The sequence below is a fragment of the Eurytemora carolleeae genome, unplaced genomic scaffold, assembly GCF_000591075.1.
Source record: "Eurytemora carolleeae unplaced genomic scaffold, Eaff_2.0 scaffold35, whole genome shotgun sequence".
In the NCBI taxonomy this organism is placed as follows: domain Eukaryota; kingdom Metazoa; phylum Arthropoda; class Copepoda; order Calanoida; family Temoridae; genus Eurytemora; species Eurytemora carolleeae.
In genome coordinates, this window is record NW_019396166.1 from 98,203 (window position 1) to 159,150 (window position 60,948).

At 32.4% G+C, this 60,948-nt stretch overlaps 3 protein-coding genes across 5 annotated transcripts in view; 2 read left to right on the forward strand and 1 right to left on the reverse strand.

Annotated features, from left to right (window-relative positions):
• LOC111696994 (putative uncharacterized protein DDB_G0286333) overlaps nucleotides 1–2,796 on the reverse strand; it is a 4,434-nt gene extending 1,638 nt beyond the window's left edge. Inside the window, exons 1-5 of the mRNA XM_023466844.1 lie at nucleotides 2,444–2,796; nucleotides 2,152–2,191; nucleotides 1,090–1,222; nucleotides 376–459; nucleotides 58–123 (exon numbers count right to left, since the gene is read on the reverse strand). Of these exons, the coding sequence (XP_023322612.1) occupies nucleotides 58–123; nucleotides 376–459; nucleotides 1,090–1,222; nucleotides 2,152–2,191; nucleotides 2,444–2,693 (573 nt within the window). The 5' untranslated portion in view covers nucleotides 2,694–2,796. The remainder of the gene's footprint in view (nucleotides 1–57; nucleotides 124–375; nucleotides 460–1,089; nucleotides 1,223–2,151; nucleotides 2,192–2,443) is intronic.
• Nucleotides 2,797–24,656: 21,860 nt separating this feature from the next.
• LOC111696978 (uncharacterized) lies at nucleotides 24,657–46,748 on the forward strand. The gene is made up of 13 exons (XM_023466826.1): nucleotides 24,657–24,743; nucleotides 28,333–28,393; nucleotides 29,338–29,430; nucleotides 30,036–30,101; nucleotides 30,333–30,384; nucleotides 31,084–31,229; nucleotides 33,266–33,337; nucleotides 35,711–35,814; nucleotides 41,683–41,752; nucleotides 43,684–43,790; nucleotides 45,461–45,544; nucleotides 45,665–45,752; nucleotides 46,644–46,748. Exons 5-13 carry the CDS (start codon nucleotides 30,339–30,341, stop codon nucleotides 46,746–46,748), a joined length of 822 nt encoding a protein of 273 aa, XP_023322594.1. The 5' UTR covers nucleotides 24,657–24,743; nucleotides 28,333–28,393; nucleotides 29,338–29,430; nucleotides 30,036–30,101; nucleotides 30,333–30,338.
• A 272-nt stretch (nucleotides 46,749–47,020) lies between these two features.
• On the forward strand, nucleotides 47,021–54,407 carry LOC111697000 (uncharacterized). 3 transcript variants are annotated; one of them, XM_023466853.1, is made up of 10 exons: nucleotides 47,021–47,252; nucleotides 47,630–47,661; nucleotides 47,973–48,297; nucleotides 48,721–48,821; nucleotides 48,943–48,989; nucleotides 51,227–51,312; nucleotides 51,355–51,625; nucleotides 51,724–51,962; nucleotides 52,818–52,940; nucleotides 54,254–54,407. In XM_023466853.1, exons 1-9 carry the CDS (start codon nucleotides 47,049–47,051, stop codon nucleotides 52,929–52,931), a joined length of 1,419 nt encoding a protein of 472 aa, XP_023322621.1. In that variant the 5' UTR covers nucleotides 47,021–47,048; the 3' UTR covers nucleotides 52,932–52,940; nucleotides 54,254–54,407. The 3 variants fall into 3 exon arrangements, with proteins under 3 accessions (XP_023322621.1, XP_023322622.1, XP_023322620.1); XM_023466854.1 differs by having other exon boundaries at nucleotides 51,397–51,625; XM_023466852.1 differs by having other exon boundaries at nucleotides 51,227–51,625.
• Nucleotides 54,408–60,948: the final 6,541 nt, after the last annotated feature.

Here is a 60,948-nt window from a genome sequence, read left to right on the forward strand (position 1 = left end):
TATTTACAGCTTGTATACCAGTTTCCTGAATGTCGTCCTTTTTAAAAGAAAACTCACCGACTGAACAAGAACTGCAAAAAATGCAAAAATTCCAGAGTTGCTGCTGCTACAAATTTCTATAACCTAAAATTTTCAATTTACAAATCCTAAATCATGTCGAGGACATCATCATCTTTAAAGTGCTAATACTGTAAATAAGCCCACTGTGATTGGGATTTGAAAAAGTACAGTCTTACAGATAATCAAAATTTTTAAACAAATTCCAACACGAAATTTACTTTCTTTCTAAAAGTTTCCATTTTCAACTTTACTTTAAAGAGGCGTGACAATATTTTATGTTAAATGTATAATGCTGTAATATTGAAATATTGAAACCTTTTTCCTTTTTTTCTTTTTCTTCTTTCCGTGGTAACCACTATTCGATCCATGGGAATCATCTGTACTTCCAACGTAGGAATCCTAAAGTAAATTAATGAAATGTCAAGATTGGAATTGGCAATATACTGACCAATGCGCAACAAACGTGGCGAATTTTGTCGGTTACTTCTTTAATACTAAAGCTAAAACCAGTGGTTTTATTGCTTTGTATGTACATGCTAGGGTAGAGATGCAAAAAAAGTGTAATTGAAAAGTGAGATAAAAGCAAAGGCCAATGCTTTGCAACGCTTAAAAGTGGGTCCGATCTTGAAAATTGATGCACTTTTCATTGCAGTCTGGGTCTATGTGAGACAAGAAAACTTCAAAGATTCATTCCCCCCCCCCCCTTTTTAACTTGATATAATTTGAATAATAGAAAACACTTTATAAAAAGATCATTTACGAATTATATATTGTAAATTATTGAAGCCTCAATGGTGCCATTTGAACCAACGTGTGTGAGAAATGGCTAAGATAACCTTATTTTTTCAATGGAAAAATTGATAATTGTGAGTTGTGGTTTAGCAAAAAACGAATAGAATAAAAATAATTCAGTAGTTTTGACGTAGTAAAATGACGATATCTTTCTTATTGTTGGTCAGGAAAAAAACTCTTCAATCGGGGGTAACTTAAAAATACGTTTACAGTCCTTTTAAAATTTATATTCCTGACCTCTGAATCTGATTCTGAAATAACAAGTCCTCCCATCTTCTCTCCAATCCATTCTATCCCAGTTTTAACTACATCCATCCTCTCCTTTATAGTTTCCATTCCAGTCTTCACAGACTTTACTCCTCTCCATACCCTGCAGTATACAAGGGAGATGGTTTATATACTAGATCTATCCTCTCCATACCCTGCAGTATACAGGGATATGGTTTATATACTAGATCTATCCTCTCCATACCCTGCAGTATACAGGGAGATGGTTTATATACTAGATCTATCCTCTCCATACCCTGCAGTATATAGGAAGATGGTTTATATACTAGATATATTCTCTCCATACCCTGCAGAATGCAGGGAGTGGTTTATATGGAAAAATATCAAAAGATCAAATGCCCAATGATCAAAACTCTTGAAATGATCAAAAAAGTTTACGCTGAACAGTAGGGGCAGCTACTTACTTTTTCAAAAATATTATAGAAATAGAAATTATTTAGAAATGATTTTAGGGTATGCATATATATTTCTTCTCTTTCTTCTCTTACTTCTCTTTCTTCTCTCTCTTCTCTTTCTTCTCTTTCTTCTCTTTCTTCATCATACCGAGAGATTCTTTTAATTCCTCTCTATATATTCTATTCTCTATGGATTGTACCCAGATTTGTTTACATTTCTAGCTTGTAGACCTAATTGAAATGTACTGCGTTTGTACTGTATAATTCTGCATTTGATCATTTGGCATTTGATCTTTTGATATTTTTGCGGTTTATATACTAGATCTATCCTCAATACCCCATGCAGTATAAAGCGAGATGATGTATATACTATATCTATCCTCTCCATACCCTGCAGTATACAGGGAGATGGTTTATATACTAGATCTATCCTCTCCATACCCTGCAGTATACATGGAGATGGTTTATATACTAGATCTATCCTCAATACCCCATGCAGTATACAGGGAAATGATTTATATAATAGATCTATCCTCTCCATACCCTGCAGTATACAGGGAGATGGTTTATATACTAGACCTGAATCTTCTAATACAATTTTCTCATGTTTACTTACTTGTCAAACCCCCAATAGGCTCTTTTTTCTCTCGTGGACTCTATAAAAAAGATTACATTAAATATATATCTAAATCTTTTTGAACTTGTTTTTATTTTCATAAAATATTGGAAATATATTAATATATATTTACTATAGGGGATAGGGGATATTTATATGTCCCTTATATTGGCAACTTTAATTGTTGTTTAAGAGGGTGTGCACATTATTCGGGTGAAAATTATGGGGCAAAAAAGTGTAAATTACTTTAAATTCATTTACTAAAAGTAAGATTAAATTTTTGTTCAGTTACCTGTCTGTTTGCTTATTGTAAGATGGTAATGATGGAACATGCTCAGTGATTCTTTTTCAAATATATCAGAAAATGTTGAATTAAAATTTTGGTCAAAATTTTCATTTTTGGATTTGATATTTCTCACTTTTTTATCTCCTTCATCACATAATTGCTGATTTCTGTTATTTATTAAACCACTGAAAGTGTCACAGATGCTGTAGTGCTGAGAAATATTAATAAAAATAATGATGATGACGCCAAACTTCATATTTTAATCTTCTCTGTTAGAGAAATGCAGATTCAGTCATTTAACCCGTTAGAGATACATGAAATCCATGAAATCTAAAATCTAGAATGAAATTATCTTGCATGTTTAGTATTCTGAAAAATCTGACACTAAATATCGACTCATAACCAGTAACCTCTGGGCTCTATAGGAAAAAGGAGACACATGAAAAGCTTAACGAGCATTCTTTATAAATCTGTTCAATTCATTACACAATTTGAAATAAAAAATCAGATTGTTTAGATAGTTTGCAAATTATTCCTCGAAAATTAAAGCTACAGTGATAACCAGAAAATTGTAGAATAGGAAGACGACATGAAAGCAATAATGAAGTGCATTTGTGTTGTTATAAAGGAAATAGCTGAACTAGGAATTATTGAATTACTTATAATTAGTGAAAGGGGTCTGTTTAAAAGTCGACTTCCTATTCCAGAGTTTTCTGTTTATCACTGTACTAGAGAATGTAGTAAAACCAAACTATTGGATGGTATTAAAGCAGAGGATGAAGCAGGTATAATGAAACTAGGAGATGGTATTAAAGCAGAGGATGAAGCAGGTATAATGTAGAAAGGAGATGGTATTAAAGCAGAGGATGAAGCAGGTATAATGTAGAAAGGAGATGATATTAAGTGGTAACACTAACAGGTGGCAACAATGATAAAACTTAACTGAAGAAAAGTGAAATCATTTCACATTTTTCTATCCTTCTATCTATGTTATAATGTTTCAATATATCTTCTTATTTGTGGAAATCTATAACTTACTTTTTCCTTTATCAACACTTATATTAGTATTATATTTATATCATACTTTTATTGGCATCGTCCATGTGTATTTATCTACGCAGAGTTGGAGAAATGTCTTGTTAAAGAAAACTGATATTATCTATCTATCACTCATAGGTAAGTAGAAGTAGGTTTGCTATCTATTTATTGTACGTTATTATCTATCTATCCATCCTCGTATCGTTCTATCTTTGACACACTACCTTATCTATCTATCCTTGAGATTTGTGTCTATCAATCTATTCTATTATCTGTCTATCTATTTTCTATCAGGAGAACAGAACGTCTCCGTGTATTTATTGTAAAATATTTCAGTGTTTATTTCATTTATTTTATAGATTACATCAGAATAAATTAAATACATTAGAATAAATAATTACATCAGAATAAATTAAATACATACATGTAATTTACATGTGTAATATTTATATTTTTATATGTGTAAGCCTTTAAAAAAACTCTTCCAAAAATCATGCAAAAACTGGATATTTCTGAATTGTCAAATTTTAATGGTTGAAAATTAGCAAGATATTTGGTGGAACTCGCCTGCAATTAAATGGATAATTGTCATCTGAAGTTAAATACAAAAAAAAGTTATCTGAAGATGGATAATTTTCATCTGAAGTTAAATACAAAAAAAATAAGTTATCTGAAGATGGATAATTTTCACCTGAAGTTTAATACAAAAAAAGTTATCTAAAGATGGATAATTTTCATCTGAAGTTAAGTTATCTGAAGATGGATAATTTTCATCTGAAGTTAAATACAAAAAAAATAAGTTATCTGAAGATGGATAATATTTTCACTGGATATTTCTGAATTGTCAAATTTTAATGGTTGAAAATTAGCAAGATATTTGGTGGAACTCGCCTGCAATTAAATGGATAATTGTCATCTGAAGTTAAATACAAAAAAAAGTTATCTGAAGATGGATAATTTTCATCTGAAGTTAAATACAAAAAAAATAAGTTATCTGAAAATGGATAATTTTCACCTGAAGTTAAATACAAAAAAGTTATCTGAAGATGGATAATTTTCATCTGAAATTAAATACAAAAAAAGTTATCTGAAGATGGATAATTTTCATCTGAAATTAAATACAAAAAAAGTTATCTGAAGATGGATAATTTTCATTTGAAATTAAATACAAAAAAAGTTATCTGAAGATGGATAATTTTCATTTGAAATGTATTATGACTAAAAAAGGCTTAGGTTGGGACTGTGAGCTGGGGAAGAATGGTCGTTATTAAAAGAAAATGATTTGCTTCAAAACATAATAGCGTTTCTGGTGTTTATATTGTGTTTACTTGCTAAATTCGGTTTTATTTTTTTTTATTTTATCATGTGTTATTTATTTTAAGATGACCTCTGACCACCTAATTTTTCTTCCTCATCCCGACTTACTTGAAATTTTTTAAGAACCCACTTTATTGTCCCGGCTGACCATATTATTAATGTCCCAGCTGACCCCATTATTATTGTCCCAGCTGACCACATTATTAATGTCCCGTCTGACTATACTTTATTGTCCCGGCTGACCACATTATTAATGTCCCGTCTGACTATACTTTATTGTCCCGGCTGACCACATTATAAATGTCCCGTCTGACTATACTTTATTGTCCCCGCTGACCACAATATTAATGCCCCGTCTGACAATACATTATTGTCCCAGCTGACCACATTATTATTGTCCCGGCTGACCACATTATTAATGTTCCGTCTGACTATACTTTATTGTCCCCGCTGACCACAATATTAATGTCCCGTCTGACAATACATTATTGTCCCAGCTTCACTTCATTGTCCCTGATGGCACGTTGTCATTGTGTTCCTCGTCGGATGTTATCCCTTAATGTTACTATTTGTTGAAGGGTCCGTTACAATATGGTTACAATATGGTTACAATATGGTTACAATATGGTTACAATATGGTTACAATATGGTTACAATATGGTTACAATATGGTTACAATTAAAGTGAAAATATGTAGTATTGTACCTATAGTCTAGGATTTAAGTTTGGATATTTTTAGATTTTGAGTTTGGATTTTAAAACTTATCTTGTGATGTATCGATCATTTTCAGGTCATTCATGTCCCTCGCAACGATTGAAACAGATTTGACATAAAAACATCTGGATATGGATTCTATACGATCAAATTTACTTTCTCATTGCTGATGACTGATGAAGTATCCAATTTTGCATTTACCTATTTATTTTCTTTATGGAAAGATAAGTGTAATTTCTTGGGGAGCGTAAAATACAGGAATTTTTTTTTGGCATTCCAGAGGGCTATTAGCCACATAGCCCCCCCCCCCTCTTTGTATAAAGAGAAAAGTGCACATTGCCCCTTGTTGTATTGCAATTGCATAGAATAGTACTTTAATCACCTTGAATCACTAAAAAAAAGTAATCCCTTCCCAACCCCACCACCTGGCCCCCTTAATAAAATCCCTCTCTAGGAAGTATTGAAATAGAAAAGTAAAATTGGACCATTTCCGCCTTTAAATTGCAAAGACTTCTACAGAGAGTGAATTACTAAATTACAAGGAATAATTCAATGGGCCCTCTGTTCAATTTTATTTGCGGTTACTGGTTGTGGAACAAGATTCGTTAACACTTAGTTCATTGATTTTTGTTTATTATAATATTGTCAAGCGAATTCTGATTTCTTAGAAATAAAAGCGAAATTCTTTTTAAATTATAAATGGGGGGAAAATAATCACCTTTAAATAGGGGAAACTCAATATTAACCTCCCACAAAATTCAGGGGCGTACGAGGGGGGGGGGGCGATCCCCTCGGCTGCCCTTACCCATGGGGATGGGGGCTCTTTTAATATTTCATCTGCTTGCATTTCCCTTCCTTAGGTAATCTACATTCTACATTGCATTGCATTGCACTCACCCAAACTAAAAGATTAAGAAAAGAAATAAAATATATTCTGATTCACAACAATACCCTTCAAAGCTTTGTCTGATCAAGTATAACATATCCATGTTTCCCATTTTGAAAACTGATTATCTTTATTTTTGGTTTCTCTACAAAAAAATGACTCATGCAATTTCTTGCTTCAGAAACGACAGAAAAATGAAGAACATGCCACTCTATAAATGGAGGGTCCCTGGAGATTGCGTATGCATTCCATTTAAATATAATTACATCGTATAATAAAAAATACTTTAAAATCTTACTTAATCTTAACTAAAAAAATTTCATTAAAAAATCTTGAATCAATACTGCCTACAGTGTAAATATAGATTTGATATCATTATTTATTATACAATATGTATCAATCCTATGAAAATATAGATATTTTTCAAGAAACGTTCCATCTCTATTTTTCATCCCTTGAAGCTTACACCACAGTATTAAGAGGGATTGTCTGATGAGTCCACTTGAGATAATTACATAAATTATTTATTAACACTTGTTATATGGAAGTGTGCATATGATCGAATAGTGTACATAGGTGAAAAAGGCATTCATATTTTTTCAAAAAATGAGTTTTAAGCAAAGAGAATAGAATATATTCTATTCTCTTTGGGCATAATGTTGTCAAGAAGGGCACAAAAAGTGCCCCCCCCCCTTCACAAATGCTGTTGTACGCCCCTGATATATATAGTTTTCCCTTTAAATATGAGAGGGGAGGCAAGAGCACATCCCCCCCTGTATACTTTATGCATTACGTAAAGGTAAAATAAGTAACATATCATATCATTGTTTTTGTTCGTTTTTAAACAGCTCGTATGGCATGGTATAATGGTTTAATTTTAAGTATAGTTTTGTGTGGGTTTTCCAAGGAAGTGGTTTGGGATGAAACCTGCGACCTACGAAATCCCCCCAGACAAATACTGCAGACACAGACACATACTGCAGACACAGACACATACTGCAGACACAGACACATACTGCAGACACAGACACATACTCCAGTCACAGACACATATTGCAGACTCAGGCACATACTGCAGACACAGACACATACTGCAATCACAGACACAAACTGCAGACTCAGACACATACTGCAGACACAGACACGTACTGAAGACACAGACACATACTGCAAACATAGACACATTCTGAAGACGCAGATACAAACAGCAAACACAGGCACAAAATGCAGACACAGACACATACTGTAGACACAGACACATACTGCAGACACATACTGCAGACACATATTACCGACACAGATACATAGTGCACAGACACAAACTGCAGACACAGAAACATATGCAGACAAAGACACATACTGCTGAGCAGACTCATACACATACGGCAGACACAGACACATACCGAAGACACAGACACAAAAGACTTTTCTTGGAATCAATTAATCTATGATTGTTTAGATCCATGATATCTAATTCTGGCCTTTCCACAACGTTTTTTCCTAGTCTCTGGAGGGAGGGAACCCCGGGAGCCATGAGCCTCCCAGATTTGCTAGGCAGACTGAGCCTCCCACAGGCAGTAAGAGCCTCCGCTATGTAGAATAGTTTCCTTAAAACTCTTGGTTTTTACATGTAGTAAAGAATTTTTTTGTATTTTGTTCGACATAGTGACATAAACATAGTGGCATAAACATAGTGGCATAAAAAGTTTATCAAAGATCAGTAGTATTAATCAATTAATATAAATAGTAACTAATTATGACAAGTAAAGTGGTTTATAAAACTTGAACTTTTACTCAAAAAGGAAAACATTCTAAAAGTAATTTTATTTGATATTTTATAATTTAATTTATTTATTTTAATAAAATTAATTTATTTTATATACTAATTTAATTGATTTAAGCAATACCTTTCTTTGAAATTTTTATTAGATTAAAATAATAAAAATTTGACATTGACAAATAAACTGAATCTTTAAAAAATTTCCAAAAAAGGTATTGCTTAAATCAAATCAAAGATTTAAACAAAATAAACTAAGCTCAATTCAGAAATGAATTTTCAAATAGCCTCCTTGCTGCGTAAGAAATGTAAAACATAAATCTTATAAACCACTTTACGAGTCAATATAAGATATACAAATCATGACAATCAATAAACAACATTAATCTTAAGTAAAATTCTTAATTCAACTATGTTGGAAAAAAATGAAAACAATCTTTATTACATGTTAAAACCAAGAATTATAAGGAAGCTGTGCTGTATAGCGGAGACTCGCTTACTGCATAGCGGAGGCTCATACAGTATGGTGGAGGCTCGGTCTGCATAGCAAATATGGGAGGCTCGTGTCTGCATGGTGGAGGCTCATGGCGTCCAAGGGTTCCTCCCTCGTCTCTGAAGATTTATATTCATAACAAATTCAATATAACCAAATTTTGATAAGAAAACTCGAAAAAGGGGGCGGATAGTGTAAGTGAACCTCCCCTCCCCCCGCCCCTTCCCTAAAGTTTCTGACTATAGTTGCAGATCATTTAAAAATCTTAAATTAATGAACTAATTAAAGATGAGACATATAGGACAATTAAGAGAAGGATAAAGGAAACATCTTGTCATAAGAAGTTGATAAATAGTTTAATTGTTCGATTAAACACAGATATTTATTTAATTTGTACTGGCTTGATGTATATTAACCTTAAGGTGATTTCTGAGAGAGGATACCTCGACCCCTTGGCGACTGCCCCTCCCTCCCTAGAAGTACAGAACAAGACAGGATCCTACACGCACTTAAACAAATATTTTTCACTCCACTTAAATATGATAAATTTCTTAAACCTTTTAATATTTAATGCTTTAACTATTCTCAATTCGTTAACAAGAAACGTGAAAAAGTTTTTGCCCTGTCCTTGTTCTGACATAGTCCGAGAAAAGGGTAAATATATCCGTTTTCAGAAATTAAGTAAATTTCTCCTTGAATATTTTTGAATCCCAGAAAAGGATTAAGAGTATTTTTATCTTTTTCATATTAGGTATATCTATCCCTGGTTGTAGTGACCAACTTCCTCAGGATATATTAACATTCTGTCCGACATACTTACACATTCAACCCCATACATACTGGAGAAACTCCAGAAGCAGCTAGATACATGATACTGCAGACGCCAGACACAGACACATACTACAGTAAGAGGCACAGACACTACTGCAGACACAGAAACATACTGCAGACTCAGACACGTACTGCAGACACAGACACATTATGCAAACATAGACACATACTGAAGACGGAGACACAAACTGTAGACACAGACACATACTGCAGTCACAGACACATATTGCAGACTCAGGCACATACTGCAGACATAGACACATTCTGAGGACGCAGATACATACTGCAGTCACAGACACAAAATGAAGACACAGACAAATACTGCAGACACAGACACATACTGCAGACACAGACACATACTGCAGACACAGACACATACTGCAGACACAGACACATACTCCAGTCACAGACACATATTGCAGACTCAGGCACATACTGCAGACATAGACACATTCTGAGGACGCAGATACATACTGCAGTCACAGACACAAAATGAAGACACAGACAAATACTGCAGACACAGACACATACTGCAGACACAGACACATACTGCAGACACAGACACATACTGCAGACACAGACACATACTCCAGTCACAGACACATATTGCAGACTCAGGCACATACTGCAGACACAGACACATACTGCAATCACAGACACAAACTGCAGACTCAGACACATACTGCAGACACAGACACGTACTGAAGACACAGACACATACTGCAAACATAGACACATTCTGAAGACGCANCCCCCCCCCCCTTCTTGTTTAAAACATTTTTTGACAGAAAAAAAGCTTAAGCTTAGAATCTATTGTTTCATCTTGTTGACGAATGATTCGATTGGCTTAGATCGTTAACGTATGATTTGTTCGGTTTGACAAATACTTTTCTTCAGAGTATAATATTTTCATAAGAACATCCGGTTTTGTATTTTTCTGTGTAAGACACAGAACTCAATGCATTTAGGGTTAGAGATGGGAGTCAAACCTTATAGAAATTCAACGTATAGAAACCGCTACGTATAGCAACAAGGGAGAACATTTTTTATATTTTTGAGAAATTGAATAATCACTGTAAAGTAGATATAATTTTCATAAAATTCTTTTATTTAAATGGTAAAACGGAATTTTATAAAAATCATCTAGCATTACTGGAGAACTTTTTTTATAGTTTTAAGAAATTTTTTTTCTTCTAAAAATGAAACTGTAGATAGCACTTTTAAAAAATATTTTTTTTAATAGTAACACGCAATTTTATGCATAACCATATAATCATTAATTTATGTTGTCAGTCCATAATAAAATCTGGGGGACTTTAAACACAATATATATATATATATATATAAACTATATGAAAACTGAGACGCTGTATTGACAGAGAGTATTTGTGTAGGGGGGGAGGGGGACTTTTAGCACGCGCCAGCGCGCCAACAAAATGTTTGTGCTACCCCTTGGCAACATTGTGCCCCCCCCTTAAAAACCCCTTTTAAAAAAAAATATTGATACCTTTTTAATTATGTACACTATTCGATCATATGCACGCTTCCTTATACCAAGTGTTATAAATATAAATAAATTATTTATGTAACTTTTTCTTAAGTGGACTCATCAGACAATCCCTCTTAGTACTGTGGTGTAAGCTTCAAGGGATGAAAAATAGAGATGAAACGTATCTTGAAAAATATCAATATTTTCATAGGAACGATACATTTTGTATAATAAATAATGATATCAACGATATATTTACACTGAAGGCAGTATTAATTCAAGATTTTTTAATGAAACTTTTTTAGTTAAGGGCAAAAGTGAGATTTTAAAGTATTTTTAGATGGTTGCCCCGCCCCCCTAGGGAGGGCACGCGTAGGGGGGGACGGGGGGCCCGCCCCCTCCTCGTACGCCCCTGTGTTCTGATTATTGCTTTACAGTTATATACATATATACATATATGCTAAGCTAACGTGCCTAAAGAGCTTGAACGTGCCGGATACGCAACTTTGGAAAATGATGTGTATTGTGTATTTATGTATGTATGTATATATGGGTGTATGGGTGTATGTATGTATGTATGTATGTATGTATGTATGGGTTTATGTATGTATGTATGTATGTATGATGTGTATGTATGTATGTATATTAAACTATAAATCATTCATCTCTTAGTTTTGAACTATAGAGACCTATAAATCCTGCAATCTACCCTTCTTCGTCTGTACGCAATATATATAATAAACTTTACAAAGAATTCGTACAAAATTGGTTTATTATCAAAAACTAAAATTTCAACTATCCAGCTCAACTATCCAGCTCAACTATCCAGCTCAACTATCCAGCTCAACTATCCGGCTCAACTATCCAGCTCAACTATCCAGCTCAACTATCCAGCTCAACTATCCACCTCAACTATACACCTCAACTATCCAACTAAAATATCCAGCTCAACTATCCCGTTCAACTGAGTTTGCCAGATAGTTGAGCTAGATAAGCTCCACTTTCCGGCCAACTCAATTACTAGTTCCTCAACTGTTGGTAAACTAGCTAAACCTGTTATCTAGCTAAGCAACCTAGATGAAAAATGAATAAAATTATAATCTAAAATGTATCTACTCTACGTTACCCATCCATCAATCAACCTGTAATCCAACTGTATCTAAATACAAAATACAGGGTGACCAGCAACTGTATCTAAATACAAAATACAGGGTGACCAGCAAGGATGAAACTTTAATGCCGACCTGAAATAAGTTTACGGCTGCAGATATCTATATAAATACAAGAAATAGGGATGAACAAATTCCGTACAGTAGTCTTTGAAGTCTCATTTTTTGTGGGTATCCCTGTACAATATATACATTATATACCATGCAATAGTAATCATGAATTAAAATCTATTTTTGTTTTATTCTTTGCAAATGCCTACCTAGCTATACATTATATACATGAAGGGTTTACGGTATAATAATAGCGTTTGTATATATACTACATTTATATATATTTTCATGTAACGGATTTCATGTAAAAGCTAAGTTTATTTTAGCTTTATATACAGATATTTCATATATTTTGCAAATACATTCTTCAAAAAAGATGAAGTGAAAAATTGATTATGTACCTTCCTAACCCCTAGAGCTCTACTCCTTACATTAAACTCTCTCTACTAGCTACCCCCTACTCTAAACTCTCTGTGCCTCCTACTCTCTATACTCTAAACTATACATACCCCTTACTCCATAATATAACTCTTTCTACACCCTACTCTCTATACTATACATACCCTTTACTCCCTACTCTACATACTCTACATACCCTTTACTCCCTACTCTAAACTCCTTCTATCCCTAACTCCCTACTCTGAACTCTCTCTATCCCTTACTCCCTACTCTGAACTCTCTCTACCTCTTACTCCCTACACTAAACTTTCTCTACCTCTTACTCCCTACTCTGAACTCTCTCTACCCCTTACTTTCTACTCTGATCTCTCTCTACATCTTACTCCCTACTCTGAACTCTTTTAACTGTCTACACATAGATTCAATATTTTAAACTTTCTCTGCCCATTACTAGTAAATACTCCATAGCAAATACCCCTAGTAAATACCTCTAGTAAATACTCTATAGCAAATACCCCTGGTAAACAACTCTCCCTACTCTGATCTCTATACCCCAATTGTATACTTTAAACTCCATATACCCTCTACTCCCTACTCTGATCTCTCTACCTTGCTATTCTCTAGTCTCTACTTTAAACTCCATCTATAATACCCTCTACTCCCTACTCTAACGTTGTGTATACTGTAGCTGTCAGTATAACTGCCAATCTGCCAGTCACAGTTTACACCAGAACTGTCAGCTGTCAGCTCAAGTACTTTGGTGTGTTTTATACGATGATGACTGTTTGTCTTCATCAAATAATGTTTACACATAGATTCACATAAAATAAGATTAACAATAAGAAAATAATTAACTTAACTAAATTTTTTCGATGTAGAGCCGAGATATGTCGCTACAATTAACGGGATTATAAACAAAGAAAGATTATGTTCATAATAGTGACATTTATATTTTGTATTGATATATTGTTTGCTTTAATTTGCAAGCTTTTTTAAAATTTCTTTATAAATGTGTTAATTTCAATGTTGAATCAAGAAAAAAATGCATCATTAGAACTGCTATAAAAGCATACCTAATAGATTTGCAATATGTAATATCCAAAAATGTAAAAGCTCTATAGCAATACTTATGAAAGCTTACTTCTAGCTAATGTCGGATATTTCTAATGTCGAATATTTCTAATGTCGGATATTTCTAATGTCGTATATTTCTAATGTCGGATATTTCTAATGTCGAATATTTCTAATGTCGAATATTTCTAATGTCGAATATTTCTAATGTCGAATATTTCTAATGTCGAATATTTCTAATGTCGAATATTTCTAATGTCGAATATTTCTAATGTCGAATATTTCTAATGTCGAATATTTCTAATGTCGAATATTTCTAATGTTGGATATTTCTAATGTCGGATATTTCGATTAAAAATTAAACCTTTCTATCTTGATCATTTGTAGAGGTGTTTACTGTTTACCATGCTGCTCGGTCGGAAAAGTTCTACAAGATCTCCGTATATATATATCCGATTCTTTAACATGTCGTGTAAAGATGACACCTGATGTCAAATTTGCGTAGGATCATCTCTATGTTTCCGCGGGGTTTCAGGCCAACCTGCCCGTTCATATTCAAAACATTGGGCGCTCAAAACCAAACCTAAAGCGTCAGTCGACCGTAGTTTCTTTAGTGATAAGCAAACACAATAATATAGGTTCAACCAGATAAAAGTTAGTTTGGGGGTTATAACGAATTTATTGGTGGATTAAAAAATAGATTCCTGTTCTTTTATTTCTATTTCACCAATTTTTTTGTGGATGAATTATTTTCATTTCATTTATTTTTTTACTTTTGTATATTTCAAAAATAGTTTTAAAACAAGAAATACTACGTCGATTTGAATTTTCCCACCTTTTTATGGTAAGATAAAAAGGTAGAAAAAAAAACTATAAAAATTATAATTCTTATACTTAGTACTTACATTTTAAGCTTGTTGACAGTACAACTTGCTTGCATTAAAAACTATAAAAGTTATAATTCTTATAATTAGTATTTAAATTGTAAGCTTGTTTACAATACAACTTGTTTGCATTAAAAACTATAAAAATCATAATTCTTATAATTATTATTTACAATGTAAGCTTGTTTACAATACAACTTGTTTGCATTAAAAACTATAAAAATTATAATTATTACTTACATTGTAAGCTTGTTTACAGTACAACTTGTTTGCATTAAAAACTATAAAAATTATAATTCTTATAATTATTATTTACATTGTAAGCTTGTTTACAGTACAACTTGTCTGCATTAAAAACTATAAAAATTATAATTCTTATAATTATTATTTACATTGTAAGCTTGTTTACAGTACAACTTGTCTGCATTAAAAACTATAAAAATTATAATTCTTATAATTATTATTTACATTGTAAGCTTGTTTACAGTATAAATTGTTTACATTAAAAACTTGTTTACGACTTCTTCACTTTTTAAGATAGTTTGTATTTTGAAATTTAGTTTTAACTTCGGTGATTCTGAATAATTGACTTCAATCATCATACTTGTAATGAGGTATGAAGTAGCTTCATACCTCTAAAATATTAAAACAAATTATAAATATTTACACAATGTGCATAGTGCATACTGCAAACGGGTAAAAGAGTCGGGAATAAAGTAAGAAAAAAATTATGTAAGTTGAACAAACACAGCATATATGTAACGTACGTAATTTAAATAAGAAAGTTTAGAATAATTCAGTTTTTGGTAAAGCTGATTAATTTCTTGTTAACATCAGGCATTAACCAAATGCTGATTTTTTCTGCTTATCCTAAATTCAAAGATAATACGGTGCAAAAAGATACTTTTCAGATATCTATAGTTGTAATGATTCTTATATAGATATGCATGTTAAAATGTTTTTATTCATGTGGTTATAGGTGCTTAAGTCAATTGAAATATAAAGGAATTGAGTCTTTGCCACTGATTTTCTGATCCCTATATCTTTGCAACCTAATGTCTGTAGTATCAAATAATATCAAAATATCAAATATCAAAGCTTTACTCCATCATTATTCTCTCGATCGATTAATCTGATATCCAATGTGGACACTTTTAATTTCCTGATTAATCCGGTCTTTTTCTCTCTTTTTAAACATCCCTACCAGATTCCGACCAATCAGAGTTCTCTCATTAAATGGCTTCCGATTGGCTGTTCGGTATTCTGCATACGCCACACTTATTTTATCTACTTTTCTAGATACAAACTAAAGATTAAATTAATCTTGAGATTATCAAAAAGAGGAGATCAAGCATTGATCTTAATAGCTACAATTCTAATGTGTTTAGCTCAGGTCTAGAGAAGAACGAAAAAAGGTTGAAAATTACCAGGAAATATTATTATGATTATTATGATATCAGAATTGCTTAATTATCAACTTGATATCAAGTTTTCGTATCTACACGATCTAGTTTGCATGATACCTGATTATCTTGTCCAAATTACTAGATTGCAGCCAAAGACTTATTTTTTTAAGACGCCTTTTATAATACATCCAAAGATTTATTTTTAAAGACGCCTTTAATATTACATTATCCTCTAGCGTATAGCTAAAAAGTAAAAAAAAAAAGTTTTATAGTTTTTCTTTCCTTAAAATTTATGTTAACGTCTTAAATATATGTCAACACAAAATAAAACAAAATTTTTATTTAAAGAAACTTTCAAACTTTCATAGCTTTAATCTAACCCCAAATTCCACAATATTAAACAAATAGTATTATTTGATATTTCGATAATCCGGACGTATCATGATGCATTTTGGACGGGTTATCTTTTATACAAGTTATTAGCATATTAAACTGTGCACTCACAACATTTTTACAATTGTAGCAAGCTCATGGACAAGCAAACTTAATGATAAGTTTCGTTAAAATGGCATTGCTAACTCAATCTCAACTAAGGGTTTAGCTGAAAGTGAATTAACTAAACATGGATTTTATCATCAAAAGTAATTTAATGATTTCTTGACAAAATATATTCCATAGCTGTCGTTATTTGTTCAGCAACATCAGTCAGTTGTATAAATATAATCATTATAATCTACAAAATAATGAATTATTACAAGAAGCATATTATTTTAAGATGATCGATCAGTGAGGTCGATCTAGGATTAAAGCATCTTTTTTCAAGATGATGCGTGCAGATAGGATTCAGAATGAAAATTTTATATTTCAAGATAAAGCTAGTAAAGAAATAAAAGTATCTTTTTTCTTGCTGAAGGAAAAAGGATGGAAAAAATTTCAAGATGAGGAAAGAAAAGGGAAGCGGGGAAAAAATACCAATACTGCGTTATGGAGGGGGGGGGGGGTAAGGGCTACAAAGGTGTTTAAAAGTAGTTGTGACAGGACTACGAGTATTAGTATTGTATTAAGATAAAAAACATGGAAGCAAGATTAGGACAAAGGACAAAACATGTGATAAATACTTAAACTCCTTTATCCTTCACATCCTTACACATCTCACGCCTATTGTTGGCTTTTAAAATATTTGTTTATGTGAAGGGTTTATAAAGGCGCTAGTCTTGCCTAGCTAAGGTCTTTCAGTTTGAAAATTGAGCATCATCTTGTCTGAGTGTCAATTAATTTACTTTATCTTAGTTTGAGATTTTCATTTATTTCTGGTTATGAATTCTTGTCTGCGTGTCTGTCACAGAGATCCAGACAGACATGAAAATCATGAATCAGTTATCAAGACAGGGTCACCTTTAAAGTGTCGCACTTATTTTACTACAACATATATAGAAACTTCCACTTATACTTGTTTGTTTTCCTGAACAACATTTACAACTTGTTCAAAACTGGTTTGTTTCTAGCATCAGTTGAAAACTGGTTTGTTTCTAGCATCAGTTGAAAACTGGTTTGTTTCTAGCATCAGTTGAAAACTGGTTTGTTTCTAGCATCAGTTCAAAACTGGTTTGTTTCTAGCATCAGTTAAAGACTGGTTTGTTTCTAGCATCAGTTTAAAACTAGTTTGTTCCTAGCATCAGTTGAAAAGGAGTAATTGACAAAATACTGAAAGGGTTTTGCGTTGGCGTGCGCACATTTTGGTTTAATGTACTGTTTGTACAAGTGGTTTAATGTACTGTCTGCACAAGTGCAGGTATCATTGTTTTGATTTTCAGTCTAAAATGTCTTTTTATGTTTTTGTGTTATTTTGTTCGATTCTATACTTGTCTGTTAATCTGTATTTATTTGTTGTCTATGCGTCTGTATATTTTGTAAATGTGGGTGTTTGTTTGAGTATTTCTGTCTAGCTGTGGGAGTTCCATGGTTCGTATCTGTTTTTGTTAATATATTCTCAACCAAACTAAACATAAACTAATTAATGTCAAGTTCTTATACTCTTCATGCTATTTCTTCTTTAAGTGTTAATTTTACTTATACCACACACGCTCAATGTTTGGCATTGTCTTAATTCTATACCACACGGACTCTCTTAACTTTAAACTCTATACCACAAACACTTTTACAATGTGTTATTTTTACTGTTCTATAACCCATATCTTCTAAACTAAACTACCCCAGATCTTCTATTGATCATGTCTTGACATCAGGGGGCGGAAACGTCATGGGGGTGTGTCTGTACCAAAAGAGTGTGTGTAAAGTTTACCGAACCGAAGGTGTGTACTGTAGGTATATACAGCGCATACGAATCTCGGTATTTGTACAGTCTAGGAGAGTACATTTGTTTATTCTTAATTGTTTACTTAAAAATATGTTTAAAATATATGTAGTTCATTTTTTATATATTTAATTCAACACTATAAAGCCATATTTTCATGCAAAGTATATAATTAATTAAAGTTTACAAAAAACTAGTCGTTATTCAAGTTCAATTAAAATTGACAACATTGTCCTGCAATTTCCTTGACTGTAGTCATGTTGTGTGTCTGTACCAAAAGAGTGTGTGTAAAGTTTACCGAACTTGTCTGCAAAGCAGTGCGACTGGCTTTCTCATGCCAGACCAGCGCAATTTCCTTTCCCTTTATTCCTATTCCCTGCTTGACATGAAAGAAAGTAAAGTATACACTAGACTACACCCAGATCTTCTATTGATCATGTATTTACATCAAAGAAAGTAAAGTATAAACTACACTCACTACACCCAGATCTTCTTTTGATCATGTCTTTACATAAAAGAAAGTAAAGTATAAACTACACTCACTACACCCAGATCTTCTATTGATCATGTCTTTACATCAAAGAAAGTAAAGTTTACACTACACTACACCCAGATCTTCTATTGATCATATCTTTACATCAAAAAAAGTAAAGTATACACTACACTATACCAAGATCTTCTATTGATCGTGTCTTTACATCAAAAAAAGTAAAGTATACACTACACTACACCCAGATCTTCTATTGATCATGTCTTTACATAAAAGAAAGTAAAGTATACACTACACTACACCCAGATCTTCTATTGATCATGTCTTTACATCAAAGAAAGTAAAGTATACACAACACTACACCCAGATCTTGTATTGATCATGTCTTTACATCAAAGAAATTAAAGTATACACAACATTACACCCAGATCTTCTATTGATCATGTCTTTACATCAAAGAAAGTAAAGTATACACAACACTACACCCAGATCTTTTATTGATCATCTCTCAATAGGAAACAATCAGCGGTTCCCGCGCTCCCCAGAAATAAATGGAAGGTGATTTAGAAAAATGCTTCGAAATTGACTCATGTATTATTTAACCCATGGAGGGGTCACACCACAATTCAAAAAATATTAATCAAAATCACATTCTTGAAACCATTGTGAAATATGCTCATAAAAGTTATTGACAAAAATAAAAAAATTCTTTTCCACAACTCGGTGATTCTTTTTTTATAAAACAGAAAATTTTTCAAAATGTTTTTTTTGGGTCTTTATCATTTCCCCAATATTAAATTGTCAATTCGCAACCGTATGGACGATTTTGAAATTTTGTTTTGATTAAAATTTTTTTTAAAGTGAAAACGCAGCAACCCCCGGTGGGCGGTATGCTTAATTCCTCATTGATGATGTCGGGCACAGACCAACTGGTATTTTGGCCTTTTTGGGGTTTATATACAGGGTTACCCACAAAGGATGAGACTTCAGGGACGACGGTACGGAATTTAAACTGTCTGTTTTTTAAATTCATGGTTTCCTGCAACTTTCAACTTGTTTCGTTCTTTTTTAAATCATTAAATAAGTCATAAACTCGGTAAAGTCAAGGCAGAAGACTTAATTCAACCTTGGAATCTTCATGTTTAAAGCTTTTCAGGTCGTCCTTTGTGGATAACCCTATACATTATTAATTTGTTTGTTATCGTTTAAAGAAGAAGAGGTATCAAGTATGCGTGATCGATTAGTTGATAATATTGCATAAATACACTAACTCTGAATATACCAATAATTTGAATACAAATAATGATTTCATGCTAGAATTCTGCATTTACAAATCTAAACTATGATTAAATATCTCATCAGAGAGGTAACCTCAGTCTTAATGGAGAGAACCAGGAAATTAATCACATTAATTTTCTACAAAAAGTAAGTAAACAGTTTATGGTGTTTATGGTGCCTATTATAAGCACAATATACTATACGATTTGTTGTGTCTGTTTGTCCTCTAAAATATTAGTATGGCTTTATTCACTTAGTCCTGTCATGTTAAATTTGCAAAAACAAAAAATTAAAAATAATTGCGGAATTTATTAAGCAACGTAATTTTCGAAGTAAAATTCCTGGAAGAATTTAATCACAAAATACCCCAAGTTCTACAGCAATTCCAAAATGTGGTCTGAATTTTTGTTCTTTTAAAATAACCGGAGGTTTGAAGATTTTATTTAATAAAGGAATTGGTCTTTTCCACAAACTCAAATTTTAAAATCCCTATATCTTTGCAACCTGATAGTGCAGTAAACCTTTGGTAGTTCAAACTTAGATTATTTGATGTTAGAGAATTTATGGTTTGAAATATCTAAGGTCTACGACATTGGGTACAGGGATTACATAACCAGAGTTTGTGTCAAAAACTCAATTTCTTAAAATCTGATTTTTTCCACGAAGCTCTTGTTGTACAATAGCGGGTGTAAAAAATAGTCTGTGGTTCATGCTCATTCTAACCGGAGCATTATGACGAATTATATGATTTTGTTCACCACGAAAACTAGCATTATAAACTCTTCAATTGACAAAGTATAGGTTTTGTTTCTTCCATGTTTTATTCCATAAATTACATGGATCAATAATACTATAATACCAATTATTCAATCCATCTTCATAGCGAATACCTGGCAGGAAACCATGAGGGGATTTTTCAATATTTAAACCAAATGTAAAGTATCTAAGCTTACATACAATAATTGTTCCATTATTCACAGTAGGACGAAAACTATATATATATATATTCTTTTCAATAAATGTATCTTTAATAGTCTTAAATTAAAAAAATGCACATGCTTACTCTTCAATGAAGGATATACATGTACTCGTCTAATCTTCAATCATATTTCTTTTTTCTTTGTATCCGCTACTGGGTTTATCTCTTTAATGAGCATTTTCCAGGGGGATCGGAAAGGGGGGGAGGGGAAGAGGAAAGAGAAGGATTAGAGGGAAGAGTGATGAAGGTAGAAGGGATGGGGGAATTCAAGAACAGGAGGGGGGAATAAAAGGTTTACATGTAAGATTCTCATCATCGTAATCTAGATGAATTAGCATACCGTTTTGGGTTAACTAAACCTAAACTCGCCTAGACCCTGTGCCCAAATCGAAAGATGATCCTGCGCTTAAATCTGAATTTATGGAAATAATCAGCAGAATCTCTAGATACTGTAGGCCAGGATTTACTACTGGATGATAAACTAATCCAATATATATTCAAGAATTGGAATCGGAATTAGTTTAAAGGGATTGTTTGCCGATTTTGAAGTAAATATCTGACACATTTTTTGCTAAAATAATTGAATTTGAAAAAATTGTGATCAGTGTGTACGACCTTATTCTTATTCGTTATCAGATTAATTATGTCTTGTCAAAGGAATCGATTGGTTCAATACTTTAAACCAAACATAAAGATTAATCTATAGAACGCTGCACCCTGTCTTGGTGTTATGTTGTAGAAAAACAAGAAAACAGTCATTTATCTCATATTGGATTTTCAGTTTGCTGTTTGCTGTTTACACCTGGTATTTCATATTTTGTGGAAAATATCAAATATATTGATAAAAGCCTAAAAATGTCACCAAATAATATAGAACTTTTTAATCATGCAATATGTACATTTATAGCATTTAGGGCCTTGAGAAAAACCCTTCTCCCCTCAATTCCCATTTTTATTGAGACGTTTTTACTTTCCTTGTTCTAACGAAGTAGGAACTATCCTAAACATTCTAAATTGTTTATTTTATTTTGAAAAATGTTACATCCAATAATAATTTTAATAAACAACATCATCTTAATTATTTGATTTTTCTGAAGTATTAATTTTTTTATTTCCGTCCCTTCCATCGTCTTTTCAAGTCATGAAATATTGACAAATGTTACATTCAAATAAAAGAAACAGGATGCTTCTCTATCTGGTTAGTTCTGGGTGGCCGTATATAGAAGAAAATATATATTGGACAGTTTTGAAGAGCTTTCTGTATTTTACATTAAACTATGGTAAATTGAGCAAAATATTGAATTCTAAAATGTTTTCAATTATAACTGATCCTCTTATTGCAAAGCTATTGAGAAAAAAAAAAAAAATTGTTTTGAATTTTCAATAAAGGGTCATAAAATCGTTCTAGTAATGATGGTAATCTACTACAATTGGCTACAAAGATATTGGGATTATTAAAATCAGTTTTTTTTGTGGCAAAAACTCAGTTTCTTTAACCTTCTCCTTCTGTGTAGTTTGCAGTGATTTATTAACGATTTATAAAATTATATAAATTCATATCAGTTTAAAGATGTTGGCCTAATACAGTGCTCAGTCCCTTTACTAATAGCAGGCAGAACCTGAATGTTTACTGAACTATTCTTTATGAAGAATTCACCCCTTGAAATCCATTCGTTCCATTCCTCTCATCTAATGGGATCAAAATATTCAGTTGTGGACCAGGGATACTTTAAATGGAAATAGTTTTTTTTTTGAAAGAGCAGAAAATAAAAAAATTAGAATAGATCGCTATTTATCTTGCGCTGATTAAATTTTTTTGAGAAAATAAAAATTAAGGTAGAAAACATTAAAAATTGAAAAAAAAATAATTGAAAAAAACTTCAACTGAATTTCTGTAATAAACTTTGTAAGGTTTTTGAGTAGAGCTCATGAAAATACTATAAAAATACTAAGATTACAAGACCGGAACTAAAATATATATAAAATTACTAAGATTACAAGACCGGAACTAAAATATATATAAAAATTGCAATTTGCTCCACGAAGTCTATACATAGGTTGATTCTGGTCTGTATGTTAAGTTCTTAAAGTTGGCAGATCAATACTATACTCTGGCTCTACCATACTTCTAACCCATATATCTTACGGGGCAAGTATTTAAATGTAGCATGTATTCATTATACAAGGGTGTGTCATAAAACATAGGACTTAAAAGGTGTCGTTTAACATATGTAAACCAGTGGTGTGCAAACTATACGCGCGTACAAGATAAATATTGAATATTCATTATATTCTAATTATATTCATGAAAAAAAACATTAAATGTATATAGTTCTAGATCGTTATTCTGTTTGTGTAATTACTTTCCTCTTCCTTTATTTTATTTATCCAAATATGTTTCTTATTTAGGTTTTTAAACTCTTCTTGCATACAGTATGCAGCTTAAAAAAGTCGAGATAGAATATATGGTATTTTATGGGACCTTGCTGTTCATAAATGGCACATAGATAAATTAGATATGTAGAATGTATTGATATTATTTTAAATCATAAGGGGACCAGTTTTATTTATTTCTATTTAAAAATTCAAACTTTAAATAAGATTTATAAAAAAATAAACCCCTGTAATTCATTTTATAAATTAAAAAGCATTTGAACTGCGGCTTCGATTGTTTGACCACCACGATCCTTCATTTAAATTTACAAAAATACATAATATATGCTATATATGTACTTTGCACTAGCACAAAGCAACACATGACTGTTGCAAAAATTTGCGTCGACTGTTTATGCAAAATTGACAAGCGTAGGTAAGTGTTGAGGGAGAAGTTGTATTTTACACTGGATCTTGCGCTCCTCTGTGCCAAAAAGATAAAGTGCCGAAAATATGAAGATTTATTTTGTAGCAGAAATAATACACGCTGTATAAAGGATGTTTTGATGGAAAGGGGGCAGGGGGGGGGGGCAGTATTAACAGAATTAAAAAACATAAATCATAAATATATTTCAACTTTGATTAGGGTTTATTTTGATTTGTTTGACTCCGGAGAAAACTATAACAAGAGCTACAAGTGAGAAGTAGTTAAACTATGTTGACGTAGTTTAACCACTTTTCTTGTGTGTCGATTCAAGTTTAAAAGTAGTGGTTCAACAATCAGTCTACGTAGTTCAACTACTTCTCTTGCTACTCATTAAATGTGTTCCCTGTACTCCGATACGTGTGACGAAGGNTCGGTGGTAAATGTCTGTATAGAGAGTAGGTACAGGGTTAGTGGTAGGTGGTTACCCACAAAGGACGACTGCATAGAATTTACTCAGCTGATTTACATTAACGGTATTTTTTTCATTTTTTCTTTTTCAAATCATTCCGTATACAATCAAAGTTTTTATTTACAACAGATTTTTATATCTTAAGATCACATTCTTTATGGATAACCCTGTACATAAATGTTTACAAGCGGAATTATTCTGAAATGAAAGTTTGCATGTTAAAAGCAAGATGGTTTATCTAAATAATTTGCTTGCACGAATTTAGTGTTTATTTGTTTGTGAGTAATGATGTACATTAAATGAATGACTTTGTACTTTGAACTGTTTGCGTACATATACTTAAAGAAAATGCAATGTAATGTTCTCTAGTGAGGAATTATTTTAAGGTTGCCCCTTTACAGTTTCAATATTTGGTAACAGCTGTGAGATGGTCTGTTGGATAAAGAACAGGTGTAACATACGAAAAAACTTTCAGATAAACCTGCAAGATTTACCTGAAAAAAATGCGACTTCGGAAACGACCGAAAGAATTTTATTAAGTCTTTTTCCTTCAAATCATGGTTCCTTACAGCCTCGCACTGGTTTTTATCTTTGCCAGATCAATTAAAAGTTGAAATTCAACCTTTAAGGAGTTTGAGGTCGTCATTAAATTATTAATTCTTTGGGGTAACCCTGTAGTAGTTATGGAAGTGGGAATATTAGCTGTGAGATACAATTTTAGCTGTGCAGATGACTAGAAGTATTGGGTTTTATAGAAGTTGTAAGCTAAAGATAACTGTAAGATATGTTAGCTTTGAGATATAATAGCTGTAATGCATAGCAGCTGTAAATTTTAGTCGCTGTGATATATAGTTGCTGTAATATAAAGTAGCTGTGAGGTATAGTAGTTTATAATATATACTAATATAGTAGCTTTAATATTTAGTACTGTTATAATATATAGTAGCTGTTATATTTAGTGGCTGTGAGATATAGTAGCTGTTATGTATAGTAGCTGTAATATAAAGTAGCTGTTATAATATATAGTAGCTGCAGATATTTAATATCAGTGAGATATAGTAGCTGTGATATATAGTAGCTGTGATATATAGTAGCTGCAGATATATAGAAGCCTGTAATATATAGTAGCTGTGATATATAGTAGCTGTGATATATAGTAGCTGTGATATATAGTAGTGCTCTGTGATATATAGTAGCTGTGATATATATTAGCTGTGATATATAGTAGTTGTGAGATATAGTAGCTGTGATATATAGTAGCTGTAATATATAGTAGCTGTGATATATAGTAGCTGTGAGATATAGTAGCTGTGATATCGATTAGCTGTGATATATAGTAGTTGTGAGATATAGTAGCTGTGATATATAGTATCTGTGATATATAGTAGTGTTCTGTGATATATAGTAGCTGTGAGATATAGTAACTGTGATATATAGTAGCTGTGATACATAGTAGCTGTGATATATAGTAGCTGTGAGATATAGTNCAAGGTTTGGTTTGGCGGATGGCCGGAGTACGGAGTATTCAACGGAGATACAATCTGTCGGAGACGACCTTTGAAACAGGGTTACATTAGGGATATGGTTCACAGATATATATAGTAGCTGCAGATATATAGTAGCTGTGAGATATAGTAACTGCAGATCTAGTAGCTGCAGATATATAGTAGCTGTGAGATATAGTAGTTGAGATATATTACTTGAAGTCTGTAGTTCAAAGAGCACTATAGGTGAGAAGATGAGTCAAACCTAAAGCTTGGTCTATTTGGGTATATGTAATCTTTATAGAGAGGAGGAACTTAGGAAGGGGAGGGGGAGGGGGCTAGTACCCAGATGCACTTGATAATAAAGCAAACTTTGAACTGGCGGGGGAGGCCGAGGGAAAGGGTTATTTGGTTCTGGAAAAATGTTTTTATCCTCAGAAGTAAAATGGGGGACACTGGAAAAGTCTATTACATTAAAGTAATTTATATCAGTTTTATAAACCTCTTGTTTGGCTTGTTACTTTAGAAGTTTTGTCTGTTCTATACTGTTTATGGGTATGCCAGATTATTCGATATTTCGTCGACGCCTAATCCGAAACAAGTGTCTACCATAAGAGTTAAAAAAGATGTCTAGGCTAACTGTGAAACATCCCAAGATATCTATCAGAACTAAAGCCCTGGCCTTTGTTGGTAACCTGGCTTTATAGAAATAAACGTCTACGTGACATATACGCTGATATTTGATACACCGTTATGTCGGTCATCCAAGTATAAACAATACGTAACTCTCAACTTTGAACTTTTGTCAATTATCGATTCAAAGAATGAAATAAGCCAGCAGCTTCACAGAAAATAGAACACATAACACACCCCGGAAGTTGCAAGTCTAATATCGTGTATCATTGCATAGAAAGGTCGAGTGAACCAAGAAAAAAGGAGAGTTTACGACCTTATTGACAAAAATGTACCACGCTATAAAACGCATTTTCATCATATTTTGAAATTTTATTTCATCTTTATTTCGAACATGTCTGCAACTAAACAAAGGAGTCTTTGCCACAAACCAATGTCATAGAACTTTCATATTTCAAACTATGAATTCTGTTGGATAAAATAATCTAAGTTTGAAATATTATAAGGTTACATAGATAAAGGGATTAGAAAATTTTAGTTTGTGGCAATTCCTTTCTGCCGCGTATTTTTGGAACCAGTTTGAGCGGTATACTATATACTGCGTATGGGTCATGGCCGTTATTTAACAAATATGACATGAAAAAAAAAACATAAATACGCATTCCAATTTGTCAACTAGTTTTTCAAAATGTTTGACATTTAAAGCATATTGATACACAGGCCAATGTTTGGATAGTTTTATGATTGTGAAAAAAAAATTAAAAAGTCTTGAGTCATAATTTCAAGAATGACGACATTTGAGATTTGAAAACTGTATTGCGTTTTTCCGTCATTATGATATATTTAAGAATCAACATTTATTCTAACTACAGCTCGTAGGGAGAGAATATTGCACATAGGAGAAGAATGGATTCATCATATTGGTTCTAGAAATTACTTAAAATTATTAACTTAGAGGTTATTTATCAACTTTAAATATTTATTACCTACATAGTTACAGCGTTACCCACAAAGGATGAGACTTCAGAGATGATTTTACAGAATCTATACTGTCTGGTTACTTACGAATTCCTTTTTAGAGTTTCCGGTCGTCTGTTCAGTCTTATCCTTTGTGGGTCACCCTGTAGATGTAGCTAAACAAACTAATAACAAGCTAATTAAACGGAAACGGGAGATTTATTATGTTAGTAACTTTTTATCCATATAATTGAATGCAATGAACCAACAGTTTTATAGCTCATGGTTCTAGGTTGTTCACAGTTCATGAGATCTAAACAGAATTTTAATGAGACTAAGGTTCAATTAAAACAATAATTAGAACACGCTCTGAATCAGAGTGCAAAAGCTTATTACATATATCACAAGAAGTTTAACCCTTTTTGTTCACAAAATAGAAATAAGATATATGATCTTCATTTACGTAAAAACTATAATTGAGATTGAAATTTAGTTTTTCATCCAATACAATATACATACTAGTAAAGCAAGACTAATTGTTCGAATTGTGGCATATATCTTCTATTTTAAATGCTAGTAAATCAAAATAACCTAAGCAAGATCACCCAAATAAATATTTGGTTTAAGCGAAGAATGAGATTTCCATCAAATTGAATAAATTGAATCCAAAGGAATTGAGTCTTTGCCACAAACTTCTGAATTTAAAATCCCTATATCTTTGGAATTCAATGTCGCAAATCTTTGATATTTCAAACTTACATTATTTGATATTACAGAATTCATAGTTTGAAATATCTAAGGTCTACGACATTGGAATCCAAAGATATAGGGTTTAGAAAAGTAGAGTTTGTGGCAAAGACTCAATTCCTTTGTAATTTTAATTAGGAATTATTTTAGTTATTTTTTTCTACTTTGGAATAGATTTGTAATAGAAAGACATGACCTTTTATCTGGTTGATATTTAGTAAATGAATTTAAACAATGTCCTCGGCATCTCCCGGGTCCACGGGTCAACCTAGGGGGCAGGTAGATATATACATATATATTTTATATAATTTTTATATGTATTTACATATTTACATTATTGTAAATGGGGTGGATCAAAAAGTTTGGCAAGTAAAGTTTTTGCTCATCTTTTATAGAAATTATCAACAATGTAAACAGTTCTTCTTTGATTAAAAAAAAGTATACGATAATTATTAAATATTTCATTTTTAACTCTGAATCTGATTGTGTTGTATGTGAATAAATTATATATATTAAATATGTCAGGCTTATCTCTGGTTCTGATTGTGTTGTATGCGAATAAATGCTAAATATTATATATTTCAGGTTTAACTCTGGTTCTGATTGGGTTGTATGAGTATATGATAAATATTATATATTTCAGGTTTAACTATGGTTCTGATTGGGTTGTATGAGTATATGATAAATATTATATATTTCAGGCTTAACTCTGGTTCTGATTGAGTTGTATGAGTATATGATAAATATTATATATTGCAGGTTTAACTATGGTTCTGATTGGGTTGTATGAGTATATGATAAATATTATATATTTCAGGCTTAACTCTGGTTCTGATTGAGTTGTATGAGTATATGATAAATATTATATATTGCAGGTTTAACTCTGGTTCTGATTGTGTTGTATGAGTATATGATAAGTATTATATATTTCAGGTTTAACTATGGTTCTGATAGAGTTGTATGAGTATATGATAAATATTATATGTTTCAGGTTTAACTATGGTTCTGGTTGAGTTGTATAAGTATATGATAAATATTATATATTTCAGGTTTAACTATGGTTCTGATAGAGTTGTATGAGTATTTAATAAATATTATATATTTCAGGTTTAACTATGGTTCTGATTGAGTTGTATGAGTATATGATAAATATTATATATTTTAGGTTTAACTCTGGTTCTGATAGAGTTGTATGAGTATTTAATAAATATTATATATTTCAGGTTTAACTTTGGTTCTGATTGAGTTGTATGAGTATATGCTGGAGATCTTACTAAACCTCGTGAAGCTGCCAGCACTGTCTCTATATTCAACAGGAATTCTTCCAAAACATTTCATCAAATAAAACGAAAACAGAAAAATTACAAGATTTGGTTTATATTTGGTGTTTCTGCAGTTTAGAGCAAATTTTTGGGTTTATTGAGGGGGTTTTCACAAACTGTCTTAACAGAAACATTTGATAGAAATAATAATGATCTTATCCCATTTTCTTCTTAAACACTCTTTTAAGTATAGTTTATAGTTGATTTAGTTAGGAAAAACAAGCCAGGGCTTTTAAAATCTACAAACAAACTGATAAATTTCTAAATATGATTCTAACTGCAGAAACAAAACCAAAATAAGCGTGTACTTGTACACTTTTGTAATGGTTTATGCATTTTGTAATACACCTCTTCCCTTTATTTACATCAAAATAAGGTAGCAAATAAATCCCTAAATTTGTTTTAATTATATTTACAATGATGTATTGCTCATGGAACATTTTGGTCATTCCGCTCTCATTGCCAAAAAATGAATAAACTATTTTACCTTTTGAAAATATACAATCTTTAAGTAATACTTTAATTTAGATATTTCAGCAAAATGTAGTTTAATGTAGACAAAATTATTTATATATTGTATTAAAGTTTGAAGAATCTAGGATTTGCTAATTAATGACTATCTGTCTATATGTCTATCTGTATCTAAACATAACTTAAAGCTTTAGGAAATCAATTTCAAATCAAGCAAACACCTTAAATAGTAGACCTATTTATTGATGTATGAGAGATGAAAACTAATTACTGATTATATTACTAATTGAAATTTGAAGGTTCTTTTTTTGAATTCACAACCATTAAATACATTTGAAAATAACTTTGTATAAATACTCTCAAGATTAGTAAATACATAGTTTGATGATTTTATTCTGATTTGAGAGTTTGCTGAATAAGTGCAGAGCAGAATGGGTCAGAATATATTCCTCATATTTGTTCTCACAGTTCTTACAGGTGGATGCTAGTTATAGCATACTTAATTTATCATTAAATTAATTATTGAAGCTTTCTCATATTTTAAGATATTTTAAAATCGTGAATTTCAAATGTATAAATTGTCTTGTTTCAAGGTAAATAATTTAATAAATAACTAATCCATTTATTTAATCTTCCAGAGTCTAAAACTAAAGAATGCGCGAATTTTAAGTTCGAGGTTAAAAGTTCTGTAAAATAATGAATAGCTATTTAAATATTAAACTTTCTCAATTTTTAATTTGAATTTCTCGGGAAAATCTGAACCAATCAGAGAAAAGGATTTACGGAGAATATTACATAACCATCGCTAATCAGCTGTTCTTACGTAACTGAAAACAAAACATACAACCGTTTTTTGGGTTTACATCCAGAAATTAATTTATCTAAAACGTGAAATTTCTTTAACAAGGTTTTCATTTTTTAATATATCGTAAAGTTGAATGCCGCTTCCTCAGCTGCAGCTGAATGATGATTGAATAATAGACAAATAGGGAAAATGCGGGATTTCTAGATAATTTAAACCTGTGTTTAAATTTTAACTCGTCGATTTCGGCGAGTTAAATATTTAACCACAGGGTTAAATATTTAACCTCACGGTTAAAGTTCAGGTTTAAATTAAGTCAGAAGTGGCATTTAACCATGAACTTAAAATTTAAGTCAAAACTTTTCGTTCTTTAGTTTTGGACTCTGGTTTCCATTGTATCCCCAGTGGAGGTCATCATGGTCATGATGGTGGTCATCAACATGGAACTCATGATAATGAAAATCCAGGAGAAGGAAATCAAATAGATCTTTCTGGAATATTTAATGAGCTAGGAATAAAGGTTTGTTCATATTCTAAGGAGGGAAAATAAATTTTAAAATTGAATATCAAGAAGTTGAGTCTTTGCCACAAAGTCAAAATTTATAGTTTCTATATCTTTGAAACCTTCCCTTTTTTCTAACCATTCTCTCCCTCCCCTTACATTATGCCTCCTCCCCCTCTCTCCGATCCTTTCTCTCACTCAATCTCTTTATATTCGACCCTACTCCTCTCTCCGAACCCTTCTCTCCCTTCCTTTATATCCCTTCTCTCCCTTCCTTTATATCCCTTCTCTCCCTTCCTTTATTTCCCTTCTCTCCCTTCCTTTATATCCCTTCTCTCCCTTCCTTTATATCCCTTCTCTCCCTTCCTCTTCCTCTCCCCTCCTTTATATCCGACCCTTCCTCTCTCCAAACCCTTCTCTCCCTTCCTTTATATCTGACCCTTCCTCTCTCCGAACCCTTCTCTCCCTTCCTTTATATCCGACCCTTCCTCTCTCCGAACCCTTCTCTCCCTTCCTTTATTTTCAACCCCTTCCTCTCTCCGAACCCTTCTCTCCCTTCTTTTATATCCGACCTTTCCTTTTCTCTCCAAACCCTTCTCTCCCTTCCTTTATATCCGACCTTTCCTTTTCTCTCCTAACCCTTCTCTCCCTTCCTTTATATTCGACCCCTTCCTCTCTCCGAACCCTTCTCTCCCTTCCTTTATATTCGACCCCTTCCTCTTTCCGAACCCTTCTCTCCCTTCCTTTATATTCGACCCTTCCTCTCTCCGAACCCTTCTCTCTCTCCCTTTACATCCTATCCCTCCTTCTCTTCTTACCATTCTCCCTCCCAAACCCTACGATCCTCTGAGTCATATGCTTTAAACTGATGGGAATAAATAAATAAAGTTTTGTTGATGTATTTGCCACGATCTCAGTTTTCAAGTTTCAACCATTCTATACTTAAATAGATTATATACTTTTATATTCTACAATCTACATATATGAATGAATATGTATATGTCACTGCAAACAATATGAGTCGTTATAAGTTAAATTCTTTTTTCCAAAAATGGTAACTCTTATTGCTCAGTATGCAAGTTCGAAAACTACGCACAATAATGTACAGGGTGTCTAATAGACAAAGGAATTTAGTTACGACTTCTATATCGTCTTTGTTCTGCGCGGTTTTATTATTTAAACAATTAACATGAAATTTGAAAATGTGGTTTACCTTTTTTGTACCTTCAAAATTGACGGAGATATTGAGAGATTTGTTCGGATTCCTATTTATTTCATAAAAACATTTTTTTTCAAATATTTGATATCTTTCTTAATATGAAAGATACTTTCCCTTGCCTGTCCTAGCTGCGGCGCTAAGTCCAGACATTTTCTAACCCTTACCTAGAACACTGGTCAAAGATAAATAGTTATCAAATGTCTTCTTCAGCATAACTTTTAAGCTTTCACATTTTAACTTGGGAAGGTATATACCTAGGTAAGGTTGGTAGATCGCATATACATAAAACTAGTAAATTATAGATGTTAGATATGCACGCGTTACTTTATGTGATTGACACTGAAGAATTGTTAAAATTTTGTATAATTGTATTTGTGTAGTTAATGTTTAATCTGGTGGCGTTAAATGCGTTGTTCAACACAATCTAAAATCACCTCTGTAAACTGTAAACTGTAAACTGTAAACTGTAAACTGTAAACTGTAAACTGTAAACTGTAAACTGTAAACTGTAAACTGTAAACTGTAAACTGTATACTGTAAACTGTAAACTGTAAACTGTAAACTGTATACTGTAAACTGTAAACTGTAAACTGTAAACTGTAAACTGCAAACTGTAAACTGTTGTATACTATATACCTAATATACGGATATCATTCACAGGGAACATATGCATTTTTCTCCTTACACTTGATTAAACATTTTCCAGTTTTATCCTGTAGTTAAGGGACACTGTATTTGTTTGAGCTTGCAGATTAAGTTCAAAACTCGATATATACCCTTACTCTTGATCTTAAGTTCTTGGTTCCGATTAAGTATTAAACCTCTATAAGTTTAGGTTCTGGGAAAAGATCAGGAAAGTGCAGATGAAAAATCTCCAGTTCAGGATCACAGTCAGATCAATTTTAAAGTAAGTTCATTACAAAATAATTAATATGTACTGAAAGCTTAATAATTATTTATTCAATGTTAAAGATAGATCAATATCAAATAAGCTTTGTATTCTATGACTAGCTTTTCAGGTAATGATGCTGATTTTTTTTCATTCATCATAAAACTAAAATAGTTAGCAGATTTTCTGTTTTAATTGTGGATTTTTAAAGTTTAAGCGTTTATTGGATGCTAACAAACAAACAGACAAGCCAAAGATACGCTTGATTAATCAGTAATCAGTTAAAAACATCATATCAACAGTACCCAAATTATCATTTAAAATTTAACTAATTATCATACCTGACATAAGACAAAGCCGTATAAATTTTTTGCATTCAGAAATGAAATCGGTCTTATGGAGTCCCATAAAGTCTTTGTCTTTTTTCAGACTTTTTTACCATATTTAAATAGTCTATATTTGTTAATAAAGGAGATATATGACAATAATATACATAAAAAAACATGTATTTTAATATTTTTAAATAAGTGTGTTTATGCCCCCCCCCCCGTTCACCCTCCCACCCTCGACCGAATATATGTACAGACAGACTACAAATTGAATATGAATTCGCTGTTAAAGATTGCACTCGTGATACTCTTAAAACACTCATCAAACTCAGTTTGTAACACATATACAATCAACCTCACAGGAGATACACGGATACACGGATACAGGGTACAGCATCAAATATATACAGAATTCAGGTTTTATGAATAAAGGATACAAACTGAGATTCAGATACAATAATAAAACAACAATGAAAAAGAAAAAAAGGCATTCATAATCATACACCAAAGCTTCTAAGATTTCAGTATAATTTTGTGTTTACGTTCTTTAAACGTATAAACTGTGTACATAAAAGTTATGTGAAGACTGTACACTGTACAGTGAACACGTGACACATGTACAATTAGTGAGTACTGTACACCTACAAATATATATAAGTAAGTATGGATAAATTCCTGAAAGACATGTAAGAGAAAACTGCAAACATGTTAAACCATCTTAAGGATGAGTGAGTACACTATACAGTGTATACTTACATACATATATAGCTCTCTGAATCATTTAGCGGATTATAATTCTACTGCACGATTTACAAATCGCCAGCTTCATAATCCATCACTTCTGTTTAAAAGGAGTTAGCAAGAAAGATTGACACCAGCAACCTGAAAATATGTATGTACTGTACTGCACTGTTTACATTTTAATCAAGGAAAACTATAAAAGGATAAGTTTTGCGAAGCAAAACTATTCTTATTAGAATATAAAGAGTTACAACAGACACATAAGCTGTTCTACTGTAAACTGCTTATTTTTTCAACGTTTACGATCTATTTTTCTGTGTTTTACAACTGCATTTGTCAACAAAATACGCATTTTATTTATGCTACACTTTATACTTCATACTTCTACTCTGTAAGCTTAAACTGCTAAGTTAAAGTACACAGTGCAGGCCATGAAATATTATTTTCAGGAAGTTGTCAAAAATTATAAGAGAAGAGAATGGGTGGGGGGAACGAAAAAGAGAGGAAGAAGAGACCGGGGAAGGTGGTTACTTCCAAATAAATAACGATGAAAAAAAATTGTAAAAGTTCAAAAAGTTTTATCTGATAGAAAAGTAGAAATCGTCCTGTTGTTACCGACCAAAACTCAATGAAATGGACTAAGTTTTCGATTTTTTTCGTTTCGTTTTGGTGTATAATATAAAAACATTATAAATATGTTTTAAGTTTAAAAAATCAAATTAGTTGAGTAATGTTTGACTCTCCTGAACCGAACAGAATATCCTGGATTTACCATAACATTGTGTCCTCGTTAAAGCTTAAATTTGAACCTCCATACCTTTTTTATTTGAATCGTCTGCTCCATACCTTTTCTATTACTTTTACCTTGCACCTCAATATAATCTTTAGTAATTCAAGAATTCCATCAACAATTGAGAGTTTTCACCCTTTATTATTGAACTTAAGTTTCAAACTCAAATTTTCTAATCCCAAAATCTTTGCTGCCTGATGGTGTGGACCTTTAATATTTCAAACTTAGACTATGTGATCTTACATAATTCATAGTTTGAAATATCTAAGCTATACGACAATGAGTTGCAAAATATAGGGATTAGAAAATCAGAGCTTGTGACAAATATTCAATTCCTTTGTTTAGCTAGTCTGAACTATACTAACCCAAAAGTCACTTTTCTCGCAATATCGGGACCGTGTTTCCTAAATCTTTGTATACACCTCATTCATAATCAGTATCAGTAGCCCAATTGGTTTAGTCGTTTTTCTTTTGGATACAAACTAACCAATGTAGAATCCAAATAAAAATTGCATTTATAAAATGTTTTAGGCGGTGATATCGGAGATATTACACCCCAGCACGTTTTCTCCTCCCGTCTCTACAACAACAAAACCTATCTCATCAACACAGAAACTTCCAATCAAATCTCACAGGTAAACAGATTGTCTAAACATTTTGAGTGATCAAAATATATAAATCTTGCTGAAATAGATATAAAGTTTAACTAATGGAACATTGGCACAGTTAGCTGAGAAACATTCATTCAACATTCTTTATCTACTTTTTCCTCATCATCCCTCTTTTACTCTTCTACTCATCCCTCCTTCCTTTTATATACTCATCCTTCCTTCCACCTTTTTACTCATCCCTCCTTCCTCTTCTATACTCATCCCTCCTTCCTCTTTCCTCCTCTATACTCATCCCTACTTCCTCCTCTATACTCACCTATCCTTCCTCCTCTATACTCATCCCTCCTTCCTCCTCTATACTCATCCCTCCTTCCTCCTCTATACTCATCCCTCCTTCCTCCTCTATGCTCATCTATCGTTTCTCCTCAATACTCATTTATCGTTCCTCCTCTATGCTCATCTATCGTTTCTCCTCAATACTCATTTATCGTTCCTCCTCTATACTAATCCCTCCTATCTATCCCCCTCCCTCCTATCGATCCCCCCTCCCAACCCCCTAAACTCAATACTCCCCTCCATGTACCATGTACTATTCTTGTATCCTTGTATCCCAAAACACTCAACTTCATATCTTTTATTTCCGAATTTAAAGTTCTATCCCAATACTACGAATTACGTAGATAGACCAGCCTTCAACAAAGCCTTGAAATATTTTCTCACCAGAAAAAAACAAACAATTTACCTATCACACTCACAAGTTTCACATGAGCTTCGGGTAAAAATACAATTGAAAGTGTAGAGATTGTGAAATAAATGTTTTGTTGGTTTTTTTTTGATGGATCATAATTTAATCTGATCAAACTTACTTTCACGAATTGTCATAACCTTTTTAAAAAAATATTTAAACAATGAGAGTTATTTTCAAATTTTTTTTTTTTAAATTACAAACTCTGATTTTTAGCAGATTTAACTAGTTAGAAATTATATGCTGACAGATTCTACAAGTCAGAAACTATATACTAGCAGATTAAACTAGTAAGGAACTAAATGATAACAGATTTAACTAGTTAGGAACTATATACTAGCAGATTAAACTAGTAAGGAACTATATGCTGACAGATTCTAGTAGTCAGGAACTATAAATTAGCAGATTAAACTCGTAAGGAACTATATGATAGCATATTCAACTAGTTAGGAACTACTTACTAGCAGATACAAATAGTAAGGAACCATGTATACTAGAAGATACAACTAGTTAGGAACTGTTTACTAGAAGATACAAAAAATAAGAAACTGCATACTAGCAGATTAAATTAGTTAGGAGCTGTATACTAGCAGATTCAATTATTTAGGAGCTGTATACTAGCAGATTCAATTAGTTAGGAGCTGTATACTAGCAGTTTCAACTAGTTAGGAACTATATACTAGCAGATACAAGTAGTTAGGAACCTTATACTAGCAAATACAACTGGTAAGGAAATGTATGATAGCAGATTCAACTAATTAGGAATTATATACTAGCAGATTTAACTATTGATAGGAACTATATACTAGCAGATTTAACTATTTAAGAAATATATATTAGCAGATTTAACTGGCTAAGAACTATATATTAGCAGATTCAACTAGTTAGGAACTATATACTAGCAGATACAATTAGTTAGGAACTGTATACTAGAAGAAACAACTAGTTAGGAACTATATACTAACAAATACAAATAGTTAAGAACTATATACTAGCAGATACAACTAGCTAAGAACTATATACTAACAGATCCAACTAGTTAAGAACTATATACTAGCAGATCCAACTAGTTAAGAACTGTATACTAGAAGATACAACTAGTTAAGAACTATATACTAGCAGATACAACTAGTTAAGAACTATATACTAACAGATCCAACTAGTTAAGAACTATATACTAACAGATACAACTAGTTAAGAACTATGTACTAACAGATACAACTAGTTAGGAACTATATACTAACAGATACAAATAGTTAAGAACTATATACTAGCAGATACAACTAGTTAAGAACTATATACTAGCAGATATAACTAGTAAAGAATATATGCTAGCAGATACAACTAGTTAAGAACTATATATTAGCAGATTCAAATAGTTAGGAACTATATACTAGCAGATACAACTAGTTAAGACCTATATACTAGCAGATCCAACTAGTTAAGAACTATATACTAGCAGATACAACTAGTTAAGAACTATATACTAGCAGATACAACTAGTTATAGATCCAACTTGTTATTTGTTTCAGCTTTCAATATTCAGTGGATAAAAAGTTGATCCTTTGAACTTACTTCATCTTAACGTTTCATTTTCTTTTAACGAGCCAAATCATATATATATACAATATTTTATAATTAAAAGTACGTTGTATTTTGTACACTTTACAGTGCACAGTCCTAAATTACAGTTTCATATTTATTAACCCCCGCCCCCTCCATAAAAATGGAACCCTCCCGCTCTTTTTAAAAAAAATCTCAGACTGTTTTTCTGTTCCTATAAAATTGTGTAAATGCAGTGTATACCCTAGACTTTTGGTTAATTTTGAGTTCTGAAGCTAAACTAACACCGCTCATCATATGTTGGGTTTAAACTACACACTGCTCTTTTTCTTGATATGACGACTCAAAAAAATTTGTATTCTCTTGGTCAATACAATTTGCTTGATTAAACAAGGTTTTGGTGTTATCTGATACTTAGCACTACTGCATACTTACAGTAAATAAAAAAATGCTGATGCATCTACCTATACTTTGCACAGAGTTACTTACAAGAGATAAACTTTAAACATGTTTTAAAAATAAATATTTGAAGGTTATATCCTATCTTTTGTTTGAAAAATCCAAACGAGCAAATGTGAATTGTATTAGTGTTTTGCAGAGGAGACGTACCTCTACTATATTATGATAGAACTGCTACAGCATGTATTTAATGATATTATGAATAGGATTAATAATAAAATGTTTTGCAGAGGAGACATACCTCTACTATATTATGATAGAACTGCTACAGCATGTATTTAATGATATTATGAATAGGATTAATAATAAAATGTTTTGCAGAGGAGACATACCTCTACTATATTATGATAGAACTGCTACAGTATATATTTAATGATATTAAGAATAGGATTAATAATAAAATGTTTTGCAGAGGAGATATACCTCTACTATATTATGATAGAACTGCTACAGCATGTATTTAATGATATTAAGAATAGGATTAATAATAAAATGTTTTGCAGAGGAGATATACCTCTACTATATTATGATAGAACTGCTACAGCATATATTTAATGATATTATGAATAGGATTAAAAATAAAATGTTTTGAAGAAGGTAGTAGAGTGTAGAGTATAGCCTAAAAATATGATAATTTAATAACAGTTTTGAGACATTAACAACGCCTTAAATACTTTTATAAAAAAAGTTCGATTGTTAGGTTTATCCAATTTTATGACAAATTATTTTTCAATGACATGATTTCCATCTAGTTTTTTTTGTTGGATTAGTTCTATCAAGTAAGCTAAATTACATAAAATACATATCTATAAGGACCTTCTATTATTTTTTTCTCTGTGTTTTTTATTATTTTTTCCTCACAATTTTATACTCTATAGTTGATGAGTAAAAGATGAGACTTTACTTTATTGCTTAATGCTTACCCCATGCACACATTTTAGTTTATAACTGCAGTCTGTGGTGGTTGTCTAGTTCCACTTCTGTACCATATAATGTTTATTGTACAAGCCGCACACTAGGTTAAAAATACAGATTTTCAACTTGAAACTAAGTACAGAGCGTAACCTAGATGGTACCCAGCCTAGGTAACCAAGCAATAAAATGAATTTATCACAAGGGCGCTAAGTTTAGATATTTTGAGTAGAACTGCAATAATAAACAGAGTGTCACAAAACAATAAACACCATGTTTGTCTAATACAGGGGTTTCCAAAATTGTGTTCCCCTTGTTTGTACAGAATGTTCCAAAAAATAATGAAATAAAGTGACAACATAAAAGAATAGAAGAAAACAGATGCTTAAAGGGAGTGACCGTCTATGCAAGGTAGTTGAACTGAGTATACAGTGTTGTGGAAAACTTCTTTCGGATTCATTTGAGACATATTAAACTTTTTAAAGATCTGTAAATCCTGAGTTTGAGTGCAAATTCGACATTCAAAACTCCTACTTTGGGGGTGGATACGTTTTCAGAATTAGTTTCTTTTTAATTATTAAATAACGACAACGAAAAATAAAATAAAAATTATACAGTAATCTAATTTGATGGCTAGGAACATATTTCTCAAAAGAAATTTGTCAAAAAATCAATGCTAAAATCGATTATTTCGTTTTTATTATTATATTGAATTTCTTATCTTCTTTGAATTTATTCGTAGATTTCTTCAAATTCTTCAAATGTCGTCTTTTCAATAATAGTTCTAGAAAATCTGCGAAAATCTTTGTGAATAATGAGAAACCGGAATAATGTGAAAATAGAAACTAATAATTGAACAAGATTACTTATTTTCGATGATAAGTATCTCAACATGTTCCTATACATGACGTCTGTAGTTTATTGTAGAACTTTTTTTTACATTTTATGTCGTCGTTATTTTATAATTTAAAAAAACTAATTCTGATAACGTATCCACCACACCCCCAAAGTAGGAGTTTTGAACATTATCTCAGACAGAAATAATAAAAAAATGCAAAGAAGTAAACGAAAAATGAGAGAAAGAAGGAAATCGGTCTAAAATTGGTGTTGAGCAAAGATAATATATATATAGATATGCAGGCAGGTAGAAACCTCCTTCCTAAATTGCTTGTAGCAGACAACTAATTTTTGAAACTCAGAGAAAAGGTGCAAGGAGAGACATCTATAGCAAATTGATTACTTTCTATATCCCCTTCTCCCCTTGCTGCCTTCTGTAGGAAATACGCATTTGTGTTATAAAAACATACAGTAAGCGTATTGCATCCTGTTTAGTTCAAGTGTTGCTATCTGGACCTGTTTGACCAATAAAATTAAATTTCAAGGTAACACAAACATACAGTACGCGTTTTATTTATGTTATGATCAGATCAGTTGTAATTTGTCCTAGATTCGATGTACTTTTATAGTAATAATTTTTATTTAAATTGCGTTAATATACATATGCCATTCAGTACAACTTGCACATTTAAACTTTGTCTAGTCAAATTCCTACCTCAGTTTTATTTGCATTGATTAATTTGTTTCATTAAGTACAATATGCAGTATACATTGTTGATACTATAGTACGCATTTAGTGTTATCACGCATAAACAAAGTGATAAATTAGCAACAATCCAGAGGATAAAATGCCATGCGTACGACAGAGATGGTGCTGTTTGCACCTTTTCTCAAGACCTCTAAATTTATACCTGCCTGCATATCTATATATATATTATCTTTGGTCTTGAGTCATTAATGTTGACCCTGCAGTGTGCCTCTGTATTACATGTTTATAATTGCTTTCTAATATTTGTGCCCCCCCCCCCTTGAAAACTTCCTAGCTAATTTTGTTGCAAGATATTAATAGATTCAGATGAAAATAAAACACGACTAAAAAAGTCGACACTCTTTTTACTTTTTTATTGGTATCCAAAATTGTGCATCGAAAAATTAAAAAAGTAGCTTCGCAGACGTAGTTCAATCCCTTCTATTCTCATGGGTTCAATCGTTGCTTGATCCGAATCAGTATTTAACGGTCTAGTGTAATCGTACTGCACAGTGCACACACATTTACCACCCTGAGTCTAGTGAACCCAGCATCTACGCTGTTCAACCATTCATAAAATCTGGTTCAGTTTAAATATAAGTAAATTTATATTAATTATAATATTTAGGGAGGGATGGTTTGAGTCTCCTGTAGCTCTGGTTTTAAACAATCAAGTTCTGGAACCTGTATATGATCAGGTAATCAATACTCTAGTTCTGAAACCTGTTTATGATCAGGTAATCAATATTCTAGTTCTGGAACCTGTTTATGGTCAGGTAATCAATATTATAGTTCTGGAACCTGTAAAAGATCAGGTATTGGTTGGTTGGTTGAATTAACATGGTTTGGTTGGTTGAATTAATGTTAAAGGTTAAATTCAAATGATTTAGTTGGATGCATTAACATAGTTTGGTGGGTTGAATTTATGGGTTGGTTGGTTGAATACAAATAGTTTGGTTGGTTGAATTTCTGGTTTGGTTGGTTGAATTAAATTGGTTTGGTTGGTTGAATTTGGATAGTTTGGTTGGTTGAATTTTAGTCGTTTGGTCGGTTGATTTTAAGTGGTTTGGTTGATTGAATTTAAGTGGTTAGATGGTTGAATTTAAGTGGTTTGGTTGGTTGAATTTAGATAGTTTGGTTGGTTGAATTTTAGTGGTTTGGTTGGTTGAATTTAAGTGGTTTGGTTGGTTGAATTTGGATAGTTTGGTTGGATGGGCGAGGAATGAGAATGAGCATCTATGAATGTAAGATGTTTTTGTATATTTAATATATTTGACATGTAAACTGTAAAAAGTTGAAGGAATGTTGTGAACAATAAAATAACAAATCAATCAATGTCCAGCTACTAATAGTTTCTTTGACATCTCCCTCCTTCCATCTATTCATTCATCCATTCATTCATTCACCTATTCACCTATCCATAAAAATTTAAACCCTCTTCCTTTTAAAGGAAAAGTCAAGATATAAATTATAAATGTTTTTATTATATCATAAAGGGTTAGCCACAAAAGCCGTGATGAGCATTTAATGACAACCAAATTTTTTTAAATTCAAATAGACAATGGTTTAACTTTATAAACTGTAACTGATAAGGACATTCAACGACATATGCCATTATTTTGCAAAGAAAGAAGCATGTACAAAACTGCATGAAACCGGAAACATAATAAAACATTTTAGGAAAATTCAGAAGTGTCTCTGAGGTCTTTTTTTGTGTGATTAACCCTGTTTCTGCCAGAAATACTTCACCCGTACACTTAAACCACCTTTCTTAGTTGTATGCAGGGTCACCCACAAAGGATAAGATTTCAGAGACGACTGTTCGGATTTTTAAAAGTCGGCATTTTCGTAATTCATGGTTCTCCGCAGCGTTTCACTTTCAAATCGTTTAAATTTCCACTCAAAGACAATTTTCAGGACACAACAGCAATATAGACCTTCGAGCGGTTTAAAGAGTATTCAGATCGTCATTAAAGTCTCATCCTTTTTGGATAACCATGCATCTACAATTTGTATTTGATGAATGTTAATTCAATTCATCTTGTATGTACTGTATAATATGTACCGTGTAATGTACCGTTTATGCAAACTTGTATGTACTGTATAATATGTACCGTGTAATGTATTGTTTATGCAAACTTGTATGTACTGTATAATATGTAACGTGTAATGTACTGTTTATGCAAACTTGTATGTACTTTATAATATGTAATTGTACTGTTTATGCAAACTTGTATGTACTGTATGATATGTTACGTGTAATGTACTGTTTATGCAAACTTGTATGTACTGTATAATATGTAACGTGTAATGTACTGTTTATGCAAACTTGTATGTACTGTATAATATGTTTCGTGTAATGTACTGTTTATGCAAACTTGTGTGTATTATATAATATGTAATTGTACTGTTTATGCAAACTTGTATGTACTGTATAATATGTAACGTGTAATGTACTGTTTATGCAAACTTGTATGAATATAATTATTTAATGTCTATGCACCATTTAAATATGTAGACTCTATCAGACGGTACTGGTTTATATTTGTACTTGTCTGACTTTTGTACTGGTCCGACGTTTGTACTGATTCATGACAGTGCATTTTGGATCATGATTGTACTTTCTTAGGAGATATCTTCAAGTACACCGAGAACAGTTTACTTAACTGAGACTCCATACTTCAAGAGTTCACAAAGTACAACACAGTTTAAACCTCTAACAGACACATTTCAAAGGTTGGTTTATAATAAAACTTAAAGAGAGAATTCGATATTTTATTTGAAGTTTAATTTTGTTTTTATTTCAAATCCCATGTGTATGAGCTAAATGAACCATCATAAACGAATCTAAAAATTGTTTGTGTGTTTATGCTCGTCCGCTTCATCAGGGAAATCTTGGTTTTCTCTTATCTTTTTTAGAAATATTATTTGGAAATAAAATCTTCCAGTTTAGATGAACCCATCATCAACTATTCAATGTAACTGGAAATTTAAATAAAATAATAATAAACTGAGCTAAAAATGTGTTTTCCCAAGTGACAATTGCCCAAGTACCAACTTCCCAAATGTGAAATTTCTCAAATGGCAAAATCCCTAAAGTTAGGTTAGGCCTTCTGTGGCGCCATAGGCTGCAATTGGAGGGCCAAGCACTGTTTCTAGGATGGGCTGAGGGCCGAGCGCTGCGGTTAGAACAGGCTAGGAACCGTACGTCAAGTCTAAGCCAGACTTGGGAAATTGCCGCTTTGGAAATTCCACAGTCTGGAAGTTGCCACTTGGGAGGTTGCCAATTGGGATAAAACCTTTGGGAAAGTACCTAACATCCCTCAAAATTGCATGAGATCCTTGCTGTGTAAGAATGTAATGTTTTATTTCTTGAAATATCATGATCTTGTAGACACTCTGTTCTCCAGTAGTACTGGTAAAATACCTTGCCTCACGAGACATGACGAATTAAAGAATTGATTTGAATTGATCGGATTTGTATTTGAATACCATGTCACGTCTGGTTGGATGATAATAGTTCTGTGTATGAGTAAATGTGATGGATAATCTCAAAGACTAAACTTTTCAAGAAATAAATTGCGATTAGCTGCAGAGCTGGCCCCCTGCAGTCTATCCTAGCTGCGGAGCTCGACATAGAAATTGTTTTAACCTAAACATACGAAAAAATATTTTACTAGATTCATCATATGGCTTTCCTTAAGACTTTTCAGACAATTGAAATCTTTCAACGTGGTTTTTNTCTTAATTGAGTCCAATTAGTAAACATGCTCAGACTTGCTTGGTTTAAAGATATTAGCTTATTTCTACATTTTCGAAGAAGGTTAAGTTGGGCGTCTAGTAAAATAAGATCTTTGACTTAGATTAGTCTAACATTTATATGCTCCATCATCTAGATCTTCAACCAACATTCAGAATTCTTCATTAGATAGATAGATAGATAGAGAAATATGTGTATAGGTGTCCCAAATGAAATGCTCTTCTTGGGCGCTAATCGTGGTTATATCTATATATAAATTTGGCTTGTCTGTCTGTTTGTCTTGGTGTCTGTCTGTCTGTTTGTATCCAATAAACGTCAAAACGGCTGAACCGATCGGGCCCAAATTTTTTGTGGGACCTCACGTGACCACAGGGAAGGTTTATGAATGATCAAAATTTCAAATATTTGTCTCCATCAAAATTCGATCGTCATTAAATTTTTGAAAATTTTGAAAATCCGCGAAATTTTTTTGTGAAAATCCGCGAATTATTTTTGTTTTGTTTTACGATGTAGATAAAGAGAACATGTTCACAATTAATTTAGAAGATGGGCGCGAAGCGCCCTCTAAGGCTAGTTTTCAAAATAATGCCCAAGCATAAAAGCTAAAGGTAACATTTCCCAGTTAATAAAAAAACTTGTTTTCAAGGAGGTCTGCCGATATTGATTTGATGACTGGAAACCTAGAAAATCTATTAACAAACAAGAAGTTAATGCCTGTTGTAAACACAAGGTATTTTTCTTAAAAAATGCTTATACTGTTTGTCTGTATATATCAGTCGTCAGCTTTCACTAAATTTAGTGTATTTTTTATCTGCTAAACTGCTCTAAAAATGACTAATTCTGTATCGAGATGGGCGAATTACCGTGTTGCTAACAGAAGAGGAAGATCCCATAAAGTAGGAATTGGTTCAACAAGAGTGAGAAACAAGGAAAACCAGGTATTCTAGATATTCATTATTATAATAAAGGAAATGCATTTATCCAAGACAATTCATTAGATCTAGGCTTTACTCTAACCAAGATGTGCACAACCTCACGCAAATATCAAGCAGTATTTTTCCAATTACTCCTTTTATACTAAGCTTGAAAGAAGCGCGTTACACAACTTGCAATTTTAAAATGTATATATCTAGGGCTACATAAAGTATAATTGTGAGTTGGTGAGGTAAAACCAATTAGGGCAAGGCGTTGCGTTTAATGAATAATTTTCAAAGTTGTCTAGATCTTAGTGGATTAAAGACAGATTTATCTGCAAGCCTGTAGGCTCTAGCTTTCTTTTTGGTAGAATTTTAAATAAAATCTCAAAAATATTTTATAAAGGTAAAATTTTGGGGCCAATCTGATTACCATAGTCGTTTAGGGATTCACAATCGGATTACCATAGTCGTTTAGGGATTCACAATCGGATTACCATAGCCGTTTAGGGATTCACAATCGGATTACCATAGTCGTTTAGGGATTCACAATCTGATTACCATAGTCGTTTAGGGATTCACAATCGGATTACCATAGTCGTTTAGGGATTCACAATCGGATTACCATAGCCGTTTAGGGATTCACAATCGGATTACCATAGCCGTTTAGGGATTCACAATCGGATTACCATAGTCGTTTAGGGATTCACAATCTGATTACCATAGTCGTTTAGGGATTCACAATCGGATTACCTTAGTCGTTTAGGGATTCACAATCTGATTACCATAGTCGTTTAGGGATTCACAATCGGATTACCATAGTCGTTTAGGGATTCACAATCGGATTACCATAGTCGTTTAGGGATTCACAAAAATCTGGTGAAGGAAAACTTATTGACGATTTACAATTTACAGGTGCTAAAGGATGGACGACGATTTGGGGAAACACTGTCTTCTTCTCCTAGAGTCTCAAATCTACAGAAGTCCTCAAGAAGATCTAAGTCATCTAAGGTTAGCTAATATTAAAAGAAATTGAGTCTTTCCAACAAACTCTGAATTACTAATCTCTATATCTTGGCAACCCAATGTCGTAGAGCTTTGATATTTCAAAATATGAATTCTGTTAGATCAAAATGTGTAAGTTTGAAATATTATGTTGTCCAAATATAGGAATTAGCGAATTTGAGTTTGTGGCAAAGATCTCAGTTCCTTTAGAACACAAATAATACCCATGTTGAAGCTCGAAAAGTCAACATTATAATGTGGGGTGGGGGGGGGGGGGGCANCATCCTTCAACCTCCTTCAATAAATCATCAAAATATGTTCTCCTCCAAATCACTCCTCCTCTCGTCCCCCGTTCAAAATTCCCCCTCCCCCCTCCTTCTTCCCCCCATTTCAGATCATCATGATCCAAGCCATGATGTTCCTAGTCGGAGTAAAACTAGACCTAGAGCTGGTCCGACTCATCAGATCAGAACTAGACCCGGAGCCCAGGACCTACATCAACAGCATGAGATGGATCAGGCAAATGTTCAAATAGTTTTAAAAAGCAAGTTTGAAATTTAAAAATGTTAAAACTGCTATAAAGATCTGTATAGACCTTTATTATTCCTTAATCTGTTTCTTTGAAATAAATAACATTCTATCTTTTTTAAAATTTCACAACCTTGGCTTAAAAGCAACTTGGGGATTTCCACAGTGTAGGAAAAGAAAAAAAGGAGTCATTTAAGTTAAATAAAGCACTGAATTATAAACCATTTAAAAATATATAGGATACAGAGCAAAGTGAATCATTTAAACTACTTTTTATTTGAAGAGCAACTAAATATTTTATTCCTATTACAATTACTAGCAGAAAACAATCAGGAAAGTTATCTAAATTTGAAATATTTGTTCTCCAGGAAAAATGGCTTGCAATTCCAGGCATGAAAAGGTAATAAAAGTATTTAAAAGAAATATCTCTATCTCAAGAAGGTTGAACAAGTTTCCTTGGTTTTCCAAAAGACTGAAACATGATTTTGGTGTATCATACGTGCTACTATAACTAGGTCAGAAACGATTTAAATATAGTTTTTAAGATTTCTGATGTTTAAGTAAAAAGTTAGCTTTTGGCATATATACGAGTTTCTTCATACGTACTTCTTATATAATCGTCTTGTCTGCTTAAACCATATCATATCATCGGGTAAATATCCGGTGCTAAAATATCTTAATAGAAAGATATTTCTTCATTTTTCTGTCTAGAATCACACCAACAACTGATCTAGAAGATTCTAGAACCACACCAACAACTGGTCTAGAAGATTCTAGAACCACACCAACAACTGGTCTAGAAGATTTGATAAATGAAGTTTTTACAAACCCTTCTAAGCACAACAGCCAGGGTTCACAACAGCACAGTAAGGTTCAACAGCAAATCCACGAGAATGCTCTTAGACAACAACATCGTAGAAAAGAGAAATCCTTCGGAGCCCATCAACTAGTTGAACTGGTTCACCAGGAGCTAGAGGATCACGCTGAACCTCAGATTGGTCTTCCTTCAAGATTTCTACAAAAAGAATTTTACATGGTAACCTTGTATTTATAAACTGACTTATTTGCGTTATAATTCATATCTATATACAAAATATTTTTTGAGGGAACTCGGGAATGTTCTTAGTTTGATTTAAAAGTTCTAAGTTGACTTGAATAAGGAAAAATAGTTAAAATCGTAATTTCAGACCAAGTGCGGGTAAATTTGTAAATGTTAAACTGAAAAATCTCTAAAACTGTTCTGGGCACCAATAAAACATTTACTAACAATGGAAATTTAACAAAGACGACAATAATTACGCTTCACACTCGTACTCGTAATTTCTGTAAATATTAAATTTAAAAACCTGTTGTAAACATGATTTTTCAAACAAATTTAAAAGCTTTGGTCACTTTAAAAGAACTTAATCGTTAGACTTCTAATATCTAGGAGATTAATCGTTATACTTCTAATATCTAGGAGATTAATGGAGATGATGATCTTGATGAAGGTGACATAAAGAAGATTGATGGGTTAGATTTACACACTGTTAAAGATATAGTGGAAAACAACTTATGGAGGTAAATTTTTTATTTTCTATTCTTTTCTCTTTTTTATTGAATCAAGTATTCTATCAATTTGTATTATTTTATTAAATCAGTTAAATTAAATGAACAAAAAATAAAAAAATATAACCAATAGATGGGACGCAGATGAAGGTCATGAGCAGATTTTTGAGAAACATAAAAGTAAGTTTATTTTGTTTTGTAGAAAAAAGCATGAAATCAAAAATTATTCAAAGCAAAATAAGTTAGACGCATTCTCTCCTTACAGAGAAAAATAGTTTATCTCAATATTTCCATTTAAAAGATTTGATTATATAGAGAACTTTTTAATTATGCCATTTTTTTGTTTGTTTAAATATTATATATTGTAGATATTATATAAATTATTATGGAATTATGTAAAAATCGTTAATTGTTAAAGGGTAATTGTTTAAAAAATATGGTTTCCAGAACATGGTTTCAAGGATATGGCTTCAAAGTATTGGTTTCAAGGAAATGGTTTCAAGGATATGGCTTCAAAGTATTGGTTTCAAGGATATGGCTTCAAAGCATTGGTTTCAAGGAAATGGTTTCAAGGAAATGGTTTCAATGAAATGGTTTCAATGAAATGGTTTCAAGGAAATGGTTTACAGGATATGGTTTCCAGGATATGGTTTCAAGGATATGGCTTCAAAGCATTGGTTTCAAGGAAATGGTTTCAAGGAAATGTTTTACAGGATATGGTTTCCAAGATTTGGTTTTAAGGATTAGGTTTCAAGAATATTAATTCAAGGATATGGTTTCAAAGCATTGGTTTCAAGGAAATGGTTTCAAGGAAATGGTTTCAAGGAAATGGTTTCAAGGAAATGGTTTCAAAGCAATGGTTTCAAGGAAATGATTTCAAGGAAATGGTTTACAGAATATGGTTTCAAGAATATGGCTTCAAAGCATTGGTTTCAAGGATATGGTTTCAAGGAAATGGTTTACAGGATATGGTTTACTGGATATGGTTTCCAAGATTTGGTTTCTAGGATATGATTTCAGGGAAATGGTTTCAAGGAAATGGTTTCAAGGAAATGGTTTCAAGGACATGGTTTCAAGGAAATAGTTTCAAGGAAATAGTTTCAAGGACATTGTTTGAAGGAAATAGTTTGAAGGAAATAGTTTAATGGTTTCAAGGAAATGGTTTCAAGGAAATGGTTTCAAGGACATGGTTTCAAGGAAATAGTTTCAAGGAAATAGTTTCAAGGACATTGTTTCAAGGAAATAGTTTCAAGGAAATAGTTTCAAGGACATGGTTTCAAGGAAATAGTTTGAAGGAAATAGTTTCAAGGAAATGGTTTCAAGGACATGGTTTCAAGGAAATGGTTTCAATGGATTATGCACTTTTTTGTGCAATTTGAGGGTAAACTAAGTAGCCTATTAGCAATTCATTTGTATTAGTCGTACTTATAAAAAGCAACTGTGGACGAAGAAAAAGCCGATTTTTTGTTCAGAATTCCGGCGCAAAGGTATGGTACCTTTCCATTTACAATAGTTGATGCTTTTTCTTACGGATAAAAGAAATTTCAGATAATAAATTAAACTGAAGTAACTAATAGTAAATTGTAAATATCTTTAATTTTTTCAAAGTTATTTAAAAATTGTCTATTTTTAAAATATAACTTATTTTAAACATTTGACGGATTGATACGTTTTTCCTACAGGGTGTCCCACGAAACATGACATTTGATAAATAGTTATTTTTAGTTAAACAAATCTTTTGCTTAATTATATTTTACTTGAAATCAATTTTAATATAACACATGACTCCATTATAATATTTTTATTGATCTTAGGTATCAAACAACTGAACAAATAATGGAAAAAAACATTCTAAACTATTCGTCAACTGTCATGTTTCGTGGGACACCCTGTACTTCCCCAGGAATCCCCGAGTTGGATAATAGGAACCGGTTCGACAGAGAGAGAGGGTCGTCTTTGTATTAACATGTTAAATCATATTTGAACATGAAATACGTTAATTCCTAATTCTAAAAACAAAAGTTTTAATATTTTTTTATATAATGACAGTCACATGATGTCATTAAAATATGATAATTTTGGATTTTATTGGGCTGTTGTTACTGAGAAAAAACGTTTAAATAATGTCTATGCATAGGTACCGTACCTTTGCGCTGGAATTCTAAGCGATAAATTGTCTTTTTCTCGGCCATAGTTATCTTAGAAAAGTAAGGTGAATACCAATGAATGGCTACTAGGCTATTTAGTTTACTCTCAAGTTACCCAAATAAGTAAACGGTCCCTTTAAAAATATGGTTTCAAGGATTCGGTTTTGATGATATTGTTTCAAAAATATGATTTTAAGAGTATGGTTTCACAGGAGCTGTTTCAAGAATATAATTATAAGAATTTGATGGTTATTATGTTTCTTTCTGTAGAGGATTGTTCCCAAGCACATATAGATGACTCAAATGCAGACCAACCTGTACACAAGGATGCACCACATGGACATCAACCTGTGCACATGGCTGCACCTCATGGGCACATGGTTGCACCTCATGAACACATGGCTGCACCTCATGGGCACATGGTTGCACCTCATGAACACATGGCTGCACCTCATGGGCACATGGTTGCACCTCATGGACACATGGTTGCACCTCATGGAGACATGGTTGCACCTCATGGACACATGGTTACACCTCATGGAGACATGGTTGCACCTCATAGACACATGGTTGCACCTCATGGAGACATGGTTGCACCTCATGGACACATGGTTGCACCTCATGGACACATGGTTGCACCTCATGGAGACATGGCTGCGCCTCATCTAGGTAATATGATTTTAAACTTTAAATTTCAAGAATTTAATTTTAGTAGGCATTCAATCTTCAAGTTAATAATTAGGCAATTGATTTACTCATTGTTTTAGACAAAAGTGTGGTAAAGAATTTAGCAGTGGTAAGTGCTACTCATCAACATGAAGAGAGTTTAAATCCCGAACCTCTGAATACTAGAGGTGGGAGGGAAGAGAAGATGAAAAGGATTCCTGAAGTATCTGGAGTAAGATCTCTTCAACCCTCTCCACCTCGTCAAGTTAAAGAATCAGAACATTTTAACTGTATTGGTCGAGCTGCCAGGCTTTATGCTGATGTTGAAGCGGGTTGTAAGGTAAATATATTAACACAGAATACAAGATACTCAGAATACAGGATACCCAGGATACAGGATACCCAGAATACAGGATACAGGATACCCAGAATACTGGATACAGGATACCCAGAATACAGGATACTTGACTCCCAGAATACAGGATACTTGACTCCCAGAATACAGGATACAGGATACCCAGAATAAAGGATAACAGAGCTGAAAATTCTTAATCATAATTACTAAATCATTGTATCCAGTGAGAATTCTCTCATTTATTGTGCGCAAAATTTCAAAATGTCTAAGATTCTGGTTGGCTGTTCGGTTTCTTTAATCGACACTGATTGGTTGCATTTTAGTCACTGTCCTGGATATTAATGTAAGATTAAAATAATTTTCAGATAAATAAAAAGTGGAGATTAAGCATTGATCTCGATATCCACAATTCTTAAGTTTTCAGCTTAGGATTCAGATAAACAGGGTACAGGATAACGGATATAAAATATAGGATACAGGATACAAGATACAGAATAGGATACAAAACAAAGAATAAGGATACAGAATACAGAATAATAGGATAATGAATATTGGAAACAGGAAACCTTCAGAAACTTGAGACTGTAAAATCAACAATCAGTGAAGATCCCAAGAAAGGAACTGAGTTTTTGAAACAAACTCTGATTTTTAATCCAAATATCTGTTGTAGACCATGTGATATTTCAAACTGTAAATTTTGTTGGATCAAATAGTAAAAGCTCGAAAAATTAAATATTCACACCATCAGGTTACAAAGATATAAGAATTATAAAGTTTTAATATAGCTTGATTTTTATTTTTGAAAAAGTTAATTTGAATTTTCTACATTTACTCTTACAGAGATTTCTACTGTGCCATGAGAGTGGTCGGATGGGTAGGTTCAATTGTCCTGTTGGAACATTGTTTAATGAACCTCTTCAGATCTGTGATTGGAAGTACAAAGTAACCTGCTGAATTGTCCAGGTAGGTTTATAAGTATACAGCTGAACCTTGAATTCTCCAAGTAGGTTCATATGTAAACAGTTAAACCTTGAATTCTCCAGGTAGGTTTATAATTAAACCTTGAATTCTCCAGGTATGTTTATAAGTATTCAGTTAAACCTTGAATTGTCCAGGTAGGTTTATAATATGAAGTATACATTTAATCCTTGAATTGTCCAGGTAGGTTTATAAAATGAAGTATACATTTAAACCTTGAATTGTCCAGGTAGGCTTACAATATGAAGTATATATTTAAACCCTTGAATTGTCAATGTCCAGGTAGGTTTATAATATGAAGTATACATTTAAACCTTGAATGGTAGGTTTATAAAATGAAGTATACATTTAAACCTTGAATTGTCCAGGTAGGCTTACAATATGAAGTATATATTTAAACCCTTGAATTGTCAATGTCCAGGTAGGTTTATAATATGAAGTATACATTTAAACCTTGAATAGTCCAGGTAGGTTTATAATATGAAGTATACATTTAAACCTTGAATTGTCCAGGTAGGTTTATAATATGAAGTATACATTTAATCCTTGAATTGTCCAGGTAGGGTTATAATATGAAGTAAACAGTTAAACCTTGAATTCTCCAGGTAGGTTTTAATATGAAGTATACAGGTAAACCTTGAATTGTCCATGTAGGTTCATAAGTATACAGTTAAACCTTGAATTGTTCAGGTAGGTTTATAATATGAAGTATACATTTAAACCTTGAATTGTCCAGGTAGGTTTAAAATATGAAGTACACAGTTAAACTCTGAATTCCTTAGGTAAGTTTATACAGTCAAACCTTAGTTAACCTTAATTAGCGAACTTTTTAATTATCAATTTTTGAAATTGTACCAAATCATGTTTTGAATGATAAAAATTATTTCTTTTTACAAGAATACCTTTATAGCTCCGCTGTTACTGAGTTGATTCAAGTGCGTAGTAACTTTGGCACAAATGGGAAACTTTGAAAAAACTATGTCTTTATAGATCAGAGCTGGGAACTTTTGAATGGTGGATATCGGGATTAATGCTTGATCCAATCTTTTTCTTAATCTCGAGATTAAATAATGCTTGTTCTCCTCTTGTTAATAATCTCCAGATTAATTAACCGATCGGGATTAAGGATATCCAACTCTAAAGTTTCCAGCTCAGGTCTCTTAAGTTAATTTTTCTCCATACTCCATCCTTCACTTGAACAGCTAACACTGATATATATGTATATAAATGTATATATGAGTCCATGAACCTACATAGTTCTAAATATATAATTTTAAACTTTAAACCTTGTTTTCTAGGTTAAGATGAACCCTGAGTAAACATGCAACCCTCAATCCTTGAATCCTGGAGTAGTGCAATCCTAAACCAAACTTGCAGCATTATATATACTACAATATAAACTATACAGTTTTTTTACAACATTTTGAACTACAATATAAACTACAGTACTTACTTCAGTAAATTTTATTATGGATTACAGTAATAATATATAAATCTACCATGTAGGGCATATTAGACATAATTATAAACACAACCAATTCCGAGTTTATTTATCTTATTTATTTTTACTTTTTTAAATAAAAAATGAAATAAAAATATGTACTTTTTAATAATTCACTCTCGTGTACTAATTATTAAACTTATTTTGACCCCCTGACGTGAATAATGTCTCAATCTTTGAAGCTTAAAAATCAGGAACCCTGATTTTAATGAGAATATTCTTAGGCAATTTCAGAAATTTAAAAAAATCATCCTTATACTTGAAAATCAGCCTTCATTTTAATCGTGATTTATCTCTATGAACCTGAATATCAATCTATTTAAAAATATTTCCAACCTAACTAGACTTACAGAAAAGGTAGACTACATTTCGAAAATCCCAAAACTAGGAGGTTTCGATACTATATTTCCAAGTTAAAAATCGTCGTTAAATTCTATTTTTTGGGACACCCTTTTAATAACTTCCTATGTATTATACAGTGGTAGGCGATTATGTCAATACAACTAAGACGACTGTTTTATTCAAGTTTTGATTGTTAACAAGCTTTTTTCGAATTACAACTTTACACGTAATCATAGAGAAGCTTTTTTAATTGACAGCTTTTATCTAAAGTCGTCTCATTGTATTGATATAATCGCCTATCACTGTATATCTATTAACCTAAATCTATGTATTAGTCTATTATTTATCTATATATCACCAATCTATATTTCTACCTCCATACATCTGCCTCTGGCAAAACAGGTGTCAGAGTTGATTATAGCTTAGTGTTTTCATTCATCTTCTTTATATTCATCTTAACATCTTCTTCAAACACTTTCTTAAAAACCCATTAATCAATAATAATTATAAGCATTCTGCAGCAGGGCCGTAACTGGGGAGGGCCACTGGTGCATACACCCCCCCCCCCCCTACTCCCCCACGTAAGCTCAAATTAAAGGTGAAATACCCTCTGTAGACATTAAATTGAATTCTGCTCCAATGCAAATAAGGAAATTAATTTTGAACTCATTTCTCAATTTTTATAATGCTCTTGCCCTCTTACTAGTAATAATTTCAAACAAGGTTACATTGTGCCTCTAAGCGTTTTTTCTTCCAACATTGTAAAACAAAACCACAAAAACTTTTTTATTTTCAAAATTCTATAGAATCGAAAATTTTTAGAATGATGTCTTATAACCGGTCATAAAACACCCTGGTTCCCTTTGGTGGTGACTGGTGATTACCAGTTGGTAGATGAAGTCTAGTGCAAGCCAACATGTAGGGAGACAAATCAACGGCACTGACCACCAACCCAACCAACAATGGTTTGGTCCGTTTCAGTATATCATTTATCAACTTTCGAAAATCAAAGAAAAATTTCCTCTTTTCTTTTGTTTCTTGGGACATCTTGTATATTAATTGTTTCATTAACTTGTAACTTTTTGGCGGAACCTGTAGAGGTCACGACCGAACCTGTAGAGGTCACGACCGAATCTGTAGAGGTCACGACCGAACCTGTAGAGGTCACGACCGAACCTGTAGAGGTGAAGTCCGTACCTGTACTGGAGTTGCAGATGTGGTTCCTGCTTTTCAGGACTGGAACCATCTCTAGCTTTTTAAAAGCGATCTCGATCTGACCGATCGAAGCTTTCTCTTGAGATTCTTCCTCGCCTGATGTAAAGGCTCAGAACCAGAACTGGAGGTTCCGGGATGAACCTGTCCTAAAATTGTATTTTTAGACAAAACAACGTTTCCGCTGTGTAGAGAGGACCCGGCACCGGAGAACCTGCTCTATGGGTCCTACAGGGTTACCCGCAAAAGATGAGACTACTTCAGGAACGACTAGACGGAATTTACATTGTCTTTTTTTCTGAAATTCTTGATTCCTTGCATCTGTGTACTTGTTGTTATCTATGTCAACTCATTAAATACGCCGTTAGAAGACTATAATTCAAGACAGAAGACTATAATTCAAGACAGAAGACTATAATTCAAGACAGAAGACTATAATTCAAGACAGAAGACTATAATTCAAGTCATATTTAAGATTTTTTCAGGTCGACTTTGCTGTCTCATTCATTGCGGGTAACCCTGCAGTTCCTAAATATTCTGCTCCAAAGATTTTTCCTTTTTCTTTCTCCTCCAATTCTCAGATTTCTAATCCGTGTTTAATTCATAGAGACAAGAAGCATTTAGTCTCAGCCGTTTATTTTACCTCAATAACTTCTGAAACATTTTCAAATGTTTTAAATAAAAAGATTATGATTAGGGAATATTGTCTTATCTATTTCAGATATAATAATATAGTTCAAATAGGTTACGAAAAATACTGCACGCGGGTCATATTCGCTTATAGTGCCACTATAGGACAAAATATACCATCTTTTGATCTTTGAGTGAGGGTAAGAATAAATGGTTTATCTATACATTGTGTAGATTATATATTATATATTTTACATATGTACACTTCACAAATCATAAGTTTGCATAGAATATCGATTAATATTTGATGAATTGAGTGTATATATATATTCTAGGTATGTATGCATCTAGTGTATCTTTATATACAGGGTTGTTGAGCTCAAAGGGGGGGGGGTCGAAATGTGGTAGTAATACCAAGGCAGAGTTGGTTTCCCGGGGAAAGGAGGGATATTTATTTCCCAAGCATGCAACGGTCCCGGGTAATTTAAGTTCTCAGGTTGGCAATATAATGTTGTCAAAAATACGACATTTTTCGGCAGCTTTCTCCATTTTCTCCCTAAAATAACTTTTTCAAGAATTTTAGTTATGGTTTCTGACCAGATGTAATAACTTTGAAGGACCCTGGAGATAATTAATTCATTTATCAAATGTAAAAACGAATTAGTAAATATTAAAATTATCTTTTTGCTTTAATGAGCATTAAAAAAATCAACTTTTAAAAATTGCCCTGTTCATATATATATATATATATATATATATATATATACGTCCAATCTAATAGAATACCTTTGAATATATCATTGTCAATAGTTTAAAAAGGTTAGACGGAGAAAAAAGAAAACAAAAAATATAAAATGTAACATTCTTTTAAACCTTTTCCACATTAAATAAGATTTATTTTAGGATTAGAACGAAAGATAATAAAAAATACAGTGGATTTGAAAGGAAGATAAGGATAGCTAACAAAGATGATGATGAATCAGAAGACAAGAATGAACTAGGAAGAAAGATGAAGCTGAGATAAGAAGGAATATGAACTGGGAGGATTGATTAGAAAGAAGATGAGGTTGGATCATAAGAAGATGAGGATGAATTAGGAAGAAGATGAGGATTGATTATAAGAAGATTAGGATGGATTATAAGAAGATGAGGATGAATTAGAAAGAAGATGAGGATTGATTAGAAAGAAGATGAGGATGGATTATAAGAAGACGAGGATGTATTAGAAAGAAGATGAGGATGGATTAGATAGAAGATGAGGATGGATTATAAGAAGATGAAGATGGATTAGATAGAAGATGAGAATGGATTATAAGAAGATAAGGATGGATTAGAAAGAAGATGAGGATTGATTAGAGAGAAGATGAGGATTGATTAGAGAGAATATGAGGATGGGTTAGAAAGAAGATGAGGATGGATTATAAGAAGATGAGGATTGATTAGAAAGAAGATGAGGATGAATTAGAAAGAAGATGAGGATGGATTGGGAAGAAGAAGAGGATGGATTTTAAGAAGATGAGGATGGATCATAAGAAGATAAGGATGGATTATAAGAAGATAAGGATGGATTAGAAGGAAGATGTATTAGAAAGAAGATAAGGATGGATTATATGAAGACGAGGATAGATTATAAGAAGATGAGGATTGGTTCTAAGAAGATAAGGATGGATTATAAGAAGATGAGGATGGATTATAAGAAGATGAGGATGGATTATAAGAAGACGAGGATGCATTAGAAAGAAGATGAGGATGGATTATAAGAAGATGAGGATGGATTAGGATGAAGATGATAATGGATTATGAAAAGATGAGGATGGATTAAAAAGAAGATGAGGATGGATTAGGAAGAAGACGAGGATGGATTATAAGAAGATGAGGATGGATTAGGATGAAGATGATAATGGATTATGAAAAGATGAGGATGGATTAAAAAGAAGATGAGGATGGATTAAAAAGAAGATGAGAATGGATTAGGATGAAGACGAGGATGGATTAGATTGAAGATGAGGATGGATTAGGAAGAAGATGAGGATGGATTATAATTGGATGAGAATGGATTAGGATGAAGACGAGGATGGATTAGGAAGAAGATGAGGATGGATTATAAGAAGACGAGGATGCATTAGGAAGAAGATGAGGATGTATTAGATAGAAGATGAGGATGGATTATAAGAAGACGAGATGCATTAGGAAGATGATAAGGATGTATTAGATAGAAGATGAGGATGGATTATAAGAAGACGAGGATGCATTAGGAAGAAGATGAGGATGTATTAGATAGAAGATGAGGATGGATTATAAGAAGACGAGGATGCATTAGGAAGATGATAAGGATGTATTAGATAGAAGATGAGGATGGATTATAAGAATACGAGGATGGATTAGAAGGAAGATGAGGATGGATTAGGAAGAAAAAGGAAATGAAGATAATGATGGATTATAAAAAGAAAGATAAGATTTATTAGAAAGTAAGACATGAAAGGTATAAAGTATAGCAGAGATAAAGGAATACAGATTACGGAGATGAATTATGGAAAGAAAGATATACATGAAGAAAGAAGAAAGAATATCAGGTTTAAATATGAAGATCAGGATGGAATAGGTAAAATATTAAAATAAAAAAGAAAGAAATATGTCTTATGATGGATTAAGAGAAATCATCAGAATAGATGAAAAAATAATTATTGCAAGATAAAAATAGAAGATAATAGAAGGAAGGTAGTGGACAGAATATTAAGAGAATTATGAAGAAGTTTATATGAAGTGTAAACAAAAGGATTCAGATTAGAATAAAAGATAAGCATTAATAAGGAAAGAAGTTGAGAAAGAAGTTTATATGAAGTATAAACATAAGAATTCAGATTAGAATAGAAGATAAGCATTAATAAGGAAAGAAGTTGAGAAAGAAGTTTTAGAATTATTAGGTGGGATGTCATACGAGATTATTGTATATTATTCATGTAAGGAAAGATGAAGATGAAATATACTAACTCAATTTACCATGTTGGAAGGGTCAAGGAAAGGGTCCCTTTTCCTCTTCAAGTAAAGTGCAGGATGTAAGACCCCCTGGAATGAAGAGGGTAAGAGGGTTATATTGTGTTTTCCTAGAACAATACATCCCTATCCAACACAAAAATAATAGTCAAGCATTTATAATACGATATTTAAAAACCGCACGTTCCGCTCAAAAGGGGTTCATATAAAAATATTCAACTCTTTTGTTCTTGTATTGGTGCGAGACTTGATGATTACTAGAATATTGATATGGGTGGTTCCTTTCTTATGTAATAATAGTAGTTTTAACGCCAGTGTAGTTCAAACGGGATACAATCGAAATTAAAAGGATTTTTTTATGTTTGATTACTTTTAACTTAAATAAAGTTCTGAAAAACAAAAGGCTCGGATACAGTATTCACTGCTTTTTTAGACTCCCTGTGTCAAGACAAAGCGAATAGCATCATTGGACTAATTTTTACAGTTTACACCTTTATTCAACCTTTTATTGAGAATAATTTGCGAATATTTGCAAAAATGTAGCACAACGAGATAAAAATTGTGCGCTGTCTTTCGCAAAAAGTGCGCAAAATGTTGCCTTATAAAGAAACCTCAGACCAAAAACTTACTCTAAAAAAAATAACGAAAATCTGCCATTTTTATACTCAAAGAAGTGATTGTAACATAAAAAGAATGAAGCCTAGGAAGAAATAACTGAAATATAGAGTTTTCCTTGATTATAAAAATTAAAAGAAAATTGTTCCCTCAGCACTAGGGTTTCCAATGCAAGTGTATTTTACCTGAGCGCAATTGCAAGCACTCGCGCGCAATTAAGCCCGCAATTCCGTCCATCTTTCTTGCGTTTGTGTTTAAACTTTTTGATAATATTCAATTACAACTTTATGGCACACAATATATGAAATTAATTATTGCGCAATTCCTTTCAACAACAAAAATTCAATTTTAACTTTGGCATTGACATGCAATAAACTGAACTTCATTAACTTAACTAATCTAATCTTTTTTTATAACATTCATGTGCAGCAGGATAACCAGAAAACTCTGGCATATGAAGACGACATTTTAGACTTAAGCAGATCCATGTATAACTGCATAAGTGATTTAATAAGTTCCTAAATAATTTTTTGCTTGTAACGACATCAAATACACTTTCTGTACGATTTTTTTCTGGTTCTCACTGTAGCAAAATATCAAATTCTGATTAAACGAACTTTACAATTTTAACCAAAAAAGTTTCCATTTTAATGTTCATCCAATGTGAACAAATGAAAAATGTATCATACTAAATTGTTA

Excerpts from the sequence above, each read along its gene's own strand:
- LOC111696978 (XM_023466826.1), top strand. The coding sequence starts at position 30,339 with ATGGGTCAGAATATATTCCTCATATTTGTTCTCACAGTTCTTACAG. Across the intron at positions 45,545-45,664 it reads ATGCCTGTTGTAAACACAAG|ATGGGCGAATTACCGTGTTG; the intron begins GTATTTTTCTTA and ends TTCTGTATCGAG. Across the intron at positions 45,753-46,643 it reads TGAGAAACAAGGAAAACCAG|GTGCTAAAGGATGGACGACG; the intron begins GTATTCTAGATA and ends TACAATTTACAG.
- LOC111697000 (XM_023466852.1), top strand. The coding sequence starts at position 47,049 with ATGTTCTCCTCCAAATCACTCCTCCTCTCGTCCCCCGTTCAAAATTCC. Across the intron at positions 51,626-51,723 it reads CATGGCTGCGCCTCATCTAG|ACAAAAGTGTGGTAAAGAAT; the intron begins GTAATATGATTT and ends TCATTGTTTTAG. Across the intron at positions 51,963-52,817 it reads ATGTTGAAGCGGGTTGTAAG|AGATTTCTACTGTGCCATGA; the intron begins GTAAATATATTA and ends TTACTCTTACAG.